The following is a 72,089-nucleotide window of genomic DNA, read 5'->3' on the forward strand; positions in this document are numbered from 1 at the left end:
TCACCCATTTATTTTTGGCTCAGCTACTGTATAGAACAAACTTCTCTGACTCCAGATTTCAGTCAGAAATGCTGCAGTTCTGTAGAGCTGGGAAGTAGAAACCCGTACCTCAATCCTCTTCTAGGGTCTTATGCATCAGTCGCCCCAATAGGTCCTAGAAGGGGAATGGTGCCTTGACAGCTTTGCAGCTCCCTCATAATTGAAACAACCCTGGACAAAATGGATATCTCTTTTCTCAATCATGTAAACTGGGGGAATTCTCCTGTTGCAGATTGATGAAAAATCACTTTCCCAAATGCCTGATGTTTCCACAAATATCAACATGAAATAGAGTAAGTTGAAGAATGTGCATTTCAAACGAAGAACTCCGCCCTTCCAAGTTGCTTTCTGTCAACATAATCTATTTGACTCTTCACAAAATCCAAAGAATCAATTGTTCGCGATGCGAACCAGCTTTTGCTTCCCAAGAAAGTTCTAGTGTGTGCCTACATCCAAGTGAAGCTAAGAGCTTTCTTCGCCACAATGTCCAAATTTCATTAAAAAAACAAAAACAAATAGCAGCCTATTATCCTTGATTTCATCTTGATGGTGTTCAGAACTTCTAGAGAAGGTTTTTGATATCTGCCATCCCATTCTCTTTTCCTCTTCTCTCATGACTGTCTAAGAATTATTTATTTATTTAAGTGTATTACCCATCCAATAAATTCTAGAATGCTAATTGGTTGTTTCTAGAGATTCTAACCTTGAGAGTAAATGCTGCCTGATGTGTAAATAATACATCTATATGTTAAACTACAGATACGAGTCCAGTTAGAGGTCAGGCTAAACCTCCATCTCAATTCTGATCTTGTTGCTTACTCTTTAGCATAATCAAAATCACTTTTTTTAAAAAAAAGTAAAGTTCTAACAATCTTAAATATTATGTAAGCTTGGCATCCTTTTTTATTTATCCTTCTGCCTAATACTATTAGGTATATGTAATATACCTACATACTACATTTTTAAACATGGCACAAATTATTCTTAGATATTTGCAACTGTCAAGTAGTCTTCCTTGCTAAACAGTCGTAGCTCTGTAAATTGTTAAGCTGCCTTCAAGAACATTCCACAAGGAATCTGGCCATGTTAATATGTTCAACAGATACATAAAGGCTGCAGCTTCCATAATGTGATGCATTTGGGAAAGGGGATTGTATTCCCTTGAAAATCTGTAAAAAAAATAAATCACTACCTCAATCCAGCTTATCTTGCCGAGATGTTGAAAGCATCTCGTATTGTCTATCTCACAGAGAAGGGAATGTTCCTTTTCCAAAAGAACGCTCGCACAAAAGTCTTCAATACTTTTCATTTTTCCCTGTAATGGAATATTCCAGCACTAGGAACTCTGGGGGTGGGGTGGGGGGGTTCGTTTTCTTGCAATATTATTGTTGTTACTATGGTTGTTGTTATTATTTCTACTTAGTATGGCAATCTTAGGGTTTACAGATTTCTATCCTCTCCTCTCCTGCCCCCCCCCAATGTGCACCTGTCATCATGGCTTCTCAACAACCTTCCCCTTCAGCCTCCGCCCCCCCCCCATTTCCTTCATACAACTTGCGAGCTGAGCAGATCAATACATTTTTATGTTACATTAAAGGGAGGGGGAATGGGGTGCATTGCCGCGTTTAGCAACAGACCAATTGCCGATAATTGCTTCCAAATATCTTTGGCTCAGATTTCCACCACCCCTCCCAGAAACGCCTTTGTCTCTTGGCCCACTCGCTGGCTCTTCACAATCCCTCGATCGCACAAAAACACCAGGGTCTGTTTGCCCACCTTAAGAGTTCTGGGTATATTTGTCCTTTAATAAGCTGGAGAAGTTTCTCCAGGTACCCCTCTTTCCATTTTTTAATAGCCGAAACATCACAGGGACTCGTAGAGACATGATGTACACACATGCATTCACTCCCCCCCCTCTCTCTCTCTCACTCACACACACACACACACACACACACACACATAGTTCTCTTTGCTCATCCTCTCCATCCAGAGGCAGTACTTTACACCCCTCTCTCCTGTATTGATCCAGCTTTCCTTCAAAGAGGAGCCAAGAGAGGTTCAGTAGAGAAAGGAAGATGTACCCCCATTGTATTCAAGGTCAAAGCCTTCTCTCTAATTTTTTTTTCGTAAAAAAAAATCTTGAGGCCTGGCGTGGGGGCTGGGGATGGCAGTTAATGGGAAGGAAAGTGCTGCTTTTGAAAGGCACTTGCTAAATGCAGGTAATCATCCCAGCATCTGGGATTAGACAAGCCTGGCTGGTTTTTGTGTATGTGTGTGTCTCTGCCTGTGTGTCTAATTTTACTACTCTCCATCTGCTTCAATAGACGGGGATGAACGTCAAATCTCCCAAAACTAAGGTGATGTGTGGCGGTTCGCAGGGAGAAACGGGGATGTTGTGTAGGAACCAGACTGAGGTGTGTAGCAGCCTTTGGCATCGGTTCCCAAGATAGACCGGAATTTTGCAAATGGTTGACAAGAAGAAGTTTCTGCATTTGCCAGGTTTGGCATAAATGCCCAGATCTGTTTACATCGGTTGCAAAATTCCCATTTCACCTAAGTCTGGTTCTATGGATTTTCTTGTTTATCAAGTTTGTCTGCTTTTAGGGGATGGATTAATTAAAGGGTGTTTTTCCCCTCCTAAGAATAAACACATTGTGGGCTTTCAATGGTACAAATTTATTCTCCATAAATGTTGCTTGTCTCTGATGAGGTTATTTCAAGGACAATGGCCATGGTTCTTCTTGGTGGTTAGCTCCCTAACTCACGTGGAGTCAAGGTAGAGCCAAATCAACCAATAAATATTGGCGTGATCACCAGTAACAATAGTGACATATAGGTGATGGCTATTAATTCCCTTAATTGTATCATAGAACTGATGGTTCAACTATAAGGAGTTTGATCTCCAATGAAATTTGCAATGAATTCTTTAATTCTAAGACTGCATTCACAGGATGAAAGAAGCAGGGGTGGATTCCTGTTGCTATTACTACTGGTTCGGTGCCCGAAAAATTTTGCTCCGCGCGTGTAAAGCAGTCTGCTCATGCGCACAACATTTTAAAAGGGGGAGAATCGCTTTTTCAATGAAGAGTGTTCTGCGCATGTGCAGAACAGAAAATCAAAATAGCACCGCCAAGGATAAAATGAGTACAGTCACGTATCTGCCGGAGTTACTACCTCTTCGGCCGAACCGGACTGAACCAGTAGGAACCAACCTCTGGAAAGAAGGATGTGACATCATAAGTCTCATGACGTTATTATATAAATGAATTGCATCATTTTAGCTTCCACCAATCACTGCAGATGGTGACTGCAGCCATGAAACTAAAAGACGCTTGTGAAGAAAGGTATGACAAACCTAGACAGCATATTAAAAAGCAGAGAGATCACCCTGCCGACAAAGATCCATATATGATTTCCCCAAAAGTAATGCATGGCTATGACAGTTGGATAATAAGGAAGGCTGTGCCCCAAAGAATTTATGCGTTTGAATTGTGGTGCTAGAGAAGACTCTTGAGAGTCTTTTGGAAGATCAAATCAATCTATCAGGGTTCCAAGTAACACCCTCAACCAATGAAGACTCCAAGACCAGCAGTTCTTCAAAGTTCCATTTTATTAGAGATGTCATATTGGCACATCTGGGAAAACCCAGATCTGAAAGTCTCCCAGGTTTTCTCCACCCAAAGGAAAGTCGAAGTCCCTTCCCCTGCACACACATGTCCATCTTTCGGGCCAATCAATTTTCCATCACAACTGGAGATGCCACCCCAGTCACGCCACTCCAGGTGCAGGCTGAACGTCCTTGACCCTCAGAGAAAAAAATATTGCTATTGCTAAATACTTCTACCAATGCCATGCAACCACCACCACCCCAAGTTCCCCACGGACTAAGTATGGCAGTCCTGAAGATCCAAAAGAAAAGATGGCCTCCAGGGCTGACACAGTCAATTCTAAAAGAACCCACACTTCTCTGGAAGGACAGATACTGATGCTGAAATCCTTTGGACACTAAATAAGAAGAAAGGACTGATGTTGGGAAAGATTGAAGAGAAAACGAGATGGGTATGGCAGAGGATGAGATGATTAGATAGTGTCATTGACAAAATGAACATGAATTTGGGCAAAATCTGGGAGACAATGGGGGATAGGGGGGCTAGCATGCTGTAAGAAAGTTAGCACCCACCCATCTCCTAGAAGAATGAAATATTATAGGAAATATTAAAAAGGCAGAACATTATATTTCCCTGGATGAGAAAAGGAGAAACATGTTTTTAAAGACAAAGCAGCTCCCTGCAGTTCCCTGCCCCTCATTTCAATTCCAGGGTGATGGTATTAAGACCTTCATCCTCAGGATATGATAGGATTAGCTTTATTACCTCATCATCTAGCAAGATTCAACTGAGCCTGGGACTCAAGACAACCTACAAAGTTACCCCTGCATGACCCCATGGGAGTCTGACAACCAATCAGGATACTTGCCCTTACACAGGAACAGGAAGCTCCAAGGTAGGGCCCAAGAAAGAGTATAAATCTCTTTCTCTGTCTCACCCATGTGCTCGATTGCTCAGCACCTCAATGTGGTCCTGTCCACCATTAAACCATCTTTCCAATCAGTCTCTATGTTTCCATGTCTTTCTTCCCACTTGGAACTGAACCCAGATGGACGTTTCTTCCAACAATGCTATGGTCCATGGAGTTGCAAAGAGTCAGACACAACTTAGCAATTGAACAACAAAAGCTTCCACCAGGCTTCTATTAGCCCTGGACAATTAAATATTGAACTATATTGGGGTCAGTTCAATATGGGATTGATGTATCATGTAATTATAACCCATGGTTGATGCCTTATAGTTTCATGCAAACCTAGTAAATTCTGGATTATTCAGTCAATCATGATTAGACCATATCATGTCTTGGGACAGAAGTAGGCAAATTTGTCAGCAGGGCATACATTTATATCATTATTATTATTTTTAAAATACCCTCCTTCCCCATAGGCCTGAGAGCTTGGCCATGTAAAGATGCAAAAACAAAAATTCTGAGCTCTCTTTGTTAGGTATTTTGAAGATCTGGAGTTGTGAATAGCAGAAAACGTACACAGTCATTTTGTAGCAGGGGTGGGTTCCTGCCAGTTCTAACCTCTTCTATACAGAAGAGGTTCCACAAATCTACCGAGCCGTTTAGAACCGGTTCCAGCTCCCTCCCCCTGCCCGTCCACACATCATCAAGATGAAGAGCGAGAGGAGGAATTCTGGGAGTTGAAGTCCACAAGTCTTAAAGTTGTCAAGTTTGAACACCCCTGGGGTTTTTTTCCCTAAAGCGTTAGGGGTGCAAGGGTCTTGTAACTTGACAGCTTTAAGACTTGTGTGCTTCAGTACCAGAGTTCCTGAGCCAACATGGCTGGAGGAGGAATTCTGGCAGTTGAAGTCCACAAGTCTTAAAGCTGTCAAGTTTGAACACCCCTGGTTTTTTTCTCTCTAAAGGGTTAGGGGTGCAAGGGTCTTGTAACTTGACAGCTTTAAGACTTGCGTGCTTCAAATGCCAGAGTTTCACCACATTTTACAAGTTGGCCACGCCCACCCAGTCACATGACCGGCAAGCCACTCCCACAAAGCAGGCCACACCTACAGAGGAGGTTCTAAAAAATTTTGAAACCCACCACTGTTTTGTAGGTATTATGGAAACCAAAACTGAATTTGAGCAGTAATATCTTTGGATATTTTGAATTCTGGGTAAGACCATAACCTGTTGTATCCACCCCTGCTCTTAAACAACATGTCCATTTTGTTTTTAATATGAGGTGCTAATCAGTGGTGGGTATCAAAAATTTTTGGAACCTACTCTGTGGGTGTGGCCTCTTTTGTGGGAGTGGCTTGCCGGCCATGTGTTCTCTCTCTCTCTCTCTCTCTCTCTCTCTCTCTCTCCCTTTTGTCTCTCTGTCCCTTTTTTCTTTTTTTTCTTTCATCTCTCACTCTTTTTCTTTCTTTTTTCTTTTTTTATTTATTTCTTCCTATCTTTCTTTCTTTCTTTCTCTCTCTCTCTCTCTCTCTCTGTGTCTGTCTGTCTGCCTATCTGTCTGTCTGTGTGTGTGTGTGTGTGTGTGTGTGTGTGTGTGTGTGTGTCAGTGGTGGGTTTCAAAAAAATTTTGGAACCTCTTCTGTAGGTGTGGCCTGCTTTCCGGGTCCACTGGTGGAACTTCTTCTAACCAGCTCGGTAGATTTGATGAACTGGTTCTTCCAAATAGGTGCGAACTGGTAGGAACCCACCTCTGGTGCTAATGGATGAAACCAGTGGTGGGATTCCAAATATATTCCTACTGGTTCTATGAGAGAGCGCTTCGCGTCAGCACATGCGCTTTGGGCACATACGCAGCACTCAAAGACCGCCCTTGGTGTCAGCGCTGGTGAGCTGAGCTGTTTTTTAGCTCAGCTGAGGCGCAGCAATCCGCTCTGCTGAGCTAAATCAGCTGAGCTAAAAAAAACAAGGGAATATAGGGCAGAGAACAACAGGGACAGGAGGGTGGGGCCAACCAGAGGTGGTATTTGCCAGTTCTCCGAACTACTCAAAATTTCCGCTACCAGTTTGCCCAAACCAGTCCAAACCAACTGAAAACCACCTCTGGATGAAATTTAGCATTCTAATCAAACTGTCAATCCCACGAGATAGGCCAGACCAAAAATCAACTTTTTTTACTTTATTGAGATAGCAACAGCACTTAGACATTTCACAGTGCTTTCCAGCCCTCACTAAGCAGCTTACAGAGTCAGCATATTGTCCCCAAAAATCTGGGTCCTCATTTTACCCACCTGGGAAGGATGGAAGGCTGAGTCAACCTTGAGCCTGGTAAAATTCGAACTGCCAAATTGCAGTCAGCCGGCAGTCAGCAGAAGTAGCCTGCAGTACTGCACTCTAACCACTGCGCCCCCTTGCATATGGAGTATAAAAGAAACTTTCAAGTGTGATTGTGCTTTATTTCCTCCCCATTCTTATAATCCAGTAGGTCGGGAAAGTGTTCGCTTGAGCCACTTCCAAATATCGTCTTGCTTCATAGGATTTAGAGAATGTTTTAACCCTCTCTGTCTAGGCCCGTGTTTCTCAACCTAGGCAATTTGAATATATATGGACTTCAATTCCCAGAATTTCCTAGCCAGCAGGGTTTGGGAATGTGTTCAAGTTTCTAAATTGAGCAAAATTGGTCTAGGCAATGTGCTTGCATATTTCTGTAAAGGAAGGAAGTTTTTATTGTGATATATGAAGTGTCCATAATGAAGATCTATTTAAACAATAGCACATCATTCCGTATTTTTCTCTATATTAATTTGAACTTGCCTTTTTTGAAATAATTTTGTTGTTTTTCCCCTCTGAAAAGAGATGAAGATTGCAAGTGCAAGATAATAGCATCTTGATTTCAATCTTAGGCACAGGAAAAGCGTCAGCTGCAAAAATCACAGGTAAAGAAGAAATTAGCTGGAATTTGGGAAGTGAGCGAAAGAGAGAAAACTTCAGGTATAATGTGCCCATTATTTGTATCTGAATTCACACAAGAGCCTTCATCAAGTCAGCTGTAAAAGTAAACTTATATTTGTAACAGCAGAGCTAAGCTAGGTTGGTTTAACTTCAGTTAATTCTTGCCTAGTGCAGAGCTTTGCGATGCGTTTATGATTTAACTAATTTTGCAAATTCAGAAATCATATTTACGATGTTACACGAACAAAATCTTCCACTTCCCTAGAAACTATACATTATATATTGTCATTTGTTGTATCTCAAGAATACAGGTAGTCTTCAACTTACAGCCATAATTGAGACCGGAATTTCTATTGCTAAGTGAGGTGATCATTAAGTATGCCTGATTTTATGACCTACTTTGCTGTGTTTGTTAAGCAAATCATTGAGGTTAAGTGAATCATACAGTCATTAAACAAATCCAGCTTTGCCCATTGACATTGTTTGTTGGAAGCCATTTCTGAAGATCACAAATGTTGATTATGTGATTCCAGCATGGTTATGCAACCATTATATACATGCTGTTTACCAAATGCCCAGATTTTGATCACATGACCACAGAGATGCTACAACAGTTGTAAGTGAAAACGATTGGTTGTAAGTAATTTTTTTTCCCCCAGCAGTGTTGTAACTTTGAATTGTCGCTAAATGAATGGTCATAAGTCAAGGGCTGCATATATATTTTTTATTATCTTTTCTTTTTCTTCTTCCCTGCTCATTTCTAAAGTTTACATAGGCTATGTTGAATCCCAGAAGTTTGAAAGAACAAAGGAAGTTGATTTGAGGGTAGGACAAGAAGCAATGGGTGGAAACTAATCAAGGAGAGAAGCAACTTAGAACTGAGGAGAAATTTCCTGACAGTTAAAACAATTAATCAGTGGAACAACTTGCCTCCAGAGGTTCTGAATGCTCCCAACACTGGATATTTTTAAGAAGATGTTGGATAGCCATTTGTCTGAAGTGGTGTAGGGTTTCCTGCCTAAGCAGGGGGTTGAACTAGAAGACCTCCAAGGTCCCTTCCAACTCTCTTATTCTATTCTATTTCTTTTCCCCTGAAATGTTCATGTGGGTTTTTCTCTTCCTTTCTTCTCTAGTCTTCCTCACACACACAAAACTGCTTGTGGAGAGACTCCAGCTTTCCTCCTCCCTTTTCTCCATTAAATGACACACCATAAACCCCTTCCAACCCTGAGACCCTCTGCAGGGAGCCAGTTTACAAGAAGAGCCCACTGCTTTCCCAAACAAGACACCCCAACGCACCACACATTTCCAGCTATACATAATCTAATATACGTTACCATAGCGCCAATCAATAACTCAGCAGGCCAATGCCGAAAATTTTTTCTCTTAAAGGAACAGCTTTTCTCAGCCAGCTTCCCAGCTCCTCCAAGCTGAACTCTTGCAAAAACAGCCCCAGATGTCTCTAGGGAAACAAAATGGCAGCGTTTTTCTGATTGCTCGTGGCTACCTCCTACCCAACATCTTGTGACGGTGGATTGTGGCCTTCGATGATGTGCCAAACTCAGTATGAAAGCAGAAGCTTGCTTGTTATATTCCTCCCAAGGATATAAAATCAAAGGTTTGTAGTGCTGGATAGGGATCATCTACTGGTGTTTTTCTAAACTTGGCAACCTTAAGATGAATGGACTTCAACTCCCAGAATTCCCCAGCCAGCAAGCTGTCTGTCAAATTCTGGGAGTTGAAGTCTACCAAACTTAACATTGCCAAGTTTGAAAAACACTGATCTGGTCCAACCCTCAACAATAGACAGAGAGCAACATAGAGATAGACTGCACCTATATCTTAAATGGGGTCGTGATGGGTCGGACACGACTTCCCATCTAACAACAATATCTGAAAATCTCATTATTTATTTAATTATTGAAATATCTGGAATTCCAGCAAGGATCCATCTGCCTTTCATAGAGTCTCGCCAGATGCATGGGTGACATTGCAAACAGGATGGGAACCCTTGGAAAATATGAAAGATGTCAATGCAAAAGCTTTTCTCTCTCTCTTGCTCCAGTAACACCCAAAAGGCTGCATCCTGTGAAAGCTGTGAGGAGGCTGAGCATGAAACATAAACATTGGAGCATTACTGACATTCAAAGAGACTCTGCCATGAATTTCAATACTAGCATTAAAGGTACATCCTTAAAGCTGCTGCCATTTTGGCTATTTTTGTTTCCCCGGTCTTGCCCAGCTGGGTGGGGCTTGACCCCTTCATCCAACCCATTTAGCCCAATCAGCCGTTAACCCAATTTTTAGCTCCTTGCTATTGGCTCTGGCAGATCACTCACATTGACCCGATCAAAAATCATTTTACAATACAATACAATAGCAGAGTTGGAAGGAACCTTGGAAGTCTTCTAGTCCAACCCCCTGCCTAGGCAGGAAACCCTATACCATTTCAGATAGGTGGCTATCCAACATCTTCTTAAAGACTTCCAGTGTTGGAGCATTCACAACTTCTGGAGGCAAGTTGTTCCACTGATTAATTGTTCTAACTGTCAGGAAATTTCTCCTCATTTGTAAGTTGCTTCTCTCCTTGATTAGTTTCCACCAATTGCTTCTTGTTCTACCCTCAGGTGCTTTGGAGAATAGTTTGACTCCCTCTTCTTTGTGGCAGCCTCTGAGATATTGGAACACTGCTATCATGTCTCCCCTAGTCCTTCTTTTCATTAAATTAGACATACCCAGTTCCTGCAACCGTTCTTCATATGTTTTAGTCTCCAGTCCCCTGATCATCTTTGTTGCTCTTCTCTGCACTCTTTCTAGAGTCTCCCCATCGTGGCGACCAAAACTGAATGCAGTATTCCAAGTGTGGCCTTACCAAGGCATTATAAAGTGGTATTAACACTTCACCTTATGTTGATTCTATCCCTCTGTTTATGCAGCCTAGAACTGTGTTGGCTTTTTTGGCAGTGCTGCACACTGCTGGCTCATATTTAAATGGTTGTCTACTAGGATTCCAAGATCCCTCTCACAGTTACTACTATTGAGCAAGGTACCACCTATACTGTACCTGTGCATTTTGTTTTTCTTGCCTAAATGTAGAACCTTACAAAGAACCAATCTTTGAAGGAACACAGAGCCTAATTATCCTCTGACCCCTAATAATAACATCACTATTTCAGTCACCTACTCCAGGTAACCAGCAGTGGTGCACTCTGTTTATTCCAGTGCTCAAGGGAACTTACAGCAATTTAAAAACACAATTAAAACTTAAACCAAAATGCTTATGTCTATGTTATCTATTGCTCTTTTGTCCTTATAAACATCAGGTTTTAAGTCAGTATTATGGGTATGTAATTGTATTATTTATTCCTATGTAAGCCAAGGAGTCTTTTTTGAATTGCAATAGTGTGGCAATATGTTTAAAAAATAAAATTACAATTAGTTTACTAGTATGCAGAATAATTAAGGGACGCGGTGGCTCGGTGGCTCAGTGGCTATGATGCTGAGCTTGTCGATCAGAAAGATCGGAGGTGTGGGGGTTTAAATCCCTAGCACTGCGTAATGGAGTGAGCTCCGGTTACTTGTCCCAGCTTCTGCCAACCTAGCAGTTCGAAAGCACATAAAAAATGCAACTAAAAAAATAGGAACCACCTTTGGTGGGAAGGTAACAGCATTCCGTGGGCCTTTGCCGTTTGGTCATGCCAGCCATATGACCATGGAGATGTCTTTGGACAGCACTGGCTCTTCAGCTTTGAAATGGAGATGAGCACCGCCCCCTAGAGTCAGGAACGACTAGCACATATGTGCGAGGGGAATCTTTACCTTTTATGCAGAATTAGATCGATATACCACTAAAACTAGGAAGGAAGGAAGGAAGGAAGGAAGGAAGGAAGGAAGGAAGGAAGGAAGGAAGGAAGGAAGGAAGGAAGGAAGGAAGGAAGGAAGGGATTTCTGATGTCCCCTGCTTGTTTCCCATAAGGAAATGAGGAATCCAGTAGGAATACTCATTCTATTTCTCTGTGTACATAAGGAAATGTCTCTGACCTGATTGGGGCATGGGTTACCTGGTAATTATTAAAAACTTTATAAAAAGGAGGTCTTTTATTATCCTCCTAAATATTGGGAGGATGGGACCTGTGAACCGGAAGGCACACAAAAGACCCCAATCACCCTCATGCCCAAGTCAAGCTTCTTCACTAGGGCCTCTTCTGCTGATCCAAATCACTGGACAATTCATAGCAGGAGAGGTAGTTTCACAGATAATCTGGTATTAAGCCACACAGGGCTTTAAAGGTGAGCACCTGCATACCTGAAACTATGTATGTCTGGTGGACTAGTGGTAGTGAGGGAAGAGCTTTCAATGCAAACCGCTTATATAAACCTGGGGCTGGATCCTATGGCGGTCACATTTTGCACCAGTTGTGTTTGTGTTTTCCAAAGATAACCCCAGATACAGGCCATCACAGTAGTTATGGGTTGTAACTCTCACTAAGTCCAGCCAGCTCAGAAATTTACTCTAATTGTGCAAGCTCATATATCCCAGCCACCACTCCAAAACTAGTGAGAGTTCTAGGCCAAGGAGCTCTTTCCACACTACCACCCTGTGTATGTTTCTTTACAAAAGGAACCTCCGTGTTTTCTGGATTTAATTTCAGCTTGTTCTGTCTCACCCGCCCATTACTGAGGTTGGCCAACTTTCAAGAGTTTTTTTCACTGGAGCTGGAAGGCAGGTATTTATTTGTGTGTGTGTGTGTGTGTGTGTGTTTGTTTGTTTGTTGATTTGTTGGTTTTTTTTCTACAGCCACCCAACTCAATGAAGCCTCCCAGAGCTGCTCAAAGGATTTGAATAAGAATGTGTTTCCTCTGATTCATGGAGTCCAAATGAGTTCTCTCATTTGGACTCCAACCTTCTACCTATCCACTTCATCACTCTCAGTCCTCTGGTAAATCAAGGTGCCGATTGCTGCAAGAAAGAGCAGACTTACAACTGATTGTGTCAACCACTCACCTCTTCTCTCTATTGTTGAGACTAGACTAGACTTCAGCAACAACCCTGTGTTTTACAAGCTGAACTCTTTCGACCCTCTGCTCCCAAGGCTGGTTTACAGAGAATTGACATTTCCGTTATATATCACTCTAAGACTGTACTAAAGGGGTCTCTCATAGCCTTAAGACTCTGAATCTCAATAAAATAAGAATTTTAGTAAAGTATTATATTTGTATCTTTCCAAGTACCAAGAATAAGCCAACAGTATTGCAGAATCTGTCTTACAAATGCTCACAACACATTATCACTCCCTGCTCATGAGCATGAATGATACAGGTGATTTTCTCCTCCTCCTTCCCTGTTTTACGTACCACAGGCAAAATTTAATCCCTAAAGAGACTATAAGGCATCCAGAATTCGACAGACTTTTATTCTAAAGCCTCCATTTTTAAAGCAATCTCTCACTTTATAGGTTTTACATTTTCTTCTCCATCCCATTTGAGAAAACAGGAATGGCGTTAACTGGAGTCTTTTCACATAAAATTATGAGTATTCAGTGTTTATTCTGTTATTTCTGCAGTCCAGGGTGTGTTCTGAAAGACTGAGATCCTTTGGCTGACAGATTCTTTTCCCCAATCAGTCTGTGCCAACTTGGTCCCCTCCGGTTGCATTGTCTAGGTCATCAATCATCCCAATCCAATTGCCTGGTATGATGGGATTTGTAGGCTGACAGACTTAGTTCAAGAAATCTGTTCAAAACACATCTACAGGTAGTCCTTGACTTAGAACCATTCTTTTAGCAACTGTTTGAAGTGACAAAGGCACTGAAAAAAGTGAGCTATGACCATTTTTTACCATTGTCATGTCCCCATGGTCACATGATCAAAATCTGGATGCTTGGCATATATTTATGATGGTTGCAGTGTCCCAGGATCACAAGATCACCCTTTGCCACATTCTGATAAGCAAAGTCAATGGGGAAGCCAGATTCAGTTAACAACCGTGTTACTAATTTAACAACTGTAGTGATTCACTTAATAACTCTGTCAAAAAAGGTTAAAAAAATAGGGCAAAACTTTTTATGGGCTCAGTGGTGGTTATAAGTCTAGGAGTGTGTGTGTGTGTTTGTGTGTGTGTGTGTGTGTACAGACAAATCTTTGACTAATTGGATGTATCACCCCACATGGTACTCTTCTTCATACGTATTTGTAAATGATCAGACTCAGAATAGAGCTGGAAGGGACCTTGGAGGTCTTCTAGTCCAGCCCCCTGCTGAAGCAGGAGATCCTATACCATTTCAGACAAGTGACTGTCCAGTCTCTTCTTAAAAACCTCCAGTGATGAACCACTCACAACCCCTGAAGGCAAGCTGTTCTACTGGTTAATTGTTCTGTTAGGAAGTTTCTCCTTCATTCCACGTTGCTTTTCTCCTTGATTAGTTTCCTTCCATTGTTTCTTGTCCTGCCCTCTGCTGCTCAGGCTCAAGATCCCTCTTGTTGTGCATTCTCCTCCTCCAGTTGTTTGGAGGCCTTTAAGTGAAGATATTGCCAAACATAATCCCAGGCAGAGAGAGATGAGCCCAAAAGGTGACAAAGTGATATTTTTCTGGCCAATGGAAGTCCTTGTAAGCAGGAAAGATTTGCTTACAGTGGCACCATTAGAAGAGCTGAAGGATCAAGTTAAGGACAGGTCATCATGGAGAAAATCTATCTACCTATCGAGTCCTCAATTTAGGAACCTAACCGAGCCTGTCCATTATGGTCATAAGTTGTCACAGTGTAAAGTGACTAACCCAAATTTACAATTTTGCTTGCAGCGGTTGCTAAACGAATACAGCAGTCATAAAGCAAACGCATCGTTCGTTGTGGAGTATTTTTGCCAAAAACTAAAAATGCCAGTTTTGGGCAAATATGTCGTAAAATACAAACTGCCATAAAAAGAGGCCAGTTATCCAGTGCCTAACATGCAGTCATGTGACCACGTGAAAGGGTGGCCATCATAACTTAGGAACCAGTCATCAGTACTTTGTAACTTCAAATGGTCACTAAGTGACTAGTCATAAATTGAAGACTATCTGTATGTGGTCACTAAGAGTCAACTTAAAGGCATGTAGTTGATCAATCAATGGAAGTCTACATCATGGCATGACAAAACCGTGCTCGACTAAAGCGCGCCCGATTAAACCGCGTCGCTGACGTCATCAGCAGGGCGACAACAGCGAGCGCGGAGAAAGAAGGGCGCTTTAAATAGCGCTTTGAAAGCAAGCCGATTCAAGTTAAGGTAAGGGTTAGGTTTAGGGTTAGGATTAGGGTTAGGTTAAGGGTAAGGTTTAGGGTTAGGTTTAGGGTTAGGTTTAGGGGGGTTAGGTTTAGGTTTAGGGGTTAATTTTAGGTTTAGCGTTTACAGCGTGCTTTTTTCTCCGCGCTGTTGTCGTGCTGTGATGATGTCAGCTACGCGGTTTCGTTGAGCGCCCTTTAGTCGAACGTGGTTTTGTGGTGGAACCAGTCTACATGGTAACTACAGCTAACCCAGTTATTCTAGTATAGTCTCTCATCCATGACAAGAAAAATATAACACACAAATGGACAGGTACACAAGGATACACAATTTACTGGTCTGTAAGAACACCAAAATGATGTCTCCCAGAGATGCTGACAGTAAAAAGGGACATGGTGTAGTGAGATTCCTCCCTAAATCATGTCACTGAGCAACCCTTCCCCTTGACATGCCTGCATTATGAAGCTTCTGCAGAATAAGACTTACCTGATGATGTCACTTCACCTGCTCAGGTGCCCCAAAACTACATCTTATTCTTTGCTTGCTGGCAAAAAAAAACACCCTCCTCCCAGACCAACCGGCTTATTTTCTGCCTGTAATTGCCAAGTGCTGCTAGGCTGCATTTTTGCCAGGAAACAATAATTCAAGGACCATTTTTTTAAAAAAATGGCATCCTCTGTTTGATTATTTTTTTAAAGCTTTTCTGGGAATCAAGCTCTGTCCATTGACTCCACCAGACACCCTCTTGAAATTGGTGGAGAAGCAAATGTCTTTGTATTTGGCTTGGCAGACCTCCTAGCTGAATTGGAAGGGGCCACATCTAAGTCCCACAGGAATCCCCTGGCCTCTTCATCCCAACATCCATAACTTCCATTAATTCACTTCACACCCAGAGCATTGATCCTAACTATTCATCTCTCTCTGTCTCTCGCGCGCTCACTTCCTACCCCCGCCGTCCCTCACCACCACCACAGCCCCCAGCCTTGCTGGCTTCTGTCCATGCAGTCTGCTTTGCCCAACGGACATCTCATCCTCCCTGCTGAATGATCCATGCAAACTCATTTACTCGAAGAAAATCAATGCACGAGAAATAGCGCACCAGGCAAGGCAAGGAATCTGTCTGAAGATTGACCGGGCAGGCAAAGAGACGCAGAGAAACCACGATAAGAATTGCCCTGACAGGCTCTCCCATGGAGAGCATGCGGATAGCAAAACAAGGAGAAAAATCCCTTCCGAAGAAGATGTGCAGGAGACAGAAATCCAGAAATGTTCTCCCCTTAGTGGAAAAAAAAATAGAAATAATGTAGGCCTACCCAAAAAAAAAGCATTTTCATATTCCAAGGTTGGATTCACAGAATTGTACCATTTAGGGTGGTCTTGAAATTCTGAAAATGAATTAAATTTCACGGTAAACCTAGTCTAACAAACCACAAATGCTAGCATGTTGTGTCCAAGCAAATAAACCATGATAATGGCTTAATGGGATAGGCTGATTCTCACAATATGTTGAGACAATGACTTGGATTCCTGTAACATTGAAACAACTATTTACATCTCAATTCTTGGCTTCTAGTGTTGTAAAAACCCAAGCAGTGAAACATGTGGAACTCAGGGCTACAAGATCAGGGGCAGCACATCCTGCTTTCCTTTCTACTAAAGACTTTGTCCGTGACTCCCCAATTATAATAGACGTTTGAGTAGAATATAATGGGAAAGACTGAATAACCGAGACGCAGCAAGAGAAGCATAATGGGACTACATGGATCAAGAATAAGGTAGCTTTCAGTGTTTCCACAGAAATCTAAAGTATTCATGGAATCATAGAGAATCTAGCATCATCTAGTTCAACCCTCCGCATTATGCAGGAAAATCAATTAAACCATCTATCAGAGGTGACTGTCGAAACTCCTCAAAAATCTCCAATGATGGAAGACACATAAGCTCCATGTAAACTATTCGAATGCTGTGCAGATATTTCTCATTGTCCATTCTGTTGACAGCAACTTCCTCTTCTGATGCTGTTGGCACAATCATTATTCAAGATCCAGCAACTGCCGTGGGACATCCTCTTAACACACCATCTTCTTATTTGTGGATATTCCCAGTACTAAGTTCAGCCTAGTCCTGGTGCCCTACAACAGGGGTCTTCAAACCTGGCAACTTTGACTTGTGGACTTCAACTCCCATAATTCCTTAGCCAGCATGAGCATTTGCTACCTCCTTCATTAAATTGTCCCATTAAGTGGCCTACTACTACTACTACTACTATTGGCCTTAATCTATACAACCAACATCTCAGGAGACTACAGCTTTCCATGGTTGTTGCTATGAAAGAAGGCCATTTGGGTTTTCAGCCTCAGAAGAGATGGAACTGGGTGAGCCCAAAAGGCCACCAGATCCTAATTATATTTGACCAGAATTCATTCCTTAGGAATTTTGGAATGTGGTTACTTGGCTCTCCTAAGGAACAATAACCATCATTCCTAGAAGAGAAGTCATGCTGAAGGAACCAGAACCAGGTCGTGGTTGCTGATCTTCAGAGGTAGACTGCCACGGGATGAGCTAAAAAGACATGGGGGGACTGTTGGGCAGAGGTCTGGGGGAAATGAGACCAGCTTGATTGGCCAAAGGCTAGGCCCAGATCTTTGAACTCCTTCACCTTTCACCCACGATTTCAGAACCACATCCTCATAAGGAAGCCCACCTCAGATCCCTCAACCCCTCTCTCCATTTTGCTTTCTCTTATCAAGCTGTCGGGCCTTTTCCTTTGCTTCCTTCCACGTATGCACAGGGCCATCGATCCACGTTCTGCAGTGACCTTTTTCATTTGAATGCAATCAATTGACCTTTCTGAACCCTGGCAGGGAAAAGGTCTCTTCCGAGTATCGGAGGTCACTAAGATGCTGACCAGCTCCCGTTGCCAAGGCAACCTCCATCCATTTCCCCCCCTCCTTGTACTCCTGAATCAAGAGCTGTGGAGAGAAGCCATCAGGATTGACCCAACATGTCAGGGGCTCTTGAGCAGCAAACCACAGAGACCCTTCCTTATAATGTTGTAGTTATAGACTACCTTGGTGGCCTTTCTCTCCCTCCTCGATTCTGCATCACTTGTTCCGTCTATAATATGGGAATAACTGTCTTGAAAAGATCCCTTCCAGGGTACCAATTTAGCAACCTTCCTGCAGTGCAATTTGCCCAAGATGGCTTACTTCTTTTGTTTTAGACTTTTATATATTGCTCTATATAACATTTATCCCAGAGCTACTAATGGTTCCACCACAAATGCGCGAACAACAAAAGCACGCCTGACTAAACCGTGGTGACAAAACCGCGCCGACAAAACCGCGCGACGAATGAGTGACGAATGAGCCCTGAAGCGTGCCGACAACAGCGCACCGACAGAAGCGCACTGTAACCTAACCCTAAACCTAACCCTAAACCTAAACCTAACCCTAAACCTAACCCTAACCCTAAACCTAAACCTAACCCTAACCCTAAACCTAAACCCAAACCTAAACCTAACCCTAAACCTTACCTTAACTTAAATCGCGCTTCTGTCGGCGCGCTGTTGTCGGCGCGCTTTTGACATCACGGTTTTAGCGCCGCTGTTTTGTCGGCACGCTTATGACGTTCGTGCTTTTGTCGGGTCACGGCTACTAATACATATTTTGTCCGGCTGTTGTTCTTTTTTAGATTCCATCCTTCAACAAGTTCCGAAGCAAAGGAACCTTCCACTCGTCTAAACTATCCTTGCACACAGAAAGGCCTGGATGAAGACCCCCATCTTGACATTAAAAAAAAAAAACACCTGAATGCAATTCTTAAGAAGGTTGCACGAAACTGTTTGAAAAAAGCATGCACCGATTTGATTGTCCCATCTCCCAAAAGATACTACGGAGCTGGGGAAAGTGCAAAGAAAGGCAAGCCAATTAATTAGAGAAGCAAGGTGCCGCTAATTAAACACATTTTTCCTCATTAATAGAGTCTTCGGGATGACGCTTTGACTGTGCATTCTCCCTTACCATTCACAGAACGGCTGGGTCCTGGACGATAACGTACAAGCATTTCCTTAAATTATAGATATTTTTAATTTTTAAAAATGCTGTCAAAAGCCGAACACCAGTCACTAACCATTCTATTTTCCCAGCATATCTCTGGGCCCCACACAGATCCCACAGACATCCACAGGAGAAGAAAAAAAAAGAGGAAAATACTAAATTGCTATAGATCAATACTCTGTTTGGAAGTGTGCCTGCCTACCTAGGAAAAAAAAATGTAACAAACCAAAGTTGGTAGAAAGCATTAAAAAGAGAAAGGAAATAGGGATCCACCACTCCCCCTAAGTTTGCTTTCTGGGAAAACAAATCTTTCTGTAAAGGACTTTGCCCACCAGAGCAGCCATTTTGTGAAAAGACAAAATGTGGCAGCCATTTTGTGTGCGCATCCCTGCCCTGTAATGTCTCTTTTCTTGGGTTCTCAATTATGTTCTAATCTATTTGTCACCCTCTCTGGTTTCCTTAGCACTGTTTCTGGGGTTTTTCCCCCTCTGCTAGTGAAGAAAAAACCGTCAGGAGACCAAATAAACACAATGGTGCAATGCATTGTGATTGAATTGAATTGAATTGATTTTATTTGTAGGCCGCCCTTTTCCCTGAGGGGACTCAGGGCGGCTCACAGAAACCAGGGAGAGGGGAATACAATACAATACAGTACTAAGACAACAACACATAATAAAAATGATACACAACATGCATACAACATTCGGGCGGGGTAATGGTCCTTATCCCCAGGCCTGACGGGCGAGCCAGTTCTTCATGATGAGTTTTGATCATTGGAACCATAAGTCTCAGCACAAACAAAATGGGCATTCATTGGATATTTGAGAAGAGATCAAGGCCTTATGGAAAGATCCTGCTTTCTTGCACTAATGGTGCTCCAGTAGGGGTGGGGTGAAGAATCAGGTTCTTGAGAAGATCATGTTCTCTGAGGACAAATGCCGCTGGAAAGTCAATTTTCTAAAAGCTGTGTTTCTCAACCTTGGCAACTTGAAGATGTGTGGACTTCAGCTCCCAGAATTCCACAGCCAGCATGTTGCCGAGGTTCAAAACAGCTGTTTTAGAAGTTCTCCAATACACCCTTCCAGCTTTGGAGCAAAATCAGGTCCAGGGACAATGAAAATTAAAATAAAGAAAATTAAAATAAAATAAAATTGATGCAAGTAGTCCTTGTTTAGTGGCCACTATTGGGACAGGTAACTCGGTCATTAAGCAAAGCCGTTGCTAAAAGAAACTAAGACTGTGCTTATGACCTGCTTTCAGCTTTCATATACTTATACTGATAGTCTTTAACGTGTAAACACAATTGGGATGGGAAATTCTCTTGCTAACTGATGCACTTGGTAAAAGTCATCATGTAATCAGATGACTTCTCCACAATTTTACAATCATTTTTTATCCTGGCCCTTAAATCGTTAACCATTCACATGGTTGTTAAGTAAATCATGCTGTCATTAAGCAAATCTGACTTCCCCAATTGATTTTGCTTGTCGGAGCTGGTTGGGGAAGTCATACTACGCAATCAGTGACTGCAAGATGTTGCCAGTTGTTGATACCCAAATTGCAATCATGTAACAGGTGATGTGATAGTCATAACTTTGACTTTGAATAGATCATAAGTCACTTTTCTCGGAGCCCATTTTAACTTTGAATTGGCATTAAATGAATGGTTGCAAGTCAAGGACTCCACAGGCCTGCGAAGGTCATAAATGTGAGGACTGGTCGCAAAGTTACTTTTTCATTACCACCATAACTTTTAACCATCACTGAATGAGGCAGTGTTAAATGAGAACTACCTATCTTATATATATAAAGTGTGTGTGTGTGTGTGTGTGTGTGTGTGTGTGTGTGTGTTCCAGCATAACTCTGGAATGCCTCAAGCAATTTCAACCGAACTTGGTACACAGATGACTTACTCTCTGGAAACAAATACTGTGGGATACCCCTAACACCTCTCGGTGTGTGTGTTCTGTTAAGATACAACCTGTTGTGCCTTAAAATGGATTCTACCATACTGCCGTAAAATGCTTTCTACTGTACAGCACAGTGGAGTTGCCATGGTAAGGGGATTCCCTCTGGTAATGGGGAAAATCCAACATTAAAAATTACGCTTGGTCTGTGATTATTTTTGAGGACAAATGTTTGGATTAGGATAAATAAATATCTGGGCAACATAGGGTTATCAGCTAGTAAAATATAAAAAAAGAAAGTCTCTCTTCTTTGTCGATTAAGATTAGCATAGGAAGCCATTTTAAGCACCAGCAGCAGCAGGATTAGATGAGGTCTCTTCCATTTCCACTTTTGATTACTGCAGCTAAAGCTTAGGAGGGATGAACGGGAGAGGTTTCTAAAATGATGGTAAGGATTTTTATGTTAAATGTCAGATCAGATCAGGTTAATTATTTATTTATTAACCGAGGAAAGGTCTCTGGATTTACCAGGACAATCAACTCCTTCTAATCTCTCTTGTGTCATAGGCAAGGGGAAAATTACATATATGTACTGCCTGGAAGAAAGATGTCATATGATTGTAATAGAAAATATGGGTGAGGAGCAATGGTGGGTTCCTATCGGTTTGGACTGGTTCGGCCGAACCGGTAGTGGTTTGGCGGCCTGGGGTTCTGGAACCGTCAGCGACCCACACCTGCCATACCCCTGAACCGGTTCCTTAGTCTCTTCTCCATCGCCAGCATGTTTCTGCACATGCACAAAACAATTTCAAGTTTAAAAAAATGTGCATGCATAAAACACCCTCTGTCTGTGAAATGGAGGTTTCCGGTTATGAACACACCACTGGTGAGGAGAGACAAAGAGATGATTATGGATATCCTTTTGAATGCTGAGTCAATAGTGAAAATATTCGCAGATCAATAACAGACAAAGGAAAGCAGTTCCTTACAACGCACTGGAATAATCTGTGGAACTCACTGCCACAGGATGGAATAGCTGCCCCTAAGCAAGACCAGAAAAGAGACTAGAGACTAGATCTACCGACAGCCATCAATCACAATAGCAAAACTGTGTTGTCATGTCCAGTGGCTTGAGAATTGCAAACATCTGGATTCATATTGCAAGTATTTCAACCTCTGTTCTCTCATACCAGCATTTCTCTAACTTGGGTTGCTTGCTCTCATTTTACAGAGGAGGAAGAAAACCGAGGCTGAAAAGAAGAGCAGTTTAGCCAAAGTAATCCAAAGCCACTTAATTCCTGATTAAAGTTAGGATTTGATTTGCATCCTACAAGTTTGAATCAATTCCTTAAAAATATGGATCCTTTAAGAATATGGCTATTTTAATTTCCTGAATTTCATAAGCAGAGGTCATCATCAGCCTGCCTCATCAGCAGGCACTCCTTCTCACAGCGTTGCCAAAGAAGCAGACAAAAGGAGAGAGTGGTTTTTTAGCAGCTGCGCCTGCTGTTTTAAAAAATCACCGAAGTAAATGGAAGACACATGGCTAATCCAAAAGTTAAGAAAAAGAAAAGAAATCTAACACTGTGGAGGGGAAAAGAAGCCAGTTGAGTTGTGTGACCATCTGTTTAGGATGTACTCCTTAGGATGGGTCAGCATCCTAAATGCCTTTCCTGAGCTCCTTTTTAGTTCTCCCCACTATTTCTCAAAATAATGAAGGATATTTTTTTTTTACATTTTCAGCAGGATGTAGGAACCTACCCTGTTGCGCCCTCTAGTGTTGAAGGGGTGTATTACCCCTTAAACTTACCAATATACTCCAATGAAGCAATAATCCAAAGATTCATTGATTTCACCCAGCTTCTTTCAAGAGCATCTCAGCAGATGCCTTTAGGGTGTTTGCAAAGGAGGCCTGAATGCAGCTCCATTGTTTGATCACAGTAATCTAAGATTAGATTGTCACCACACATGGAGGATCCATTGGGCTATCAACTTCCACTAACTGTGATGCCACCACAGTAGCATCTGCTAAACATTACTTAGCAATTTGGGGTCCTTCGTGTTCTCTGGACTTTGGTGGGGGATTTTTTTCCCCAGACATTTCATTACCTGACTAGGTAACAGCATCAGTGCTGGAAATCATGTTACCTAGCACTGATGATGTTATCAGTTAGGTAATGAAATATCTGCAAAATATAACCAAGCTCAGCGAGCACCTGCAGTTCAATCCTGACCTATAAATATTCTCTTCTATTAGTACCACTTACGAAGGCACAAAACTTCTTCTCCTATCCTTCCCACCAGCTTTTCTTGGAAATACAACAAATTAAGAGGGATAAAACTTAACTCTGCATCCTGCCAGCTCTAAACATCTCCGGAATGAGCTGTTTGCAAATTTAAGGCCAAACCTTGATTACTGTCAAGCCATTTGGTCCCATTGGCCCATACACACACTCACATTTGTTTACATTTCAGCCCTGTAAGCAAGGTTCCTTACCAGTGGTGAGATACAAATATTTTTACTACTGGTTCTGTGGGCATGGCTTGGTGAGTATGGCAGGGGAAGGATACTGTAACATCTCCATTCCCTCCCCACTCCAGGGGAAGGATACTGCAAAATCCCCATTCCTTCCCTGCTCCATGGGAAGGATACTGTAACATCTCCATTCTCTCCCCACTCCAGGGGAAGGATACTGCAAAATCCCCATTCCCTCCCTGCTCCATGGGAAGGATACTGTAACATCTCAATTTCCTCCCCATCAGCTGGGACTCTGGAAGCAGAGAATAGATGGGGGGGGGCAGCCAGAGGTGGTATTTACCGGTTCTTTGAACTACTCAAAATTTCCGCTACCGGTTCTCCAGAACTAGTCAGAACCTGCTGAATACCACCTCTGTTCCTTTCCCTTCCTGGAAAGCCTCCCCAGATATATCCTACAGGTGATTTTAAAGAATGAGATTCTTTTTTTAGAATTTTTTTTTATCAGTTGCAGGTACTCACAGTCTGGAAGCTTAAATGGGGAAGAGGGTATTTTCCCCATGAATATTGTGAGGGGCCATTGAGCTCTAGCATGAAAGAAACTTTGGATAGGGGTCACAGGCCCCCAGAAGCACCACCTCTGAAATCCTACGAATTGGAACCACGCCTTCCCAACAAAGCAGACCCATCTTGTCCTCGGTGCATCCATGCAGAATGCGCACACGCTCATATATGCTCCCCGCATTGCTTCTTCACACACATGGACATCGCCCCCCCCCCCAAACGACTTGCTGGCATCTGGCGTCCTCCCACCAGGTCACCACCTCTGACCTTTCAGCCTGACCTCCCTTGTGACCTGGCCACTCAGACCCCCGGCTCCTGTCGGAAATCAGATGTTCCAAAGGGGTCATTTGGAAGGAAGCAATTCAGCCACCGTTTGCAGGCACGAGGCCACGTTTGCCTGGAGGGTGGGGGGGAGGGAGGGAGGGAGGGGAGAAAGAAGGGCTCGGAAATGGCTGAAATGGAGGCCTGAGCAGGGTCCCTGACATCGATGAGATTGCCTGGCGTCTGCTTGAGTCACAGTGCCACCTAGCCAAGCAGAAGGCAAGATCTCTTCCTTTGTGTTTGACCTCTAGTCCTAGAGCGATCTCACCCATGGTAAGGGATGTCCCGTATCCCTGTCTTTAATTCACTTTGCAGCAAGACGGAGGGGAAAAAAACATTCATAACCAAAGTTTGTTTGTTTGTTTGTTTATTGGATTTATATGCCCCCTTTCTCCCAAAGAACTCAGGGCAACATTTAAAAAAAAACCCACATATTACAAAAGTTAAAAAGGAAATTACATAGAGTATCCAAAAAAAACCCAATTAATATTAACAATAACATTTTAAAAATTCGATTAAAATTAACAATTAAATCAATCATTTATTTTATTTTGTTCAGGCCGGGCTGGCTTGCAGGAAAAGCCAACTTTTTAGGGCGTGTCGGAAGGATCGGAGGTCGGGGATTATGCGAAGCTCCGGGGGCAGCTCATTCCAGAGGGAAGGCACTCCCACAAGAGAAGGCTCTCCCCCACCATATCTGCCTCTCCCACAAACAGAAGAGATGGTGAGCCCCCCCAATGGAATGGCTTAATGTCTCTTCCCCCCCACCCCCATTCAAGGTTCTTTCATCAGTATCTAGTGGGGAAACGTTGCTACACAAAGAATAGGTTGTCTTCCACTCACAATGTAATGTGTTTTTTTATTAATTAATAATGTGACGTACAAAGAGAATACAGAAAAAAATATTAAGGAAATTAGGGAAGGAAAAAGGGAAGTGGGTAGTGGGGGAAAGTAAAGAAAAAAGAAAAAAAGGCATTGACTTGCAACTCCTTTGGTGGAATAAAGCATTATCATCTACCCTCAACTTTTTACTTTTTCATAAGAATATAAACTAGCCCTTTCTATAACAACAAATCTATCTAATCAAACATACGACCACAATTAGAACCAGAATTTATGTTGTTAAGCAAGGCAGTCTAGTGAGTTGCACCCAATTTTATGACCTTTTTTGTTATAGTTGTTAAGTGAATTCCTGCAGTTGTTAAGTGAATCACACAGTTGTTAAGCAATTCCGGTTTCCCCCATTGGCCCTGCTTCTCAGAAGCTGGCTGGGAAGATCACAAACAGCAATCACTTGACTCTGGGACACAACAACCATCGTAAATACCAGTGATGTGCGGTGAGGTTTATGGCTGGTGAGGCAGTCCTCTCCCCCGACACCCCACTGACTAAAGCACTTTCTTTCACCCGCCTGAGCCTAAAGCGCTTTCTTTCACCCGCCTGACCTCGCGGCAGACCGCCTGAGCTGTGCCACGAGCTCAGGCAGGCGAAAGAAAGTGCTTTAGTCAATGGGGCGTCGCAGGAGAGGAGAGAATGCCTGAGCATTGCATTTATTAAAGAAAAAAGAAAAGAAGGAAATTTGAAGGAAAAGAGGGAGCGTGGGGTGGGGCTGGGGGCATCAGAAACGGAGAAAGAGAGGAGGAAGAGTGAGCACGACGCTGAAGCTTTAAACAGAATGACAGAGTTGAAGCCTCTAAAAAATGCGCCCACTACTATGAGGCAGGAGAACTGCGTGCCTCAACTACCTCGGGATTTTTTAGGCTTTTAACCCTCGCTTAACTCTGCTCGAGCGCCTAAAAAGTCAGACTAGATGAGGCATGCAGTTCTCCTGCCTCATAGTAGAGGGCGCTTTTTAAGAGGCTTTTTTAAACAGGCAGTCATTCACGGTGTGGCAGCAGCTATCTAGCCTAACCTCAGCACTCGCCTTTTCCCATTTACATTTTTTTTTCTTTTTCATGATTGACAGTGATGAGGCTGAGCCTCCCCTGACTGCACATCACTGGTAAATACCATGTTGCCAAGTGCCTGAATTCTGATCATGAGACTGTGGGGCATACTGCAATGGTTGTAAGTGTGAGGATCGGTTGTAAGGTTTTTTTTCAGTGCCATAAACTCAAATGTTCGCTAAATGAATGTGTCAGCATCACTTCATTCAGTAATCAGGAAAGAAAACCACTGGACTCCATTTGTATTGAAATCAAGTGTACTTTTAGTAATTATAAATGAACAGTCGCAAAGCTAAGCTGAGTCTGGTTAATTAGGCGCGAAAGCTAATAAAATAATGTATAATTCATTCCCCTCCCCTTGGCATCCCCATGCACAGTCCAATCATATTTCCCCCAATTGTCAGGTGTGAGATAACTTCAAAAGGCATCACCAGGATGGAATGCTGGACCGTTGTTGTAGCATAAGTGTAGGCATGCATAGCTATGCTGGAACACATATACAACAGCAGTAATGATTAACCATACCATAAGGTCAGTAATACAAACTGCTGACTCTGAAGCACTAAGTAGGGCAGAGGTCACAACTTGTTAACTCTCAGCACTAAGTAGGGGTCAGAAGTTTGCATGCTGACTCTGCAGTATTAAGTAGGGGTCAGAAGTTTGCATGCTAGTAAAAGATTTATTTGCTGACTATGGGCATTCTCTAGGTTCAGAGGTCTACATGGAAGTAAATGAGTTACCATATACCATAGACTTGTACAACCATGATTGGTCCACATGGACCTTGCAACTCCACCCTTTCCTTGTGTATGCTCAATAAAAGAGTCATCCAGACTATGCTCTGGGTCGTCTCATCCCGGAGAAAGACCTGTGTCCGAGTCTTCCTTCATCATTGGCCTCATGGGTGACCCGCAGAGAAATCGCAGACCGTTGGCCTTGGCGGGAAACACCCCTCCTCCACATGCGCAGTAAGGTGGTCAGTTCAGCGTCTAGAAACTTCCTCCAGCACAGCAATGATTCCCCTCCCAAATACCATGCCCCCCTCCCCATTTCAATGGCAGCCGAAGCAGCAGCAAAGCAGAGGCTGACAGAATGGTTATAAGTCGAGGACTATCTGCAAATGACAGCCGCATTCTCACTACAGCTCTATTCTCATTTCCTCCTTCCTGTCTTTGGTGAATTTGCTCTTTTCTCAGTTTGCACAAGACGTGTAAAGCATAAACTCTTGTGTCAGACTCGGATTCAGAAGGTGTGTTTTGAGAAAAGGTGCCAGAAAAAATTGACTTTGCCGTTTTAGCTGGAAACCTTCTCTTTAGCCCTGTTTGCAGACCACACTTAACAAAATCATAGAGAAGGACTTAACGGAATCATAGAGACGGGTTTAACGGAACTATAGAGAGGGCTTCGTATGCCATCCGAACACCTAAACTCAGGCAGCTGAAGTAGAGATCCTGAACCCAAAGAGCCTTTTAGGCTGAAACAAGCCAGGAGGCATTTGAAGTGAAAATGATTTTTGCTGACTAACAAGTTTGTGTGAATAGTATAATCAGAGTAAATTGATGGCTGTGAAACTTGGATTCTGAAAAAGGCAGATAAGAGAAGGGTGGGCACCTTTGAATTGTGGTGCTGGAGACAACTCTTACACATCCCATGGACTGCAACAATCACATATAAAGACGTCTTCGCCCGAACCTCACCCCAAAAATAGAAGCCAAGATCGCCAAACAGAGGCTGTGCTACTTTTGCCATGTCGTGAGAGCTGACTCACTCGAAAAGTCAATCGTGCTAGGAATGATCAGCGGAAAAAGGAGAAGAGGCTGCCCTGATATCCATTGGCTAGACACCATAAAGCAGTGTTTCTCAACCTTGGCAACTTGAAGATGTCCGGACTTCAACTCCCAGAATTCCCCAGCCAGCATTCGCTGGCTGGGGAATTCTGGGAGTTGAAGTCCGGACATCTTCAAGTTGCCAAGGTTGAGAAACACTGCCATAAAGGATGAAAGCAGGATGATCAGGACGGATCTGAAGGGAGCGCTGGGAGGCAGAGGGGCATGGAGAGTGCTGATCCGTAGCGTGTCCAAAGGTTGGGTGCCACTGAATGGATGACAGTAATGATGACCTCTTAGACCAGGCCTTGCAAAAAAAATGACACTGCTGGGTTATTTTTATTTGGCGTTGACCAAGGAGTGGGTTTCTTCCCTTAAGATACACCTTCTGACTCTGACCCAAGAATTTATGCTTTGAGGCAGGGGTGAAATCAACTTACCTTCGCTACCAGTTCGCAAATGCTCCACGCCTGCGCAGAGCATCAAAAACGGGATGTGGTGACATCCGGGCGGGTGGGCGGAGCCTCCCGACACCACTGCTACTGGTTCGCCTGAACCAGATAGAACTGGATGAATTGCACCATTGCTTTGAGGTCTTTACTTGCCCTCCCAATATCTGTGTTAGGTTACTACAGCAGCAAGGAACTAAGAGAAAGCACCCCAACACCTATTAGCTTTAACCCTAATTGATTGATTCTGTGCCATTGAGTTTTTTTCAACTCAATTCCTATGGAGCACACATAGAGGTACTACTCGACTTACCACCATCCATTTAGTGACCATTCAAAAACACTGGGAAAAAGTGACTTACAATCATTCCTCATACTTACGACCATCACAGCATCGCCATGGCCGCATGGATTAAAATCCAGGTGCTTGGCAAGGAGCATGTATTTTTACAATGTTGGCAGCACCCCAGGGTCATGTGATCACCATTTGTGACCTTCCCTGCCAACGTCTGATGAGCAAAGTCAAAGGGGGAAACTAGATTCACTTAGTGACAGTATGATCCGCTTAACAACTGTAATGATTCACTAATGACCACAGCAAAAAAAGGTGGCAAAGCAGACAAATTAGCTTATCAAGATTGCTTAGCAATGAACAACAACATATTAGCAATGAAAATTCTGGTCCCAATTGTGGTTATAATTCAAGGATTACTGTGGTGGACAGGTCCCAAAGCTAGGGAGTACAGGATAAAAATCCAAAAATGGTTGGAGGAAATAACAGAACAAAAAACTGATATGAAGCCAGAGCTGTTCTTTCTTGGAATAATAAAAGGAAATATAAGTAAAGAAATTCAATATATTATGTTCCACATAATTATAGCAGCCAGAATTACATTCGTCCAAAATTGAAAACAAAAAAAATGTCCCCTCAAATGCAGAGATCATAAAAAAGGTGCTAGAATGCATGGAAATAGATAAATTAACAATGGAACTAAGGGATAGAGAGGAAACAGAATATTGTGATATGGAATAGTTGGTATAATTGGCTAGAAAGAGATGTAAAATTAATGCATAATAAATACATAGAAAGTATAACAAAAGGAAATGGTATATATTTAGAGAGTAATAGAAGTGTAAATGTTGTATATATTATATAAATGAGTAACTATGAAATAAGGAGATATATGTATAAAACAATGGTTCCACCACAAAACCGCGGTAGACTAAAGCCCGTGTGACTAAAGCGTGGTGACAAAACCGCACTGTCAAAACCGCGCGACAACAGCGCGCTGAAAACAGCGCGCCGACAGAAGCGCGCTGTAACATAACCCTAAAAATAACCCTAAACCTAACCCTAAACCTAACGCTAAACCTACCCTAAACCTGACCCTAAACCTAACCCTAAACCTAACCCTAAACCTAACCCTAAACCTTACCTTAAGTTAAATCGCGCTTCTGTCGGCGCGCTGTTGTCGGCGCGCTTTTGACATCGCAGTTTTAGCGCCGCGGTGTTGTCAGCGCGCTTTTGACGTTCGCGGTTATGTCGTGCCACGTAAAAGAATAGGCCTTAGAATGGAAAATACGAAATTAGGGAGAGGGGAGAGTAATACCGATAACAGAAAGCTGTAAAAGTGTGGTTTTAATGTTTAAAAAAAATGTTGAATAAAAACTATTTTAAAAATAATAATAATTTCGAGGATTACCTGTAGGTAGATTTTTCTCCATGCAGATAAAACATATGAAGAACGGCTGCAGGATTTCGGTTTGGCTAGTCTAAAGAAAAGAAGAATTAGGGGCTGCCACAAAGAAGAGGGAGTAAAATTATTCTCCAGAGCACCAAAGAGGGCAGGACAAGAAACAATGACTGGAAACTAATCAAAGAGAGAAGCAACATGAAATTGAGGAGAAACTTCATAACAGAACAATTAACCAGGGGAGCAGATTGCTTTCAGAAGTTGTTCATCGCTGGAGGTTTTTAAGAAGAGACTGGACAGTCACATGTCTGAAATGGTAAAGGGTCTCCTGCTTGAGAAGGGGGTTGGACTAGAAGACCTCCAAGGTCTCGTCCAGCTTATTCTATTATAGAAGATCTATCTTTTCCAGTGGTGGGTTCCGGATCCCGTTGTAAACCGGTATGGTTGCAACAGGGCCCGGCGTCCTCCACATGAATGTGCGCACAAGTGCACAGCGCGCACATGTGTCTTACCTTCCAGCGATGCCTCCGCAAACCTCCGCAATGCTCCAGCTGCTCGGCGGAGCATCACACAGGCACTATACGCAGCATGCGCAGAAGCGCAGAAGGTTTTAAAGTACAGGTAAGGAGCGAGGGTGGGCAGGCGGGAGCGGTGGGCAGGCTCCAGTACGGCCGTATCGGGGCGTACCGCCTGCAGCCCACCACTGATTCTATTCCTAAGTCTCTTAACCTTCATACTTTCTTAAATATCTTGGTAGCTATCGCCACCTTGTGGCACAGCAATGCACTTTGTTTTCGACAAGTTTACACCTTCCTCATTTATCAGCTGGAAGATTCAAATCCAGGAAACCCACACTGGCCCTTGTACAACATCTGCCCAACAGCTTTAGCATTGATTCCCAATGGAAAGCCAAGTGGGTTGCTGAACATCCAGACCAGAGGTGGTATTCAGCAGGTTCTGACCAGTTCTGGAGAACCGGTAGCAGAAATTTTGAGTAATTCCGAGAACTGGTAAATACCACTTCTGGCTGGCCCCGCCCCCATCTATTCTCTGCCTCCTGAGTCCCAGCTGATCAGGAGGAAATGGGGATTTTGCAGTATCCTTCCCCTGCCAGGCCCACCAAGCAATGCCACACCCACCAAGCCACGCCCACAGAACCGGTAGTAAAAAAAATTGAATCCCACCACTGATCCAGACATAAGAAGATATATAAATAACCCCACAAAAAAGCCTTCGCTCAAAGCCCCTCACCAGGAGGCTGAAGCAGACCCCAAGTCGGAATTTCTGCCTCCCTCCAACCCACACAAAAAGATGCCAAAGGGGGAGACTCTCTGCAGCCACACAAGCCTTCATTGCACGTACACAGCCCAGAGGCCGTAGTTTGAGGACCCCTGATTTAGTGCAATATAAAAAATGCAAATAATTTTTCTGCAGACCACCAAAATTTTCTGACGGACCACCAAAATTTTCTGACGGACCACCAGTTGGTGACCGCTGGCCAAGACATTGGTTTTTGAACTTAGATCTTTTTAAAATGTATATTTTATTGCGTTTCCTTAATCCAGGTGAAATGTTAATATACATTGCTAGTCCGTGTATGATATGCTATATAGGCTAAATAAATAAATAAATAAACTCCCAGGACACAAGTTAGTTATTGAATCTCATCTCTTCCCATGGAAAACAAAATCAAACAAACCAGTGGTGGGATTCAGCCGGTTCGCACCTATTCGGGAGAACCGGTTGTTAACTTTCTAAGCAGTTCAGAGAACCGGTTGTTGGAAGAAATCTCCTTTTGTTTTTTCCCACTTTACAGGGCTAATCCTGTAAGGAAGGCAGGAAGGAAACATTCTGGGGTTATTTCTAGCCTAATCTTTATTGACCTGCTTACAGAAACTGCCTCTCCAGTTAACCCTTATTTCATTGTAACAGCTAAGGCGAAGCGCCCATTGACCTGAGTGACCTTGAGTTGGCCACGCCCACCCAGTCACATGACCACCAAGCCCCACCTACCCAGATGGTCATTAGGGCAGAGAACCGGTTGTTAAATTATTTGAATCCCACCACTGAAACAAACTCATTGTGCAATGAACAAGTCATCCTCTCTCAGTACCTCACGGGGCTATCGTTGTGGGGTGGTGGGAGAATGAGAAGAAGCCTTGTGTATAATACCGTGAGCTCCAAAACAACAGACAGATTAATCATTAATAAATAAATATTTGTAAAACCTGACTTCAGATTGGGCGGTTGCAGCAGCCACAGCCTGAAAAGGAAGATACTTTTTTTAAAAGGTAGTCTATTTTTTGCAGTCATTAGCCAGCTGGAAAATTTAATTTATTGATCAAGCCTTTAATGCTGGGATCCAGTCTTCCAGAATTGAGAGTAATGCAGCTGAAATTTCTTTCGAGTGAATAATCAGAAAAATGCAGCCTAAACATTTTTCATCAATTAAAAACATGGTCTGACCAAAGTTTTCTTCGATGACCAGCAATATTTATTTTTGAAAACTGTGCAGACTATATTTACTCAGAACTAAGTTCTATTGATTCTTCGAAGGGAAACCAAATAATAGAATATGCTTGCGTTGACTCTTGGCAACTGGCTGGACTGGGCTTCAAGTCCCAGAATTCCTCAGCCAGCGATGTTAGCTGGGGAATTCTGGGAATTGAAGTCCACACAACTTGAAGTTGCCAAGGTTGAGAAATACTGATCTAGGCTGAACAGCATTACATGTTTTATCATTTGGAATACGGTGGATATCCATCCTTTGCTTTAGAAAATTGTGTGAATCAGGCCAGCGCCTTAAGTTATGAGATGATCTCTTTATTTTAGCATGGTACCAGTGGTGGGTTCCTACCGGTTCGGCCCGGTTCAGCCAAATCAGTAGTGATTTGGCGGCCTGGGTCACTGGAACCGGCAGCCACCCAGGACTGCCACACCCCCAAATGGTTCTCCATCTTGTTTTTTCGCTTCCGGCATGTGCACAGAACAATTTTTATTGTGCTGTGCATGCGCATGCAGCGCACATCAAGCGTGTGTTCATGCACAGCATGCAACAAGTGTGCATGCATGCACAGCGTGCCCACGAGCGAACCAGCAGTAGAACCCACCCCTGCATAGCACCTCAAATGAATGCAGATTCATCGTGCTTTGTTAATTTGGGGTTCAGAGTTACCCGCTCTGTGAGGGAGATGGGCAGTTAATAGGTTGGAAATATAAATATATAAATAAGTTGTGGGAATCAAGTCAGTAGGTAAGGAATTCAGTTAATTCAAATGAGGACTTACCAAACATTTTATTATGCTAACTATTCCTCCTGAGCATTTGGGTAAATACATCTTCTTGTTCTGACCTAGAGTTCCCCAGCAGCACGAAGCCGAGTCCTCGTCCCAATAAACCCCTTTTGTTTAATTTACAGTGAATTCCTCTCCAGCAAAGTCCCAGCCCACAGTCTCTCGAGATAGTTCGCAATTACCGACCTTTATCAGGCTTGGAGTGTGGCCAGGCTGATATCTTTCAGATGCCGCAATACTTGGCAAGAATGCAGGAATGAACTAATTGTCTCCTGCAAACACCCCTCCTCTTTCACTCCTCTATTACTCCCTATGGGAGGGGCCATTCACCGTCCACCTGTGGCCTTACTCCCAAATCAATCCTTCATCTGGCAACTCTGTGCATGCACACACTGGGAACAGGCTCCAGCTGTTCATCTGCCTCACTGATGTCTGACTCTGAAGGCAGCTGATAACTTTCAGACGGCCCTGGCCCAGGGGTGAAATTCAGCATGTTCTGACAGGTTCTGGAGAACCATTAGTGGAAAGTTTGAGTAGTTGGGAGAACCAGCAAATACTACCTCTGGCTGGCCCCAGAGTAGGGTGGGAATCAGTGGTGGGTTTCAAAAAATTTTAGAACCTCTTCTGTAGGTGTGGCCTGCTTTGTGGGAGTGGCTTGCTGGCCTGTGACCAGGGGGGAGTGGCTTGCCATCCATGTGACCGAGTGGGAGTGGCTTGGAAGTCATGTGACTGGGTGGGCGTGGCCAAGTTGTAAAATGTGGTGAACCTCACGTAACAATGCTCTTGCTTAGCAACCAAAATGTTGGCTCAGAAACTCTGGCATTTGAAACACGTGAGTCTTAAAGCTGACAAGTTACAAGACCCTTGCACCCCTAACCTTTTAGGAAAAAAAAAACCCAGGGGTGTTCAAACTTGACAGCTTTAAGACTTGTGGACTTCAACTCCCAGAATTCCTCCTCCAGTCATGTTGGCTCAGGAACTCTGGCATTGAACTATGCAAGTCTTAAAGCTGTCAAGTTACAAGACCCTTGCACTCCTAACCCTTTAGAAAAAAAAAAACTCCAAGGATGTTCAAACTTGACAGCTTTAAGACTTTAAGGTTTAGATAGGACTCTTAGAGGCGGGTGGGGCGATTGGTGAGCCAGCCAATCAATGAGCGGCGGGCGGGGCAAGCGTGGTGTGAACGGGCGAGGGAGGAAGCTGGAATCGGTTCTAAATGGCACAGTAGATTTGTGGAACCTCTTCTATAGAAGAGGTTAGAACTGGCAGGAACCCACCCATGGTGGGAATGGAGATTTTGCAATATCCTTCTCCTGCCACGGCCTCCAAGCCACGCTTACAGAACCGGTAGTGAAAAAAATTGAATTTCACCACTGCACCTGGCCTCATCTCTGCCTCCGACACAGAGCCCTCATCAGAGCCTTCCCCAGACTCCAGGACTGGCCCATGTTTCTCCTCACTGTCCGAAACTTCTGCCAGCTCCACTGGCCACTGGCGGGCCACAACAATTCTACATTCTTACCTGTCCTGGATAAAGCATGTGATGTGAATGCAGCCAATAGTTTACATTCACTTAGAAATGGATAAACCGTACAGGAAGTCCTTGACTTATAACCATTTTTTTTAGTGACCGTTCAAAGTTACAATGGCACTTTAAAAAGTGACTTATGACCACTTTTCACACTTATGACTGTTGCAGCATCCTGTGATTAAAATTCAGACACCCGGGCAGCTGACTCATATTTATGACGGTCGCAGTGTCCCGGGGTCATGTGATCTCCTTTTGCGACCTTCTGACAAGCAAAGTCAATGGGGAAGCCAGAGTCACTTAACACCTGCGTTACAAGCCTAACAATTGCAGTGATTCATTTAACAACTGTGGCAAGAAAGGTCGTAAAATGTAACAACATCCACTGAACAATTGTTTCTCTGAGCAACAGAAATTTTGGCTGAATTGTGGTCGTAGGTTGAGGACCACTTGTAGATAAAGTCATAATCAATCCGCAGAAACTTTTTACTGAAAAGGAAGATGTAAATATGACAGTATGTTGGAAACATGGAATCAATGGAAGGGCAGGAAATGGTGGCCTCCAATTGGAAGTGCTGTCATCCAAGGAATCAGAAATGATTGGCAAAAATCTGGGGGAAATGGCAGATTATTTTGCCTGAGCTGTTAACACAGCGCCAGTGGTGGGATTCAGCCGGTTCGCATCTATTCGGGAGAACCGGTTGGTAACTTTCTAAGCAGTTCGGAGGACCGGTTGTTGGAAGAAATCTCATTTTATTTTTTCCCCACTTTACAGGGCTAATCCCTGTAAGGAAGGCAGGAAAGAAACATTCTGGGGTTGTTTCTAGCCTAATCTTTATTGACCTACTTACAGAAACTGCCTCTCTGGTTAACCCTTATTACATTGTAACAGCTAAGGCGAAGCGCCCATCAACCTGAGGGACCTTGAGTTGGCCATGCCCACCCAGTCACATGACCACCAAGCCCCACCTACCCCTGCTGGTCATTAGGGCAGCGAACCGGTTGTTAAATTATTTGAATCCCACCACTACACAGCGCTCCAAGCTCTTCTCTGTTTGAACACTCCACAATCAGAATGTTCCACCACTTGCTCGGAACACTTTTTATCTTGAGTTCTACCAACCTAATGAGGCTTTAGCTCAGCCCTGAGAGCCCCCAACCATAAGAACAGGGGTGAGATCTACTTACCTTCACTACCAGTTCGCAAATGTGAGCACGCACCAACCTCCATGCATGCACAGGATCTTCCATGCATGCACAGAGCATCAAAAACAGACATGATGACATCCAGGTGAGTGGGAGGGGCCTGCTACCGAGCATGCCTGCAAAGGTAAATAGAATAGCGCTGGGGGGGGGAGGAATCCACTGTGCCACGTGATTTAGATTAGTTAGAAAGCAGGAAATCTTACTTTATAGCCAATGTAAATCATGCGTCACAGCTGATCGTCGGAAATACTGATTCACTGGAACCGGTATCACTTTTTTGCTACCAGTTCGGGCAAACCAGTAGCATTTTTTACTACCGGTTCAGGCAAACTGGTCCGAACCGGTACCATTTCAGCCCTGCATAAGAGCCAGTTTGGTCTACTGGTTAGGCATCAGACTAGAAACCTGGAGTTCTAGTCCTGACCTAGGCATGAAAGCTGGCTGGAGGACTTTGGGTCAATCAACCGGGAAACTCTGGGTTCTAGTCCCACCTTAGGCATGAAGGCTGGCTGGAGGACTTTGAGCCAGTCACTCTCTCTTGGCCAACTCACCTCCTGGGGTTGGTGTTGTGGGACAAAGAGGAGCTAGCATTAAGTATGTTTGCCACCTTGCGTTTATAAAAATAATGTCGGTTGGGACATAAAATAAATAAAATTAAAATGTTCAAAAACAGAAGTCCTTTTGTCCTACACTTTTCTTGGGGCAGAGGAAAATGCATGAAAAGTTGCTAATGAACTGTTTTGGAGAAAGCTGAGAAGATCATGTCATAAACCCATCACAGTCGTTTGATGTTTCGCTTGGCAACGGAGTTGCTGATTCCAATTGGGGTCGCCAAGCAAGAATTGCCTGCACTGATGGGTTGTCAGAGTTTGTTGCAGCAAACAAATCCAGAAAGCACACACAGGTAACTGATTCAGCAGGATTCAATAACTTCTCTGTATATAACACAGGAAGTAAATATATGATACCAAAAGCAGATTTTCCAACCTGGTAGAAAGAAGAGATTCTAACTAGGTACAAACACAGGCAGAGGAGAGAAGAGTTTCAGTTTCAGTTCAGAGTAGCAGACTCAGAGCTAAGCCATGCCCAGGCTCCTTGCTGTCTGAATCAGCAAACAGCCCCCATTGGCTGACCTTGTTGCTAAGCCCTATTCCAGTTCATGAATATACACTGACATGGGTTCAGGAAAGGGGGAAATGAAGCCAGGGGAATGTATCAATCACTTTCTCTTCATTTGCCTCACTCTGGAATTGCAAAGACTGGAGCACTCACTATCCTAGTTACTTATCAGCCCAGAGATCACCAGAGATCACCCAACTCTCTTACCCTCATCAGCCAGACTCTAACCCAACTAGAGTCTGGAAGGTACTCTAGGTAAGGAAGGTACTTTAAGGAGCAATGGTGGCGCAGTGGTTAGAATGCAGTATTGCAGGCTAAGTCACTGCTCACTGACAGGAGTTTGATTCTCACTAGCTCAGGGTTGACTCAGCCTTCCAGCCTTCTGAGCAGAAGTGGGTCGTTCCCGGTTCAGCCCAGATCCGCCAAACTGGTAGTAGCGTTGGTAGGAGGCTCCACCCACCCCCACCCCCGGATGCTTCTGTGCATGCACAAAAGAATCGCGCATGACCAAACTGGTTGTAAAACAATTGGCAACCCACCTCTGCTTCCGAGGTAGGTAAAATGAGGACCCAGATTGTTGGGGGCAATATGCTGACTCTGTAAACCACTTAGAGAGGACTGTAAAACACTATGAAGCGGTATATAAGTCTAAGTGCTGTTGATATTGCTAAGGACCATCAGTTAAAATAATTTTGACTGGCGGGATCCCCAAAAAGGGCCTTTTCTGCTGTTGCCCCACCCTTGGGAATATTCCCCCCCCCAATAATGAGGCAGGCCCTCACTCTCTTGGCCCTTCAAGTTTAAAGATTTAGTTCTGCCAATTGCAAGGAGCCCACTGAATGGCACGTACCCCTGGGGGCGGGGGCAGCTGTGGGATTCAGCCAGCTTGCACCACTTTGGCAGAACCGGTTGTTAACTTTCTTAGCAGTTTGGTGAACTGGTTGTTGGAAGAAATCATTAGGGCAGAGAACCAGTTGATAAATTATTTTAATCCCACCACTAGGTGTCGGGCACCTTAAGTGTCCTTTCTCTGCCTTCCCAACTTCTTTAGCCAACTGGACCCAGCTTCTTTATCCAACTATCGTCCGATCTCCAACCTTCACTTTGTAGTGAAGGTTGTCGAGAGTGTAGTAGCACTTCAGCTTCCCCAGTACCTGGATGAAACTGCCTACCTGCATCCGTTTCAGTCGGGTTTCAGGCCTGGGTACAGCATGGAGATGGCATTGGTCACGTTGGTTGATGATCTCTCACGGGCCCGGGACAGGGGCTGCTCCTCTGTCCTGGTCCTATTAGATCTCTCGGCGGCTTTCGATACCATCGATCATGGAATCCTACTGCGACGACTCAGAGGGTTGGGAGTGGGGGGCACCGTTTTGCGGTGGTTCTCTTCCTACCTGTCAGATCAGTCACAGTTCATGTTGACAGGAGGACAGGGATCAACCCTGAGGCGCGTCACTAGTGGGGTGCCCCAGGGGTCGGTTCTCTCACCCCTCCTGTTCAACATATATATGAAACCGCTGGGCAAGGTCATCCGTGGCAAGGTACCCCGTGATACCGGGGTATGGTATCATCAATATGTTGATGATACCCAACTTTTCATCTCTACCCCAAACCACCCAAACGATGCCCTCTACGTGATGTCCCTTTTCTGGATCAGGATGCTCTGTGCACAGTCACTCATGCCCTCGTCCTTTCTTGCCTGGACTACTGTAATGCTCTCTACATGGGGCAGCCTTTGAAGAGCACCTGGAGGCTTCAACTGGTCCAGAATTTGGCCGTGCGGGTTATCATGGGGGTACCTAGGTGCTCCCATGTTACACCCCTTTTAGGCGGCCTGCACTGGTTGCTGGTTGTCTTCCGGGTGCGATTCAAGGTACTAATTATGACCTTTAAAGCTCTCCATGGCTTAGGCCCAGGGTACCTGCAAGACCACATACTGCCACCAGTAGCCTCCCACCGTCTAATGCGATCCCACAGAGTTGGCCTCCTCAGGATGCCATCAGCCAGACAGTGTCGGCTAGTGACCCCCAGGGGGAGAGCCTCTCTGTGGGAGCACCTTCCCTCTGGAATGAGCTGCCCCCCGGAGCTTCACATAATCCCCGCCCTCCGATCTTTCCGACGCGTCCTAAAATGTTGGCTTTTCCAGCAAGCCAGCCTGACCTGAGTAGAATAAAATATAGGATTAATTTGGTTGTTAATTTAAATTTAATTTTTAAATTTTTATTGTAAATATCAATTGGGGTTTTTTGGGGGGATACTTTATTTAATGTCCCTTTTAATTTTTGTAATATGTGTTTTCTTTTATGTTGTACGCCGCCCTGAGTCCTTGGGAGAAGGGCGGCATATAAATCCAATAAACCTAACCTAACCTTCCAACTTTTTACTTATTCTATTTTTGTTTTAATCTGGCTCTTTTTATTGATGCATTGTATTTTTTATATATAGATTTGGGGTTTTTTTAGGCTTTTATATTTTGAACGGTACATTACCCGGAGTCATTCTGTGAGCAAGATGGTCTGTATTTAAAATTTGACAAGTAAATAAATAAATAAAACTGGGTAGCGAATGTTACACTGGCACATTTTTCTGCCAGCTCAAGGGCTGGGGGATTGCACTTTAATGCAGCCATCTGCTACACCCAGAGGGAAATTCTACCAGCTAACATCGGTAGATAGCTAATAACTTTATTTAAGCAACCTAAAGATCCCTTTTAGTCAAACTTGGCTCCTGTTTACAGCTTTCTGGTTTTTTTGGCAACATTGGATGGGTGGGGGGTTTTTTTGGCTGTTGTTAGCCTGGGCACTAGGATGGGAGGGCCAACGATGATACACAAACCGTGACATTGTTATGCAAATGATGTAGCTTTGAGATTGTATCAAACATTGTGATACAAGGACGTAATTATATGGTTTGTGTGAGAATGACATTTGGACCTTAATCTGGCATGTGACGGTCACAGCTAGGCTTAGAAGCAACCAACCCAAAGAGCAGAAAGCCATTTTCTTATCAGCCCTGTGAGGTGGGCCAGTCAAGAAACACATACAGGAACAATTGTAGGAATGCTACGTCTTCCTTACAGAAGTAGAATATAAGAATCTTGGTTGAAGTCTGTCCCATCATATACCAAACATATTCAAGATGGGGTTATTTGACTCTTTGTTTCACAAGTGGTTGAGTCTCTGGACCAGTGTTTCTCAACCGTGACAATTTTAAGATGTGTGGGCTTTTAACTCCGAGAATTCCTCAGCCAGTGTACCAGCTGAATAATTCTGGGAATTGGACTCCATGCATCTTAAAGTTATTTCTGGACTGTGCAATCTGTCCTTCCTTCCTTCCTTCCTTCCTTCCTTCCTTCTTTCCTTCCTTCCTTCCTTCCTTCCTCCCTTCCTCCCTTCCCTTCCCTTCCCTTTCCTCCTTCCTTCCTTCCTTCCCTCCCTCCCTCCCTCCCTTCCTCACTTGGTTGTGATGCTGAGTTTTTAGATACCTTTTCTATAAATGCTCCTGAAGCAGCAAGTTTAAATCTAGACCAGATGTTTTGGCCATAAGGTCTGCAGATAGACACCAGTCCCAAGATAATTGATGATAGTGAACTGAATGCAAAGTTAGAATTAGCCATGCCTGTATCGGACTCCTTCTAACACTCAGCAAAATAGAAAAAAGACATTTCCCTCCCCCATCCCTGGTTAGTTTTTTCCCCCACATGTTTTGGTGAGAATAACTGAAGGGCTGCGCCTCTCTCCTTTGTGCTGGTTTGAGTTGTTATATATTAGACTCCCATGTGAATTTTAGATTTCTCTCTGTTGTGGAACAGCTGTGATGGTTTTTGATCAGTTCCCATCAGGACCAGCAGAGGGCAGCCCAAGCTTAAGATTCCCCTCCCCCCCCCTCATTTTTTTCTCCTGTTCAATTGTTTCCAATTCTCAGAGAAGTGAGCTTTGATTGTTTTCTTGCAGACCTTTCATTACCCAAACTAGCTAACATCATCATTACACCATGTGTAACCCAGCTCATAGAGCCCCAATTTCAACCCTGAGCCAGAAATATTCTCCTCTGTCTGTCTCAGACAGAGAGGCTCTGCAGGATTTTTAGCAAGGTTTTTCAGAAGTGATGTTCCATTGCCTCCTTCCCAGCATTGAAAGAAAGGAACTGGCCCAAGGTCAGTAGCCAGCTTTCGTGTCAAAGGTTAGACTAGAACTCAGAGCCCTGGCTGGCTGGGGAATTTTGGGAATTGAAGTCCACACATAAAGTAAGAGTAAGAGTAAGGGTAAGCGTAAGCGTAAGGGTAAGGGTAAGCGTAAGCGTAAGAATAAATAGGATAGGATAGGATAGGATAGGATAGGATAGGATAGGATAGGATAGGATAGGATAGGATAGGATAGGATGGAGTGGACTAGAACAGAACAGAACAGAATGGATGAGATGAGACTAGGACAGGACAGGACAGGACAGAACAGAGAATGGATGAGATGAGACGAGACTAGGACAGGACAGGACAGGGCAGAACAGAACAGAACAGAACAGAACAGAATGGGTGAGATGAGACTAGGACAGGGCAGGGCAGGGCAGAACAGAACAGAGAATGGATGAGACGGGACGAGACTAGGACAGGACAGAACAGAACAGAGAAGGGATGAGACGAGATGAGACTAGGACAGGACAGAATAGGACAGAATAGGACAGAACAGAGAATGGATGAGACTGAGAGACCGCCTCCTGCCACTTCGTACCCTCACCACCGTCCAGACCTTCTGCGCAGCCCTTAAGACCTGGCTAGCCCGCCAGGCCTGGGGACAAAGATAACCTGCCCCCACCCGAATGATGAATGAACGTTGCTTATTATTTTACTTCTATGTATTGTTTGTGTCTATTGTCTGTATACCCCCCCCCCTCATTTTATGTAAGCCGCCCTGAGTCCCCTCAGGAAAAAGGGCAGCCTATAAGTACTAATAAATACTCAAATACTCAAATACTTACCTCCCAACGACCAACAAGATCTCACAGGTTGGGCCTCCTCTGGGTGCCGTCGACCGGACAATGCCGGCTGGTGGCCCCCCAAGGGAGGGCCTTCTCTGTAGCTGCACCAGCCCTGTGGAACAATCTACCCGTAGAGATCCGGACCCTTACCACTCTCCCGGCCTTCCGAAAAGCCACCAAGACCTGGCTGTTCCGGCAGGCCTGAGGCTGTTGATTAATATCCAGCCCCACTTAGATAGAACGGATGGTGCGTAATTTTAATAATTGTATTTTTTATCTTAATTTTTTTAATGCTTCTTTTATCTTGCCTGTAAGCCGGCCAGAGTCCCAAGGGAGTGGGCGGCATACAAATTTTATTAAATTGAAATTGAAATTGAAAAATTGAGATGAGACTAGGACAGGGCAGGACAGAACAGAGAATGGATGAGATGAGACTAGGACAGGACAGGACAGAACAGAATACTTTATTGTCATTTTGAATGTACACTAATTGACATACATTAAAATGAAATTGGGTTGCATTGGCCAAGGTTGAGAATTACTGGTTTATGCGAATCAAGGAATTTCCATGGTTAGACTTTGGATTTTTTTTTTTGTATTGCTGACTGTTCTAGCTTGATGGTGTTAGTTGCTTTCAGACACAATAGCCTTCATCACTCGGTGCCTGTATTGACATATTTTTGCATCATTGCTTGTCATGGTTGTCTTTTTTCTTTTTAGAAACTTTTACGGTTCCTTCCTTCAACCTGGGAAGATTTATTCTCAGCCTCAGGATTAGGTTAGCAGTCTCTTCAAACTCTCAGCATTATTATCTGACTTCCTTTGAACATGTGAAAATCCCAAATTAAGGTATTGGGTCAGAACATCAAACTCTCGGGTCAGAACATCAAATTGACATGGTATCTTATCAAGGGTTTAGTGTCCTCCTCCGTAATCTCACAAATTTGCATGAGAGAGGGCTGAAATTTCTCTCATGATTTGACTATCGGATATTTATTTCTTTTTTCCATTTAATTTTGGTGGACGTATATTTCTTCCCAGCAGTTGCCACGTTACCAAGTTCTGATAGAATCCTTCAATCTGCTTCACACCTTTATCTGCTCTGTTATTATGGTTGTCTAATGTGAGTTATTAGCACTGAACTCCATTATATTGTATTAGATTTTAAGTGATTTATAATCTGCATTGGCCTTTCCATCTCCCTCCCTCCCTCCCTCCCTCACTTTCTTCCTTCCTTCCTTCCTTCCTTCCTTCCTTCTTTCCTTCCTTGGATTTATATCGTTACCCAAATTGAACAACTGTAAACAGCTGTACTGTTTTTAGTAGTAAACAGCTAAAAAACAATACAGCTAAAAATAACAATCAAAATTAATAGGCAGTTAAAATCCAAAATTCTAGAGAACTTTTTTGTTCTCTTTTTTTTAAAAGGAGGAAGATATATGTCAAAATTAAATATGTATACTGAAAAGGAATGATAAATACCATCAACATAAGATGGAGCTCACTCAGAAGCTGAAATGCACCAAGTAAATGAGATGAAGAGTGTGGAGTAGAGGAGAGAGATAAGGGAAGAAGAGAGGGAAAGGAGAGAGGGTGGAGAGGAGGAGAGAAAGGGGGAGTGGAAAGGGGACAGAGGAGAAGGAGAGAGGAAGGAGAAGAAGAGAAGAGAAGGGTGACAGAGGGAAGAAAGGAGGTAGGGAGGAGGAGGAGAGAGGGAGAAGAAAGTGATGGATAAGGTACAAATATGGTGTATGGAGAGCAGAAGAGCCAATAATTGTTTTTGAGAGCTGATGGTAAGGTGAATTGATGTAGAAATTTAATAATATAATATGATGTTGGCTATGTAATAGTACACATGTGATGATTATATGTTATGAAAATGGAAAAAAAAACTTAATAATAATAAAGAATCCAAAATTCTATTATAGGTGGAAACTCCCATAAAACTGGTTCCAATGAAGACCAGCGAAATCAGACCAATCCTATACAGGTCCTCCACTTACAATAGTTCATTTAGTGACCGTTCAAAGTTACAACGGCACTGAAAAAAGTGACCCGTTTTTTCACACTTATGACCGTTGCAGCATGCCCATGGCAACAAGATTTACATTCAGATGCTTGACAGCTGACTCACATTGATGATGGTTGCAATGTCCCAGAGATCCCCTTTTGCGACCTCCTTGACAAGCAAAGTTTCTTAGCCAAGGAAGACAGCGCTGTCTGAAGACACTTCTGTGGTCATTTGGCCAGCATAACTATATGCCGACCAGTGATTGGATTTAAAAAATTTTTATTGCCGGTTCTGTGGTCGTGGCTTGGTGGGCATAGCGTGCTTGATGGGCATGACTTGGTGGGCATGGCTGGGAAACGATACTGCAAAATCCCTATTCCCTCTCCACTCCAGGGCAAGGATACTGCAAAATCTCCATTCCCTCCCCACTCCAGGGGAAAGATACTGCAAAATCTCCATTCTCTCCCCACTCCAGGGGAAGGATACTGCAAAATCCCTATTCCCTCCCCACTCCAGGGGAAGGATACTGCAAAATCCCCATTCCTTCCCCATTCCAGGGGAAGGATACTGCAAAATCTCCATTTTCTCCCCACTCCAGGGCAAGGATACTGCAAAATCTCCATTCTCTCCCCACTCCAGGGGAAGGATACTGTAAAATCCCCATTCCCTCCCCACTCCTGCGGGAAGGATATGGTAAAATCTCCATTTCCAGTCCACTCCAGGGGAAGGATACTGCAAAACATCCATTCCCTCCCCACTCCAGGGCAAGGATACTGCAAAACATCCATTCCCTCCCCACTCCAAGGGAAGGATACTGTAAAATCCCAATTCCCTCCCTACCCACTAACCTGTTTTCCAGCTCCATTCTGTACAAAGCAAAAATCAGCTGGGACTCCAATCATCGGGAAGCAGCGAATAGATGGGGGTGGGGCCAGTCAGAGGTGGTATTTGCCAGTTGTCCGAACTATTCAACATTTCCTCTACCAGTTCGCCAGAACCGGCCAAAACCGGCTGAATACTACCTCCGGCCGAGGCACATGAAACACTGTTACATTCCCACCAAAGTGGTACCTATTCATCTACTTGCATGTACATGCATTAAAACTGCTAGGTTTGCTGGAACTTTCTAAAGTACAAACAGTCCTCAGTTTATGATCAATAATTTAGCAACTGTTCGAAGTTATGACAGCGTTGAAAAAGTGACTTACAACCAGTCCTTACATTTGGGACAGTTGCAGTATCCCTGCGAACATGCGATCAAGATCTAGGCATTTGGCAACGGGCTCACATTTATGACGGTTGCAGTGTCCAAGTGTCACATTCATGACCTTCTGACAAGCAAAGTCAAAATTGGAAGGCATGCAAGGGTTGTGACATAAGCACCCAGAGAATCTTGCAAAGACGCTTCTCACCGTGGTTAAGCAAGCTTCATCCTTTTTGTAAATACATGTGTGGCACAATTGTGCATACAAAAGCTGCAGGTTTAATTCAGAATGGTGTAATCCTATTTTTCTCATTTTATCCCTCCTCCCTCTTGTTTCCGTGTGGTCGCTAGGCAGCCAAAATTACTACGAGCCTAGGACATATTTCTTGAGAGGCAAAATTAAAATGCTTGGGGGGGGGACATGATAGAGGTATACAAAATTAAATATGTCAGGGAAAATGCAGACAAAAAATATTGTTCTTCCTTTCAGCCGATGTTAGAACTTTTTCATCCATGCAGCTTGAATGGTGAGAGATTTGGAAGATTTCATTTCTTTATACAACATTATATGCAAGGGAAACCTTGATATCCTGGAACTCGTAGGCAATGCACCATATTTCCATTGTGTTTTACATCATTTCTGTAATAATAAAATTTGACACCAATGGCATACATTGATCTAAATCTTTGTTATAACATTCTCTCTGATTTACTGGACACTTGTGAATAATGGACCCGGCTTCCCTTCATCTAGTTCAATAAAACAACCATGGGATTGTTTGGAAGCTATTTGACCGAATGATTCAATTAAGAACTGTAGTATGTGTATGGAGATTCTCAGTCATCCAGATCATGGTTGACCCAAAGGTGGATTTTTCAAAAGGCAACTGGACTTTCTTGGATTTTTTTTTTCCCCTTGAAAACGTTTTGCTTCTCATTCAAGAAGCTTCTTCAGTTCTGACTCAGTGATGGAGGATGGAAGGAGATATATTTCTTTCAGTCATGCGGTCCTTAGCCCTCTCTCTGAGAGTCATTGAGGCCACTTGAAGGTTATGGCACAGGTGGCCTCAACGCAGGGGTGAAATTCAGCAGGTTCTGACAGGTTCTGGAGAATCGGTAGCGGAAATTTTGAGTAGTTCGGAGAACCGATAAATCAGTGTTTCTCAACCTTGGCCACTTGAAGATGTGTGGACTTCAACTCCCAGAATTCCTTTTGCTGGCTTCAAGTTGCCAAGGTTGAAAAACACGGCCTTAATGTGTAAAACTTTGATATTGTACTTTATATCTTCAGGAACCCTTAACCATAGAGAGGTTGGGTGGCGTTCCAATAGCCACCATCTCCAGGTAGGCTGGGGAATTCTGGGAGTTGAAGTCCAAACATCTTCAAGTAGCCAAGGTTGAGAAACACTGCGATAAATACCACCTCCGGCTGGCCCCAGGAGGGAATAGGGATTTCGCAGTATCCTTCCCCTGCTACGCCCACCAAGCCACGAACCGGAAGTAAAACAATTTGAATTTCACCACTGCCTCAACAACTCTCAGAAAGAGTCCCACTGACCAGATCAGTGGTGGGTTTCACATTTTGTTACCACTGGTTTGTCCCGCCTGTGCGTGCCCTTCTACGCATGCGCTCACCCTTCCGTGCATATGCTTTGCTCATGCGTGCACCTTCTGCGCATGTGTCCGGCCTCAAAAACATGCCTAAATAGGACAGCTTGGAGTCTGGGCGGGAGGGGGAGGGCCCACCCACGATTTCCGCTAGCAGTTTGAGTGAACCAGTCCGAACTAGCTGAATACCACCTCTGGACCAGAAGGCGGCAAGAAATATAAATTCTTCCATCCTCCGCCGTTCAGTCAGAATTGAAGAACCTTCTTGGATAAGAAGTGAAGGATCTTCAAGGAAAAACAAAGTCCAGTTGCCTTTTTTTTTTTTAATTTTCGGAGTCCAGATGCCTTTTGAAGAAGTACCTTTGGGATAAGAACTATAGTGATTCTCTTAACAACCGTGACCAAAAAAAAGGGTCATCAGTCACGACTCACTTAGCAACTGCCCTGCTGAGGAAATTCTGATCCTCAGTTGAGGACGACTACCCTGCATTCGTCTGATCAGTTTATAAATTTCCCAAATCCATCCTGCTGATCACCGTAGCGCACAGAAACCCGGCCTAGATAGCATTGTTCGTCTAAAGTCAAAGGTGCCTCTTGCGCTTTTTAAGAGTGAGTGTTTGTGACACATCAAAAGCAGCAACATTTGTTCCCCCCACTCCCCAAGTAAATAAATCCCTGCATCTCAGATGTTCCCAGGTGCGACCTTCAATGGGACAGGAGAAATATGTGTTTTTGGCCGTGAGTCAAAAAGACGGCGGCAGATGAGTATTGGGCTGGATTGATCAAGGCTGTGGCTTGGCTTGTTATATCCCCTGAGGCTGCAACTGTAGAATGGATTATAGTATAGGCATTGGATTAGGGAGTCAGAATTTGAGGAGGACTCTAATCTCCACTCCCAAGGTTGTTGATACAGACCTAGGCGGAATAAGGGGGAGGGCTGAGGGAAGAGATGGGTCAAAGGAGAGCCCCGGAGTGGGGAAGGCGGCCGTCGCGTCCTCCGCTTGGGGACTCATTGTTTAGCAAGCCATCTTTTCAGGTGGTTTGTCACACTGCGTTATTTCCACTACACCAACCCCAACTGCAACCCTCAGAGAGACAGATGCTATGAGCTGGGCGGAGGGAAGGGGAAACTTTAACCAAGTTTGACATAAGAACAGAAAACCGGATGGCAAAAGAACCAGGGAGGGTGGGTTGAGGGTTGCGTTGATTGTGCTCCTGCTCCTCGTAACAAAAAAGAAAAGAAAAGAAAAATCAGGAGGAGTCTGACAGGCCCATTTTACGACTGACCAATGTTACTCAAAGGCATCAGCTCATTTCATCGCCAGCATCCATCTTAGGCATGGGTGTCTATGCATCGGATCTATGGCATCACGCCAGTGGTGGGTTGCAGGGGGTACGTCCCAGTACGGGCGTACCGGAGCCTGCCCGGAACCGTCCCGTTCCGGTACGGTGCTCCGGAGGGCCCACCCGCCTGCCCGAGCTCCTTACCTGTCCTTTAAGCCTTTGGAGCTTCTGTACATGTGCCTGCGCGATGCTCCGTCAAGCAGCTGAAGAATTGCGGAGGCTTGCGGAGGTGTCTCAGGCAGGTACGATGCATGCACTCACTGTGTGCATGTGCGTGCATGCTGCCCGCATCCATGTGGGAAATGCCAGGCCCGTTCCAACCGTACCGGTTGGAACGGGATCCGGAACCCACCACTGCATCACGCCCTGCATTACTGTATACATCTGATGAAATGAGCTGCAGCTTAAGGAAGCTGACAGCTTTTAATAACATTAGTGAGGCTGAAAAGGAACTGCTAAATTTCTCCTGAATTCTCAATCGTGACCACTTTTAAGATGTGTGGACATCAATTCCCAGATCTTCCCAGCCAGCAAGCTGGGATTGCCATCATAGACTACCTATTTTTCTCAACCTTGGCTACTTTAAGATGTGTGGATTTCAACTCCCAGAATTTCCCAGTCAGCAAGGTTAAATCCGCCTATCTTAAAGTAGCCAAGGCTGAGAAACAGTGAGATTAATTCAGCTCTCCTCCACAATACTCCTTTACAGCTATGAGGGGCTCCCACAGAGAGGAAGCCAGTCAAGCCAGTGGTGAAATTCAATTTTTTTTTACTACCAGTTCTGTAGGCGGGACTTGGTGAGTGTGGTGTGGCTTGGTGGGCGTGGCAGGGGAAGGATACTGCAAAATCTCCATTCCCACCCCACTCTGGGGCCAGCCAGAGGTGGCATTTGCCGGTTCTCCAAACTACTCAAAATTTCCGCTACAGGTTCTCCAGAACCAGTCAGAACCTGCTGGATTTCACTCCTCAGTCAAGCTATTTTCCAAGACACCTGAAGGCCAGATAAGGAATAATGGATGGAAACTGACCAAGGAGAGATTCAATCTGGAAATAAGGAGAAATTTTCTGACAGTGAGAACAATCAACCCATTGGAATAGAAGTTGCCTTCAGAAGTTGTGGGAGCTTCATCACTGGAGGCCTTCAAGAAGAGACTGGACTGCCATCTGTCAGAAATGGTGTAGGGTTTCCTGCTTAGGCAGGGGTTGGACTAGATGACCTATAAGGTCCCTTCCAATTTTTTTATTCTGTTATCAATCCACTTCCAATAACAATGCTTCCAAATTTTTCCTTCATGACCCAAAACCACTTATCCAAAAGTCCTTATTTAAATATCCCTGTTGTGATTGAATATTGAGTTTATGTATCATTACCCAAAGGAAGAACACTTTTACCCTGTTTTGGACAATTTACCCAGATTTGGGGAGATTTCAATTGAAGATCTGTCCTCCAACTTCTTGAAATCTTTTTTCCCTTGCAAAAAAAAAAGCGGGGGGGTCCCTATATTGAAACCACATTCTCGGAGGGTTTCAAAGTTTCTTTTGAACTTTTCTGGATGATACAGTTATCCCTCAACTTACAACTGAACCCCAATTTCCATTGCTAAGCAAGACGGTTGCTAAGTCCCCATTTTATGACCTTTCCGGCAATAGTTATTAAGTGAATCACTGCAGTTGTTAAATGAATAATACGGCTGTTAAGTGAATCTGGCTTCCTGTCGAGTTTGCTTGTCAGGAGGTCGCAAAAAGGTGATCACATGACTCTGGGACATTGAAACGGTCATAAATATGAGTCAGTTGCCAAGCATCCGAATTTAGATCACATATCCGTGGGGATGCTGCAATGTTTCTAAATGTGGGGAAAGAGGCATAAGTCTCTTTTTTCAGTGCTGGTGTAACTTTTTTTTATTAAAAATTTTAAAAGCTTTTACAAATATTTACCTCCCCTCCCCCACCCGAACCCAGCTGAACCCACCTTCCACACACACCCCAACCTCCAGAGCAAATACAGGGTATAAATCTTTAACAATCATATTCTAAAGTAAACTAACAGACTTTAGCATCATCCTTCACTTGTACATTAACTCCCCTTTTGTTGAGCTAACTCTAAACAAATTATATCATTCCTTGCTTCTTCAATCATAAGCTATCTGAATGTTGAATGTTTGAATGTTTATTTCATTTATATGCCACCCTTTTCCCCCGAAGGGGGACTCAGGGCGGCTCACAACTCAAACCAGGGAAGCGGGGATACAGACAAATTAACAACAACACAAAAACAATACATGATTTAAAAACACACAACAATCATACCATTCGAGACGGGGGCAACAGTTCTTTAGCCCCAGGCCTGTCGGAACAGCCAGGTTTTAAGGGCTTTGTGGAAGGCCTGGAGGGTGGTGAGGGTGCGAATCTCCACGGGGAGTTCGTTCCAGAGGGTCGGAGCAGCCACAGAGAAGGCTCTCCTCCGAGTAGTCGCCAGTCGACACTGGTCGGCGGATGGAATTCAGAGGAGGCCTAATCTATGGGATCTAATCGGTCTGGTGGAGGTAATTGGCAGCAGGCGGTCTCTCAAGTACCCAGGTCCAATACCATGAAGGGCTTTATAAGTGATCTGGAGTTTCTTAGTCCCATATTTATTTTGAATATAGTCAATCCATCTTCTCCACCCCAGCTCATATTTCTCGTCTGAGTGATCCTTGAGATATGCTGATATTTTAGCCATCCCTGCTAAGTTTGTTACTTTTAATGTCCATTCTTGAATAGTAGGCAAATCTTCCTTCTTCCAGTATTGCACCACCAACAGTCTTGCTGCCGTTGTTAGGTTCAGAATCAAATTAGTCTCTATAACAGTACAATCAGTAGTTATACCTAACAAGAATAACTGAGGGGTATAAGTGCCGGTGTAACTTTGAACAGTCATTAAACGGATGGTCCTAAGTCGAGCGGCTACCTGTATCTTTGAGTTGACTTTATTGTTGCTAACACCAGGGGGTGCTCCTGTACCTGCTTTGTTTTCTGCTACACACCTTTCCCTTCTCTTAGGACCTTTGTGGCAGCCACACCTCCCAAACTGAGAACTTCCCTGTGGGAAATGACATCCTGGTACTTTCCTCTGGACTTCAGTGGCAGCACGAGAAGCCAAAAGACAGGAGGCTACTGGGAAGAAGTGGGTTACGAGAAGAGACCGGACAAGCGGATGGGCACCAGCTCTTAGCTCAGGAAGTTTCAGATTAAATCCACAAAATTTAGAGAAAAGTAACGTCCTATACTTAGGTAAGCAAAAGTACACATATAAACTGGGTGAAACCAGGCTTAATAGCAGTAACTATGAAAGGGATCTTGTCTTAGTGGACAACCAGCCAAATACGAGCCAGCAGTGTGCAGTGGCAGCCGAAAAAGCCAACGCAATCCTAAATTGCATTAACAGAGGGATACAATCAAGATCAAGGGAGGTACTAATACTACTCTATACAGCCCTAGTAAGGCCACACCTAGAGTACTGCATCCAGTTTTGGTCCCCACACTATAAAAAGATGTTGAGACTCTAAAAAAAGTGCAGAGAAGAGCAAGCAGGATAGTTAGGGGACTGGAGACTAACACGTATGAAGAACGGTTGAAGGAACTGGGCATGGCTAGTCTAGTGAAGAGAAGGACCAGGGGAGACATGATAGCAGTCTTCCAATATTTGAAGGGCTGCCACAGAAAGGAAGGGGTCAAGCTATTTTCCAAGGCACCCAAAATCCAGACAAGGAATAATGGATGAAAGCTGAACAAGGAGAGATTCAACCTAGAAATAAGGAGGAACTTTCTGACAGTGAGAACAATCAACCCATGGAACAGAAGTTGCCTTCGGAAGTTGTGGGAGCTTCATCACTTGAGACTTTCAAAAAAAGATTGGACTGCCATTTGTCAGAAATGGTGTAGGGTCTTCTGCTAGAGCAGGAAGCTGGAATAGATGACCTATAAGGTCCCTTCCAACTCTGTTAATCTGTATTCAACACTTGTTTTCTCCTTTTGAAGGATATCATTAAAACTCTCTTTCATCCACTGGTAGAAAAAAAAAGTGTAGAGAAGTTTTTTTCTCCAGGGTCCTGCTTTTAATAACCCCATTGGCCCCCAACAATGGATACACTTAGATCAGTGATGGTGAACCTATGACGCGCCTATCAAAGGTGAAATGCCACCATGTTTTGGGTTACACACCAGCATTCACCAACAACTGCAGGTAGTTCTCGACTTACGACTACAACTGAAGCCAAAATTTCCATTGCTAAAGAAGATAGTTGTTAAATGAGTTCTGCCTCATTTTACAACCTTTCTTGCCATACTTGTTAAGCCAATAGCAATAGCACATAGATACCGCTTCACAGTGCTTCACAGCCCTCTCTAAGCAGTTTACAGAGTCAGCCTATTCCCCCCACAATCTGGGTCCTCATTTTACCAACCTCGGAAGGATGGAAGGTTGAGTCAACTTTGAGCTTGGTGAGGATTGAACTCCTGGCAGTGGGAAGAGTCAGCCTGCAATACTGCATTCTAACCACTGCGCCACCACGACCCTGTACTTGTTACGTTAGTAACATGGTTACTAACACAGTTAATGAATATGGCTTCCCCATTGGCTTTGCTTATCAGAAGGCCGCAAAAGGTGACCATGTGACACTGCAACTGTCATCAATATGAGCCAGTTGCCAAGCATCCAAATTTTCATCACATGACCACAGGAATGTTGCAAGTGTGAAAAATGAGAGCAATTAGAGCCGAGGTGGCGCAGTGGTTAAATGCAGCACTGCAGGCTACTTCAGCTGACTGCAGTTCTGCAGTTCGGCTGTTCAAATCTCACCGGCTCAGGGTTGACTCAGCCTTCCATCCTTCCGAGGTGGGTAAAATGAGGACCCGGATTATTGTTGGGGGCAATATGCTGACTCTGTAAACCGCTTAGAGCGGGCTGAAAGCCCTATGAAGCGGTATATAAGTCTAACTGCTATTGCTATTGCTAATTAACCAATAGAATAAGCGGTGGCTACTCCATCACTGAAGGCTTCCAAAAAGAGAACTGGACAACCATTTGTCTGAAATGATATAGGATCTCTTGCTCAAGCAGGGGGTTGGACTAGAAGACCTTTGAGGTCCCTTTCATATTTTTCTATGTTCTATGGCCGTGATGACAAACCTGTGGCACGCGGAGCCATTTCTGAGGGCACGCGAGGCTTTGCCCTGTCAGCTCCAGCGTGCATGCGCATACCAGCCAGCTGATTTTTGGCCTTGATTTTTGGCTGTTTTTCACCTAAAGCCTCCAAAGGGCAAAAAACCGTCCAACGCACAAATCAGAAGTTCGGGAACGGACTTCCAGTTTGCGCGTTGGGCTGTTTTTCACACTCTGGAAGCCTCCAGAAGCCTCCGGAGGGATAAAAACGGCCCAATGGGCAACCCGGAAGTCTGTTCCCGAACTTCTGGGTTGCGTGTTGGGCCATTTTTCGCCCTCCCCAGGTCACGCGTGCATGCATAGGGGGCATGGCATGGGGGGCATTAAATTATGGGGTGGGCATGTGAGCATGCGCTATAGCGCACGTGCTTTTGGCACCTAAGGCAAAAAAGGTTCGCCATCACTGTTCTATGGTGATGTCATTTTTTTTCAGTGCCGTTCTAACTTCAAATGGTTATTAACCAAATGGTTGTAAGTCAAGGACTATCTCTTTTCTCAAAAGCACAACCTATTGTGTGATTTTCAGAGGCTGCATGCGAATGGGATCTGTTCTCCCACAGCCTCCAGACTATGGGAAATTGAGTGTGTTTTACTTGTATTTCATCTTTGTAATTATTTGATGTTTCTTTGTATAATAACTAGCATCACACATGACAACATAGGAGGAACAGTTGCAGGAACTGAATATGTCTAGTTTAATGAAAAGAAGGACTAGGGGAGACATGATAGCAGTGTTCCAATATCTCAGGGGTTGCCACAAAGAAGAGGGAGTCAAGCTATTCTCCAAGGCACCTGAGAGTAGAACAAGAAGCAATGGGTGGAAACTAATCAAGGTGAGAAACAACTTAGAACTGAGGAGAAATTTCCTGACAGTTAGAACAATTAATCAGTGGAACAGCTTGCCTCCAGAAGTTGTGAATGCCCTAACACTGGAAGTCTTTAAGAAGATGTTGGATAGTCATTTGTCTGAAACGGTATAGGGTTTCCTGCCTAGGCAGGGGTTTGGACTAGAAGACCTCCAATGTCCCTTTCAACTCTGCTATTGTATTGATTGTATTGTATGATTAGTCTGTTTTTTTTTCAAGTAAATAAATATGTAAAGAATTGTTCTTTTGTTTAGGGGAAAGTGACATGCCAACAAAATCAAGGTAGGCATTTTTAGAATTTTTGACACAAGGAGCCCAAAAGATTCACAATCAGTGAACTAGAAAGTTAATTAAGCAGTGATGTCCATCAGGAGGGGAGAGGAGAGGGGCTACAATTGTATTATCAAACTCCATCTCATTTCTTACATCTGTGGCAAGGACAACACACTTTAAACCTGTGAATCTGACATCTTAACTTTTAGACTCCTGCCCCTGCGGATGCTCCTGGAATTAACCCATCTTCCATATTTTCAAAATGCATTGAACCATAAAAAGAACATATTCTGGACGCCATTGTTTCTCAACCTTGGCAACTTTAAGGTGTGTGGACTTCAACTGCCAGAATTCCCCAGCTGGCACATTTCTAGATCAGGTAGAACAAGAAGTTCTAGGGGTAAGGATTGGAGAGTAGAAGTGTTTGCAAGAATTAGCAGAAAGTACTCTGGAGGTTTGATGTAGTAGTTGAGGTGCTTTCCTTCTCCCACCTTAGGCATGAAAGCCAGCTGGGTGATTTTGGGTCAATCACCAGGAGACTGTGAGTTCTAGTCCCACCTTAGGCATGAAAGCCAGCTGGGTGACTTTGGGCCAATCACCAGGAGACGGTGAATTCTAGTCTCATCTTAGACGTGAAAGCCAGCTGGGTGACTTTGGGCCAATCATCAGGAGACTGTGAGTTCTAGTCCCACATTAGGTGTGAAAGCTGGCTGGATAATTTTGGGTCAGTCACTCTCTTTCTCCCTCGGCTGAGCCACCTCACAAGGTTATTGTTGTGGGGAAAATAGGAGATGAAGGGAGTATTAGATATATTCACTACCTTGAGTCACTTATAAAGTAGTAAAGGATAAAAATTCAAATAAATCTATAAAATAAATAAATAACTGACCAATCATATCAGGCAACAAAGACAAAAAACCCAATAACATTTAGCGAATAAAGAGACTTGAGGGCCATAATATTGAAGAGGTAAAGACCAAGGAACTTCAGGACAAATTTTTCTAATGCCCCCAAACCAGCCATTGTGCATATATCCATCCACCCATTCCACCTTTTTGTGATTGGGATGGTTCAAAATGGGGGCGGGGGGGGGAGCTCATGTATGGAGAAGGAAGGGAAGGAAAATGGAGGACCTCAAGACAAGCACCGAGCAAAACAGAGCGCCCTTCTTCATTGTCTACCTCTTCTTTCTTTCTTTCATCTCCCCCTCCGCCTTGGAAAAACACTGCAGCAAAAAAAAAAAATATTAGCAGCACTGCAATCATTAATATGCAAAAATGCAAATGAGGAGGTAATTAAGCCACAGTCCTCAGGAGGATATTTCCATCATAATGAATTCTATTGTCAGAGAAAAGCAGCCAGGCGCATTGATGGTAGCTTAAAGGAATATCAACGACCAAGATCAATCAAAACAGGATGCCCCTCCATCCCCATTTTTGGAAGTGGGCTAAAAGCTGGGATGAGGGGGATGAGAGAGTCTGGAGGGGCACTACCGCTTCCTTCCCTACTGCAAGGACGGTTTGCTCCCTGGGATGGGGAGGAGGTGGAGGCAAAAGAGTTTGGGGGTGCTCCTAAAGCAGAAGGAGGAAAACAAAAGCTGTTTGCACACCCTCCCTGCAGCTAGGCGCCATGTCTGTGCCAGCTCATATACAAGAAAATTCATATATGGGGAACATCTTCCTCCTGGCATACACAGAGCACCAGCATGCCAAGGAGGTGCCTGTTTTTAGGGCGTAGCAACATATGAGAAAATGTGGAATCTTTCGGCTAACACGCTCAGGATGAGCATCGTAGGATGCTTGGTTACCCCTGGTGTCCTTCCAGCTTTTCCCTCATGGAAGCCAGGGCCGAATCTACAGAAAGAGGTCACGGGTTCAAACAAAACAGTGTAAATCAAAGGCACGCCTTCATATTTCTTGGAGATCTTTGATGTAGGTTGAAGGGAACACCTAGAAAAACGAGAGGCCACGCTCCCTTCTTGAGAGGTCATCTTTGGATTCCACTGTGTTGGACAACGTCTGTCCGAACGTCAACCTTTCCTTTTTTAAGGGAAGATGGTCGAGAAGGTGGTTGTTGGTACAAAGCTGCAAAAGTCTGGGATTAGTGTTGGGATTCAAAAAAAATTATTACCGGTTCCGTGGGTGTGGCTTGGTGGCATAGCTTGGCAGGCGTGACAGGGAAAGGATACTGCAAAATCCCCATTCCCTCCCGATCAGCTGGGACTCGGGAGGCAGAGAATAGATGGGGGCAGGGCCAGCCAGAGGTGGTATTTACCAGTTCTCGGAACTATTCAAAATTTACATTACCAGTTCTCCAGAACTGGTCAGAACCTCCTGAATACCACCTCTGTCTTGGATCAAATATATTATCTGGACCAGGGTGGGCAACTATGGCCTATATGATCTGTGGACTTCAACTCCCAGAAGTCATCTCTTTGGACAGCCATTTGTCTCCCTATATATATATATATATATATATGTGTGTGTGTGTGTGTGTGTGTGTGTGTGTGTGTGTGTGTGTGTGTGCGCGTATATATATATATATATATATATATATATATATATATATATATATATATATATATATATATATATATAATTTTTATTATTTACATATAAGTATATTGAATACACAGTGTGATTGTCCTGGCATTTCACTTGCCATAAAAACCAAAGTGAAAACAAATAACACATATGCTACTTAAACAGGACTAGCATTGCACAATTATTTTTGACCATGCTATTCCTTCTAATAACATGATGCATATATAGATTCCAGGTCCCCCTACCCTATTTTTTTCGTATTCTGACTTCCAGCTCGTGCTTCTAACCATTGATAGAATCTGTTCCATGTGTCATAATATTCTGTCTCTCCTTTGTCTTTTATTTTTAACGTTAGTCTATCCATTTCTGCACAGACTAGTATCTTCCTTATTAACTCCTCCTCTGAAGGGGTGTTTTCACTCTTCCATTGCTGCGCGTACATCATTCTTGCTGCGATCAGGATGTGTAGTATTAGGTATATTCAGGGATGTGTTGCGGCCAGCGTTACTGCCAATTCACTTTGCTCATATGTGCGTGTGCCACAGGTTACTTGCGCATGCGCAGTTGCCTCTAAATTCTTCTGTGCATGCACAGAACATTATAAAATGACTAAAAAACATGCCAGCAATCGCATGGGTGGCTGGGGAACCGGTTCAGGAGCATGGCCAGCCTGCTGTCCCTTCTGGTTTGGTGACCCAGTCTCAGTTTCCACTACCAGTTCACTTGAACCAGTGGAACCGGTAGCAACCCCCCTTTGGGTATATTGTTCCTTTATCTTAGCCATCTGTGATAATGCCTAATAGAAATAAATATGGCTTGAACTCTATACGTTGTCTAACCATTTTTTCTAACCACATATGAATTTGTAACCAAAATATTCTTGCTTTTTTACAGGTCCACCACATGTGGTAGTAAGTGCCTGGTGTTTATTGACAACCATTTGTCTCCTGCTTGAGCAAAGGACTAGACCAGAAGACCTCCTAAGTCCCTTCTAACACTGTTATTCTGTAAGTAACACATTTTAAACATTGGGAGATGCTGAGGTGTTTCTTCTCTTTTTTTAAAAAAAAAAACTTTTATAAGCCGCAATGCACTTAAAACAGTCCTAAATTCTTTCAAGTATAAAGATTTCCTCTCTGACAGTTCCAGGGTTGGTTCTGTGATCATGCAATAGTGTGCCCTTTTTGGCAATTGCTTTTCTTAAAAAAAGATAAAATAGGCTGTTCATGACAAATTTCAGGTTCTAAAAGATCCCTCCTTCATTCTTCCAAGTTAGGAAAGATTGGTGGATTAGAAATTTCCCCTCAAAAAGCCAGTTGTAACAGGACTGATCTGCCCCATATTGGAAGTGGCATGCTTAGTATTTTACCCTCACTTTACCATTAAGTATGGAGGGGGAAGAATCAGGGTTGAGGGGGAATAAGGCATAATATGATTAATTTTCGCTTCATTTCAAGCTTCCTCTCACATCTTTTTAAAAGGAGTCTTCTGCTGATATTTTGTCAATATGCTCTTTTCTCTTTTTTTCTCATTAATTAATTGATTGCCTGGGGAAAGAAGTAGAGAATGAATCAGCTGAATGACTTCTAAAGATGGTGGATTTTACCTAGTAATCCAGCCAATGGTTAGAATTCATAAAGATACAGAAAATAAAGTTTCACAGACTAAAGCACTGTTTTTCAACCTTGGTAACTTGAAGAGGTTTCCAGAATTCCCTAGCCAACTTGGAGATGGTGGATATTGGAATTCCATCCAACCTCTCTATGGTTAGAGTTCAGTGGAGGGTTTCAAAAATTGTTCGAACCTACTCTGTGGGTGTGGCCTCCTTTGTGGGAGTGGCTTGCCACCCATGTGATCGGATGGGAGTGGCTTGCCCCCATGTGACTGGATATGAAGATGCCGACGACACTTGTCAGAACCACCTTAAATTACCTCTCACACAGCACTGGCATGCATAAGAATATGATGTAAACTTGTTTTTTAAAAGGCATCTTTGGTTTGCGTTAAAACAACTTCAACACACACAATGTTCTGATTGCACCACAAACGCAGTAGTCATCCTTACCTTTCAGAGGCATTGAGTTTTATAAATATGAGCATGATAGTGTGGAATAATCATATCCAAGGACCAGTGGTGGGTTTCAAAAAATTTTGGAACCTCTTCTGTAGGTATGGCCTGCTTTCCGGGTCCATTGGTGGAACCTCTTCTAACTGGTTCGGTAGATTTGATGAACCGGTTCTCCCGAATAGGTGCGAACTGGTAGGAACCCACCTCTGTTAGAGTTCCTGAAGATACCAAAGCAAAGTTTTACACACTAAGGCTGTGTTTTTCAATCTTGGCCACTTGAAGATGTGTGGACTTCAACTCCCAGAATTCCCCAGCCTACCTGGAGATGGTGGCTATTGGAACGCCACCCAACCTCTCTATGGTTAAGGGTTCCTGAAGATATAAATTACAATATCAAAGTTTTACACATTAAGGCCGTGTTTTTCAACCTTGGCAACTTGAAGCCAGCAAAAGGAATTCTGGGAGTTGAAGTCCACACATCTTCAAGCTGCCAAGGTTGAAAAACACTGCTGTGAAAGGGGGATGGGGGGTGGGATGAGTTCATCATTCCCAGGGCAGGCAATTTCGGGAAGTTATGAATTCATTTTAAACCACTTTGGGGGATGTTTCATGGCTTTGACAGCCCTCAAATATTTTAGCAGCTGTGTCAATAGGGACAGAGGGAGAGTAACATATATGATGTGTGGAGAAAGGAAGTGACAGGTGTGTGGCAACAGGCCATATGTGTATGTCTGTGTGTGTTGAGATTAGTAAGTAGATGTTTCTTTATGATGCCCCATCTCCATTTCTTCTTGGACTTCTGCCATAGCCAGTATACAGCCTCTGACTATACTATTGCTATTTTTCAAGGATTTCTCTTGCTGTCTATATGAGATGCTTAACTTGCCCACCCATCCTCATCATAGTTAAATATCTAACTATGATGGAGGCATCATCAGAACGTAAATGACATCTCCTAGTGGTTTCAAATGAGAAAGTTCCTGTTTGCATGCACTTCTTTTTCCATTCTCCTATCCCTTAATCTTAAATTCTAGACTCTTCCCAAGTCCTCCATACATGCTCAGTCATTTAAATCAGGGTTTCTCAGCCTCAGCAACTTTAAGATGGTTGGACTTCAACTCCCAGAATTCCCTAGTCAGCTGGCTGGGGAATTCTGGGAGTTGAAGTCCACCCATCTTAAAGTTGCTGAGGCTGAGAAACCCTGATTTAAATATTTTACCCTCCCTCCATGCTGGCCCTTGTACCCAAAACTTCTACCAATAGCTTACAGCACAGGTAGTCCTTGAGTTATGACCACAATTGCGACCAGAATTTCCACTGCCAAATTAGGAAGTTGACAAGTGAGACATCTGATTTTGCGACTCTTTATGCCATGGTTGCGAGGAATTGCAGTTGCACGCTGTCATTAAATGAATCTGGCTTACTACTTTGCTTGTTGGAAACCAGCTGGGAAGATCACAAAGGATCATCATGTGAATCTTGGATGCTGCAACCATTGGAAATACATTCCAATTGCCCAGGGCTTGAATTGTGATCATGTGACAGTGGGGATATTATGATGTAAGTGCGAGGATTAGTGGTACATCACTTTCTGCAGTGCCGTTGTAACTTCAAATGGTCTCTAAACAAACGTTTGTAAGGCAAGGACTACCTATATCCCATTTTTCTAAAAGTCTTTCCCTCTCACCCTTATTGTGACACATCCTGCACAAATATTCATTCTATGACTCTTTCCTTCCTTCTGTTGTTTGCTCTTATGGTGGACCCAGTGGTGGGTTCCTACTGGTTCGGACTGGTTTGGCCGAACTGGTAGTGGTTTGGCAGCCTGGGGCGCTGGAACCGGCAGCAACCCAGTCATGCCATGCCCCCCAAACCGGTTCTCTGGGTGGCGCCATAGACACCGCCATCTTGTTTTTTTGCTTCTGTGCATACACAGGGCCATTTTATTGCACTGCGCATGCGCACGCAGCATGCATCAAACACGTGTGGCATGCTCACGAGCGAACCGGCAGTAGTTCCTGGGTGGAACTCATCCTACAAGACCCATACTCTACCTTTCCCTTGTAGCAAGTTAGCACCTACCCCTCTCCTTGAAAAATAAAATATTTTAGGAAATATTAAAAGGGCAGAATATTTTCCTAAAAGGGGAGGCAGAAACTCACCCCGTCCCCTTTGTCAATGGGCCATTAAGGCCTGGACTAGTCTATTTCTACATAAGAAAGATCTACCTTCTTCAGGCAGAGCCATAGTAGGTATTGCCCAAAGCCCTTTCATTACATCATCACCCAGCAAGAGTCAACCAAGCTTGGGACTCAGGACAGCTTACAGCAGTGTTCCTCAACCTTGGCAACTTGAAGATGTCTGGACTTCAACTCCCAGAATGCTGGCTGGGGAATTCTTGCCTCTGCATGCCCCATGGGAGTCTGACAACCAATCAGAATACAAGCTCAAATTCAAAAGCAATAGCAATAGCAATAGCAGTAGACTTATATACCGCTTCATAGGGCTTTCAGTCCTCTCTAAGCGGTTTACAGAGAGTCAGCATATTGCCCCCAACAATCTGGGTCCTCATTTTACCCACCTCGGAAGGATGGAAGGCTGAGTCAACCCTGAGCCGGTGAGATTTGAACCGCTGAACTGCTGATCTAGCAGTAGCCTGCAGTGCTGCATTTAACCACTGCGCCACCTTGGCTCGAGAGAGGGCATAAAACTCTGGCACTTTCAGCATCTCCTCCCTTTTTTTCTTCACCCAAGATCTTCAAGGCATGTGATCCTGTCCACCATTAAAACCATCTTTCCAAGCAGCCACTATGTTTCCAGTGTCTTTCTCCCCACTTGGAACTGAACCCAGATGGACATTTCTTCCAACACTTTCTTTCCCACAACCTTTCTTCAAATCCTTCTTTCACACTTGCAACTTCTTATCATTGCATACAAAAAAAAATTGCACCTTCTGATTCCCGAAACAATCCCATCAAAACAAAGATCTTCCAACAGGTAACTCAGAATCTGTACGCACCAATGGCTCCATTTAGGAAAGAGAGAAAGGGAAGGGAAGGAGGAAAGTTGCAAAGGAAAAGAGAGAGGGCAGGTGAATTTAAAAAAAAGTGACATAATTTTTACTTAAGGGGATATTAAATATGTTCTTTTTAGGGCTCTTGATGGCTGCTACCATGTCTCCCTGAAAATAAGACAGGGTCTTACTTTCTTTTGACCCCCGAAATAAGCACTTGGCCTTACTTTTGGGGAGGTCTTATTATTTTTGAAGTGTAGGAGGTGGTGAACATGGTCACCTCATGGCTGCTTCTCTGTTGCAATATTTTTGGGGGAGGGCTTATTTTAGAGCATGCGCTCAAAAGCCCGACTGAGCTTATTATCCTGGGAGGTCTTATTTTCAGAGATAGAGGGTAGCAAAGAAAATATGAGTATAGAACAGTGTTTTTCAACCTCAGCAGCTTGAAGATGTGTGAACTTCCACTCCCAGAATTCTGGGAGTGGAAGTCCACATATCTTCAAACAGCCGAGGTTGAGAAACACTGGATAGAAATAAGATGGTCAGCCAGATTGTGTCCTCCTGAAAGAAGCAAGAATATTGATAACAAAATTTAAGCTGGCAAGGAAAGGAGTTAAATTGGAGTGAAAATGTGCGGACTTCAGAATTGGCAAAAAGAAGGGCATCTAGCCATTAAACACGCTGCGAGCTCCATTCTATTGCCCAGACTCTACCCCGCAAGGGATTATGGGGTGATGATGATGATGATGTGTGAACTTCAGAATGCTCAGCCAAAGCTATTGAGTGGGGAATGTTTGGAATCATAGAGCAAGCTCTATTCTACAGGTAGTCTTCAATTTACAACTGTTCATTTAGGTATGAAGTTACGGCACTGAAAAAACATGACTGTGGCAGGATCCCAAATGGTCACATGATCCAAATTTGGACAACTTGGCAACTGGCTCATATTTACGATGGTTGCAATGTCCCACGGTCATGTGATCACCTCTAATGACCTTCTGACAAGCAATAGGAAAGCCAGATTCCCTTTACCAGCACGTGACTAATTTAACAACTGCGGCGATTCACTTAACAACTGTGGCAGGAAAGCTTGTAAAATAAAACTTGCCATCTCGCTTAGCAACATAAATAAGTTGAGGATTAGCTGTGTTTAGGGAGACCTGGGCAAGGCAACAGAAAGGGGCTTCTACACCCCCCCCCCAGATAAATAGGACCAAACCCATTTAAGTTCCAAGGTAGGGAGATAATCCTCACTTAACGATTCATTTAGCGATCGTTCAAAGTTACAATGAATGGCTTATGACCGTCCTCGCACTTATAGCAATAGCAGTAGACTTATATACCGCTTCATAGAGCTTTCAGCCCTCTCTAAGCGGTTTACAGAGAGTCAGCATATTGCCCCCAACAATCCGGGTCCTCATTTTACCCACCTCGGAAGGATGGAAGGCTGAGTCAACCCTGAGCCGGTGAGATTTGAACCGCTGAACTGCTGATCTAGCAGTAGCCTGCAGTGCTGCATTTAACCACTGCGCCACCTCGGCTCTTATAATATAATCGCATTATATTATATAATTATATAATATATATAGTTATAATCAATGCAGTGTCCTCATGAGCACATGATCACGATTCAGGCCCTTGAGAAGCGTCGCATATTTATGATCTCACATCATCCAATGGTCACGTGATCACCATTTGCAACCTTCCTACCCAGCTTCTAACAAGTTAATAAGGAAGCTGGCAGCAGATCATTTAGTCACGATCCAGGGATGTTTTGCATAAGAAGCACAGGTGATTCACTTACGCATTGCAATGGGACTGCTGCCTCTACTATAAACAAGGCAGACATGGGCTGTTTTGCTTAATGACCGCTTTGCTTAGTGATAGAGTTTCCAGTCCCAATTAAAGTTGTTTAGAATAGAATAGATTAAATTAGAATAGAATAGAATAGAATAGAATAGAATAGAATAGAGGAACAGAATAAAATAGAACAGAATAGAACATAGAATAGAACATAGGAATAGAATAGGAATAGGAATAGGGTAGGGTAGCATAGAATAGAATTGAATAGAATTGAATAGAGAACAGTTAAGTTCAGTTCAGTTCAGTTTATTGTATTTATATGCTGCTCTTTTCCCCCGAAGGGGACTCAGGGCGGCTCACAACTCGAACCGGGGAAGGGGGATACAGACAAAAAATTTAAAAAACAACAAAACAGAACAGAACAGAACAGAACAGAATATAATTCTTTATTGGCCAAGTGTGATTGGACACACGAGGAATTTGTCTTTGGTGCATAGACTCTCAGTGTACATAAAGAAAAATAAAATAGAATACATTCATCAAGAATCATAAGATACAACACTTAATGATAGTCATAGGTTACTAATAAACAATCAAATCGTACTAGGAAACAAAAAACTGTAAAGATACAAGCAACATGGTTATAGTCATAAGTGGGAAGAGATAGGTACTAGGAAGGATGAGAAGAATAATAGTAATGCAGTCTTAGTAAACAATTTGACAGTGTTGAATTAGTTGTTTAGCAGAGTGATGGCATTCGGGGAAAAACTATCCTTGTGTCGTGTTGTTCTGGTGTGCAGTGCCCTATAGCATCGCTTTGAGAGTAGAAGTTGAAACAATTTAAGCAAGGACTATCTGTATTTTCTTAAAAGTCAGGAATGTGATGGATGCCAAGACAACCTTCCTGGGGTCCCTGGGTGCCATATTGGGGATCCTAACAGCCCTCCACTTTGGTTGGAAAGAACCTGATATTGCAGAAATAGATTGTCATATATACAGGCATCATCCTTTGTCGGTGTATTTGACAAGGCCGCGGTCTTAGAACTGAACTGATCCAATACACAATTGACTCTGGCATTTATATGTGTGCTTCCATGCACACGAAGATCTCTTCGTGTTGTACAGAGAAGTGAGGAAGCAGATTGAAGAAAAAAAAATTAAGGAGGATGTCCTATTGCAGTACACCACTACATTGGCCGGGGGTTTTCTTCTTTTGAAAGGCCACAGGACTAGCAACTTAAGACTGCTCCCGGATTTAAGCCGCACGCCGCTTCCTGGATTTTGGCCTCAGTTTAACGTCTCCCTTCTTTCCATCTCTGCCGAAAAGCAAAGCCTGACTCAAAATGAACGGGCTTGGCTTGATGCCATCTTGCAGCTGGTGTCTCGCATCTTAAGCCTGTCGTTTTTCAAATGTCAGCCAGCGAGAGAACCCAGGCGGAGGTTTGCGAGGGTGCCTCAGCCCTAGGATGGGGCGGAGAGGAGGGTGGGGGAGATGAAAAATCACACTTGAGGGAGGAAGAGGAGGGGGGCAGAGGAGGGAAATGGTGTGGTGAGGAAGGGGAGGGGGAGACTCCATGAGGCTGCAGCTGTTACCAGCAGAGGTGGCAAGGGGGGGGGGACGATGAAACGGTGGGGGTTGAGGGAAGTGCAGTGAGCAGCGAGGGCTCAGAGACCCCCCTCCATCTTCTTAGCACTTTTGTGGTCATTAAGCAAGGGTAGAACTGGAGATGGAAGAGCTAAACAGTTGCTTCTACGGTTCTTGTCCCCCTCACGCCCCTCCTCCGTAGTTCTGCAACCATGCTTGATCTCAGCCAGCACGTGTTCCAGCTGTCCCAATACAAGTGGGGCGGCCCCTTCTTTTGTGGAAATCGTCCCTGTTCAAACTCTGCCCTTATTTTCTTGAGGGCAATGCCTCTGAAAGCAACCACCACAACAAAAAGGCTCCGATGCATGCGAGGCGGCCTAACATTTGCATCTGCTCCTGCAAATCTCTAGCAGCTCAAAGGTGTGTTGGGTGCCAATCGGCCTCTTGTCTCTTGATGGAGCTGCGAAAAGAGTGCGGGCAAAAGTTTGGGGGGGGGGGGTTGCATTTCAAGGACAGGCTGCCCTCCAGAAGAATCAGGAGGGGCAAGAAAGCAGAAGAGGTTTAGATAAAGATTGTGGGTGTCCGGAAGGTTAGAAATGGGAGACGCTGTTCAGGGTTTCGAGTGCGAGTTTCAGGTCTAAGACGTAGCAAGAGAAAATGGAAAGTGGTCTAGGCCTGAGTTATAATTTTCCCTCAAGCAGAATAAAATGTAATACATATGCCAATTGCCAACAGAGGCAATTGAACTGATTCTGAGAGGATTGTGCTATTGGACAACCATTTAAATATCAGCCAGCAGTGTGCAGCAGCTGCCCAAAACAGCCAACACAGTTCTAGGCTGCATAAACAGAGGGATGGAATCAAGATCATGTGAAGGGTTAATACAACTTTACAATGCCTTGGTAAGGCCACACTTGGAATACTGCATCCAGTTTCGGTTGCCACGATGTAGAAAAGATGTTGAGACTCTAGAAAGAGTGCAGAGAAGAGCAACAAAGATGATTAGGGGACTGGAGACTAAAACACATGAAGAACGGTTGCAGGAACTGGGTATGTCTAGTTTAATGAAAAGAAGGACTAGGGGAGACAATGATAGCAGTGTTCCAATATCTCAGGGGTTGCCACAAAGAAGAGGGGGACAACCTATTCTCCAAGGCACCTGAGGGCAGGACAGGAAGCAATGGGTGGAAACGAATCAAGGAGAGAAGCAGCTTAGAACTAAGGAGAAATTTCCTGACAATTAGAACAATTCATCAGTGGAAGAACTTTCCTCCAGAAGTTGTGAATGCTGGAAGTTTTCAAGAAGATATTGGATAACCATTTGTCTGAAGTGGGGTGAGGTTTCTTGCCTAAGCAGGGGGTTGGACTAGAAGACCTCCAAGGTGCCTTCCAACTCTGTTATTCTATGCAATCTGGGTCTCAAGACTGGTGAAAGAGAATTTCCCTGAGAATGGGCTCCAGCATGGGTCTGAAAGCTCCAGGTTTAGAGGTTTAGAAGACTAAACCTCTGGTCCCGGTGACCAACCCAGATTGGATCCTGCAACATTATCCTGAGGAGACATGTATAGTTGCCTTCATCGAAGTGAACTGAAGCTGAGTCCATTAAGATGATCTACCAATTTTCTGTTTGAATTTGATAGATCCTGGGATACTTTACTTTTTAATGGGAATTTGAATACTAAATAGTCTTTTAGGAAAACATTCTGCTCTGTCTCCTTATACTTCCCTTGCTTCAGAAGCTGATGTTAAACAACAGGTGCCGAAACTCCAGCAGTGTCCCAGATCTCTAAGTCTGCCCCTATTTTTGTCCATGAAAATATTAAATGATATTTATACAATAAGTAAAGGAATGAAAGAGGAGGAAACTAGGCCTAAACAATAGCCAGTAAAATCAGCAGAATCCATCACTAGCGGTAGCTGAAAATTTAAAGAGAGAATTTCTCTCCTTCCCTTCCTTGTATAACTCCTCCTACTATTGCCCAAACTCCTCCTTTTCTGCTGGAATTATGTAAATTAGTTTGGAGATAGCCTGGAAGGAGGTTTGGAAAATGTGACTGTAGCCCAGAAAGAAGGCATGGGGTGAGGAAGAAACTCAAGGTTGTCTCATCTTGACTCTCTTTCGTATAAAAGGGAAGGAGGGAGAGATAGAGAGAGAAAGCAAGAACTTTCTCAGGCTTTCAAAATATTGAATATATATTCTGTATGGGTAAACCAGGGGTGGGCTGCTACGGCTTCACCCAGGTTTGGGAGAACCTGTAGCTAACGTTATGGTCGGTTCAGAGAACCTCCAAATCCCAACCTTGAGTGGCCCCTCCCATGCCACCACGCCCCTCCCACTCCACCCCTCCCCTCCCAGGAGTCTCCACGCAACCCCTTTTGGATGCAAGATGTAAGTGCAGGCCTGCGTGGAAGCTTGGGGGGGGGGGGGGGCCTTCCAGAAGTTCCGGAAGGCTGGAAACGGGCCAGTTTCCGGCCTCAAGAGGGCCTCTGGAGAGCCTCCGGAGCCCAGGGGAAGGTAGGTTTTGCCCTCCCAGAAGCTCAAGGAAAGCCTCCGGAACCTGGGGAAGGCAAAAACGCCCCCCCCCCCTGCTGTGGCGCAGGAGGCCGACTAGGTCATACCCGCCATGGACATGCCCATCCAGCAACTGAGCAGAAAACCCGTTGCTGAAATTTTTGAAGTCCACCCCTGGAGTAATCGTTAATTTATGACCCCAATTAGCATTAGAATTGCCATTGCTAAGCAAGGTAGTTGTTAACTACCAATCATACTTGGTTTTACAGCCCTTTTTGCCACATTTGTTAAGTGAATTACTGCAGCCGTTAAGTGAATCAACAGTCTTTAAACAAATCTGGGTTCCCCTATTGACTTTGGAGGCTGGGAAAGTCACAAATGGCAATCACATGACCATATGTGAGTTGTAAATACAGGCTGATTGCCAAGTGCCTGAATTTTGATCACGTGGCCACAGGGATGCTGCAATAGTCATAAGTGCGAGGACACTCTCTACTTTTTTCAGTATTATTGAACTTTGAACAGTCAGTAAATGAATGGTTGTAAGTCACGGACTACCTGTATCAGTATTTCTAAATTTTAAGCTCCCTAATTTTCAGATAGACGGACTTCAACTCTAGTCATATAATTTGGGGAACTGGAGACCTCGTATCTCAAAGTTTCCAAGGTCAAGAAAAACTGCCCTAGGATAATAAAGCTCCAGATGTTCATGTGGCATCTGTTTTCTGACCTGGCCTGTCTGAAAGGGCTGACAAACGTCTTCTGTGTCTACTGAGATCTCTCCCCAAACCTTTCCCCATGCCTCCTCCGTGGGCTAAACATACCAGTTCCTTTAACGTTCCTTTTAGGTAAGGGTGAGTAACTACTGCAACTTTACGGCCTGTAGACCAGAGGTGGTATTCAACAGGTTCTGAGCGGTTCTGGAGAACCGGTAGCGGAAACTTTGAGTAGTTCGGAGAACCAGTAAATACCACCTCTGGCTGGCCCCGCCCCCATCTATTCTGTGCCTTCCGAACCCCAGCTGAGTGGGGAGGGAATGGAGATTTTACAGTATCCTTCCCCTGCCACGCCCATCAAACCACATCCACCAAGCCATGTCACGCCCACCAAGCCACGCCCACAGAATTGGTAGTAAAAAAAAATGAATCCCACCACTGCTGTGGACTTCAGCTCCCAGAATTCCTGAGCTGGCATGGAATTCTGGGAATTGAAGCCCACAGGCAGTAAAGTTGCAGTAGTTGGCAATTCCTGTTTCCAGGCTTGGTTTTCAGGCTTCGCATCAAGCTGGTAACCCCGGCCTGCATTTACTCATCTTCCCATTTCATTCCTGAGGGCAGAGAGAGAGAGAGAGTCTGCTCTCAACCAAGGAACTTCATCATGGGACAATTCAACAATTCAATCTGATTATTTAAAATCATTAAAACATGATTTTACGTTTTGTCATTCACATTTCATTTTGCCCCCCCCCTTTGCATACTTTGTTTAATGATTCTATTCCACCATTCCCTCCCCCCCCCAAAAAAAAATTAGTATACCTCTTGTCCTGCAGAGAGTTGTCCCACGGCAAGTTGGCCATTGCAAGTTGTCCTGTGATGAGTTGGCTGCAGCAAATTAGCCATGATGACTTGTCCTAGATCTGCCCTGGTCTCCAACTGTTGTGGTCCAGCAGCGGCTTCCAGAACTGGCAGAAGAGTTGGACAGTGAGGAAGTTGGGGAAGAACATGGGCCAGTCCTGGAGTCTAGGGAAGGCTTGGATGAGGGCTCTGTGTCAGAGGCAGAGTGGGAGCCAGGGCCATCTGAGAGTTATGTAGTGCTTCCAGAGCCTCAAGAGTCTGACATCAGCGAGGCAGAAGAACAGGGGGAGCCTGTTCCCAGTGTGTGCATGCGCAGAGCTGCCAGAAGGCAAGAACAGTTAAGACAAAAGACTTGGGAGTAAGACTTGGAGATGATTGGCCCCTCCCATAAACGGATGTGAGCTTTTGCAGGAAGCAACTTTGTTCGTTCTGGTCGGTTTAAACTCTGAAGCTCAGTTTTGATTCTGTGCTCCATTTGGCCTTGCAAAACTAATTGGTAATTAGGTCTTTGGCAGCGTTTCAAGGGAGATAAAGGTGGGTGCTTATAAGCCTTATCCCAAAAGACTGTGGCAGACTTCTGTCGGACTCTTCACAAACTTTTTGTGACTCAATATGGGCTTGGAAAGAACATAACTCACAGCTGTTGAAATAAAAAGAGGGTTTTTGGGACGAAGCGTGTGGTTTTTACTATCTCAAGAAGCCTAGGTCAGAACACCAACTGCAGCTACAGAAGAAAGTCGCAGCTGATGTCCCTTGTGCAGGATGATAGTCCTGATGAAGATGACTTGTCTATTTAAAATGGGTGAAATGACACATTCCTCAGTAGCCAAAAAAGCTATTGGAGAAGAGCTGGAATGGATCTGTGTATAGAGCAGAAACAGCATTCGAACTGTGGATGAAAACATTTTGCAGCCCCGCAACGAATGAATCGGTCATTATTCTGAGGCAGATTATTCTCTCATTCTTTTGCAGATCAATCCCAGGTAGGCATGATTTCTTTCTCATGAGGCTTAATTTCAGCATTTGGTTCAGACAGCACTTGATCACTGACATGTGATATTCTTCAGTGTAGCAATTAACAGGAACATGCAGTGACACACAACAACAGTCTCTGGTATTAGCATTACAGAAACAAGAATAAAAATACGTTAAAAATCATCACTCTGAACAATCAAACCCCCTTACAAAAGGCACTATAAAGCAAAGGAGCTCCCACATTTGTCAGTTTCCAGGACAAGCGACCAAGACACATTGTCGCATTTTAACAAAGGCTTTTAAAATAAATATGAAATGACCTGTACAGATTTCAAAGCTGAGATTTCACCTTTCCTTTCCGGGGAGAACTATTCCGTTAGTGACCGTTCCAAGTTACGACCCCACTGAAAAAATTGACGATGCTAGATCTGAAGGAGCGGTGGGAGTCAGAGGGGCATGGAGAGTGCTGAGTGTCCAAGGGTTGGACGCAACTGAATGGATGACAGTAATGAAGACCAGTAATGTTTTCCTCTTATCTTTCGCTACCGGTTTGGAACTGGGAGTGCGCGCATGTGTGCGCTTGCTTCACTCGTGCGTGACGCTTCTGCACATCTGGGTGGGTCGGCGGCAGTGGTGGGTTTCAAAAATTGTTCGAACTTACTCTGTGGGTGTAGCCTCCTTTGTGGGAATGGCTTGCCACCCATGTGACCGGATGGGAATGGCTTGCCGCCCATGTGACTGGATATGAAGATGCCGACGACACTTGTCAGAACCACCTTAAATTACCTACACACAGCACTGGCATGCATCAGAATATGATGTAAACTTGTTTTTTAAAAGGCATATTTGGTTTGCGTTAAAACAACGTCAACACACGCAATGTTCTGATTGCACCACAAATGCAGTAGTCATCCTTACCTTTCAGAGGCACTGAGTTTTATAAATATGAGCATGATAGTGTAGAATAATCATATCCAAGGACCAGTGGTGGGTTTCAAAAAATTTTGGAACCTCTTCTGTAGGTGTGGCCTGCTTTCTGGGTCCACTGGTGGAACCTCTTCTAACCGGTTTGGTAGATTTGACGAACGGTTCTACCGAATAGGTGCGAACTGGTAGGAACCCACCTCTGGTCGGCGGAGCCTCCCACCGCCGCCACTACTGGTTCACCTGAACCGGGGCGAACTGACAGAATACCATCTCTGACGATGACCTCTTAGACCAACCCTTGCAAACAATGACACTGCTGGGTTATTTTTATTTGGCGTGAACCAAATGTGTATCTTCTCTTCTGACTCTGATGCAAGAATTTATGCTTTGGGGTCTTTACTTGCCTCCCCCCATCCCAATATCTGTGTTAGGTTACTACAGCAGCAAGGAACTAA

Source organism: Thamnophis elegans, chromosome 1 (genome assembly GCF_009769535.1).
Source record: "Thamnophis elegans isolate rThaEle1 chromosome 1, rThaEle1.pri, whole genome shotgun sequence".
NCBI lineage: Eukaryota > Metazoa > Chordata > Lepidosauria > Squamata > Colubridae > Thamnophis > Thamnophis elegans.